This window comes from Notolabrus celidotus, chromosome 16 (genome assembly GCF_009762535.1).
Source record: "Notolabrus celidotus isolate fNotCel1 chromosome 16, fNotCel1.pri, whole genome shotgun sequence".
In the NCBI taxonomy this organism is placed as follows: domain Eukaryota; kingdom Metazoa; phylum Chordata; class Actinopteri; order Labriformes; family Labridae; genus Notolabrus; species Notolabrus celidotus.
In genome coordinates, this window is record NC_048287.1 from 8,561,226 (window position 1) to 8,631,177 (window position 69,952).

Genomic DNA, 69,952 nt, shown 5'->3' on the forward strand with positions numbered 1-69,952 from the left:
AAGCCACCACAATCTGAGCCCAACACAGCTGATCTGAAACCAGAGTTTGAAGGAAAAGGCAAACACTGTGTATTTGTAACATTTCTTTATTGTAAAAAATACAACCCATAGGGTTTCATACAAAAATACTCATTTTAAGTATCAAGGATGCATTGCAAACATATCTGTCACAAATCAGTCTTCAACAGTGATTTTCTTTGCGCCCTTAAAGAACAGAAGTTATGAAACCACCACAGTGGAATGAAATGTTGTCTAGGACAACTGCAGAGACAAGATTATCCTCACAGGGAGTGTGTCCCATCAGACAGGAGTGTGTGTCTGGAACGTGTTTGGCACTAAGCTATGCTAAGCCCTTGTATAGAAATAAAATGTGAGGTTCAATAAAGTGTTTATATACAAAAAATGAAATCACTCCACAACACAAATATTGTTCAAACAAAAGTCAACAAATTCTTTAGGCAGTAGTGGAGCAAAATACATCAACCAAAAAGTGCAAAAAACATACAGGAATAAACCACTTTGTTTCAAACACGGGACGTGACAGGGTCAGGACGCTGACAGAGGTTTCTCAGCATCAGAGGAAGATTATTCTACATGCTCAAGAATACTCCTGACAGATTCTTTACAGCAACACGAGCTGATTTACAGAGAGGACTGTTCCTCTGCTGAATCCCTTCAAAACCACGGGCTCGACTGGAATGACGAGGAAAAGACCAACCCTCAAAAAGCAAAGATGTCACAGCAGGCGGGGACGGACTCGTGTACTGCTTGGCCCCCATAGTAAAGTCTTAAAGTGTCTGTTAATGGACAGCGAGACCCCCGCAGCCCAAGGGGTCTCTGGAAGTGACAGCTTATTCAGAAATGCAGCGCTGCACAGGCTCGGCAACTCGCCCTCCAGGTCCAGGACCCGATGAGCTCCAGAAGGAAGACTCAGATGATGAAGGCAAAGGTGAGGAAGCACGGTGAGTGAACAGGCAAGCATGGATTCTGTCCATCTCCTCAAACCTGGCTTCACTCCTCCATCAGGCACTTTGGAGTTTGAACCTTGTGCTCCTTTTCAAGTGCATTAGACAGTCGGTCCCTGAGAGTTGGACCAATATTCAAGAGTCCGTGGTGGACTTCAGCAGACCGGCAGCATGCGGGCGTTGCCGTTAAACTCCTCCTCAGCCTGGAGACAGAAAATACAGATTCATTAATCACTTGTAGACTCAAAGGGAAGAGTCATTATTTCTTGTGACAGTGATGTAGTTCAGATCCTCACCTCTGTGTATGCAGGTGGGGGGAATGGGAAAGCGGGTATGTTCATGAAGATGGGGCTCTCGTCCCCATCCACGTCATCCAGCAGCGGTGTGAGCGGCTGGTCCAGGCAACAGTCCCTGGCAATGTCGCAGTAGCTGGGGGGCTCAGAGGGCATCCTGAGAGACACCCAGCTCTGAGAGGCGTTGCTGACGGAACCTTCCTGGCTGCTCACGCTGTTGCTGCGGCTGCCCAGACCGGCTGTCCCAATCACCAGAGGCAGCTCCAGGATCAGTTTCTCACTGCCGGGGATGTGGATGTAGATCTGGAAGAAGAATTAAATCGGTTAAACTACTTTCAATATTTAAGAAAAAGAGTAAACACAAAGAGCTACATGGCTACTTGATTGAGTGCTCACCATGAGGGCGTACTCCACTCGGATGATGTTGCACCCCAGCATGGATGGTTTGATCTTGGGCACCCTGATGGTCTTCCCCTGCCAGGCGTCGCACATCCCAGAGATGATGTGGTTTCCTCGCACAGCAGAGAGCTTCTGACGGAAGACTTTGGTGCGTCCGTTAGCCTGGTAGGTGTGTTTGGCGATGATGGCGGCTTTAGGCACCACAATACGAGAGCAAGTGTTCTCAAACTTTGCATTGATGCAGATGTCCTCCCCTTCACAGAAGCCACGGCGGTCAATTTTGGCATTGAGTGACACTTGGCCGTCCGGAATGAACATGCAGGTGACTTTCTTTTCCTTTGCTCCACCTGTGGGAGACTGAAGAAATACAAGAGGTCAAACTCAAGAAACACTACACCTGTGTAACGTAACAAGCAGACACAACAGAGCTCAGATTTCCAGATCTACATATCTCTTGTGTCAGTGAACTCACCAGCAGGTCAGGGGTGTTCACATCCAGAGGCTCCTCCACCTCGAAGGGTTTCTTGCACTCAAGGGGGGTCTGCTGTGGCCTCTCCATCACGGCCTTCACATAGTAGTGGACGTAGCCAAACTTCCCCTTGTATGAGGACACCAGCTGCCTGTGAGAGCACATGGAGAGAAAATAAGTCAAACCGAAAGTATTCCAAAAATACTCTTCTGTTCAAAATGATGTTGTTCTTTATGAATACATGAACTCTGTCTTACCCTTGCTGAGGGAGCTCAAATCCAAAAGTGTACATGTATTTGTTGCCAGGCCTCAAGACGACTGATCCGTCTGAATCTGGAGAAAGAAAGTGAAAAAAAAAATGTTATTACCCCACAATTATTTTATAACTGTGACTACATGCACTGGGTACAGTGTATCTCATGAGACTAGATGGCACTGACAGTATGATTCATCGAGAGTAAACGCCAGCTGAGTAATTATCCATAAATCCTGTCTGGGAGACTCCCTGGGATCTAGTCTATGGGAAATCAGGGGGGGTGTCATAGTACTGCTGCGTTCAATGCCAGTCAGTCATTTCTGAGCTCCTATTAAATGAATCCAACAGGCAGTAAAGACTACAATCACTCATTTGATTCACTTTTCTAAGCATGGCTGTGTATACTGCCATTTCCAAAATCTCATATTAATGTCTTGGCAATAAAAAAAATGAAGAATAAAATCCTTCTTGGTTATATCAGTGCATTTAGTTTGTACACTCTTTAAGTCAATACACTTTGATAAATGCATCAACAATAATATCGCGATCATTGATATTATCTCAATGTAACAGCAGCCTGATGGTACATTTATATATTGACACATGTGAGTTATCTTCGCCATGCTAACATGTTGAACAGATAGCATCATGTGCTGTAGAGATATGACACTTCAGAGGGTGATAGTGGTCTGGATGTCCGTACCTGTTGGCTGCTCGTCCAGCCGCAGCACCTCCTCATATCGCAGGTACTCGGCCTGCTGTCGGCACCTCTGCTTGCCTTTGGCGTACTCCACTTTGGCGCAGCCCAAACCCAGAACCCTCACTGCGGACACGCGTGTCACCTCATTCACCTCAACCTCCACCCGGCCGGACACTTTGTCCCCCCCGCAGTAAAAAGTCTTAGTGGGGTCCGAAAAGATAATCTGGAAGGTCTTCACTCGCTTCATCATTGCCACCATGACTGCTGATACAGAATTTCCCACACAGACAAACTTATCGATTGAACCGCTGTGGCGCGATCGTTGAATTTAGTAACGTAGTCTCTGTGTCTGACTGTAGTGACTCTGCTGTAAACAAAGACGGGCACTGCAGCCTTTATATGAGCAGCCTCAGAGAGCCATGAGCAGCCAGGGTGAACAGCATGGCTCAGCGCGTGCACAGCGCTCCCATTGGTCCAAACGCTCTGTTTGTGTCGGCTCTAGCCAATCAGTGCACAGAAGCGACGCGTGGACACCGCATGGCTCTGAGAATGCAGAGCATGCCTGGCAGATGTAAAACAGGAAGTTGAAGGTGGATGGAGAGAAAAGTACATTTGTAGTAAACAGACTGAAACCCGGGAAAGGATTTGATCATCGACTTGACTTATGAGTCACCCAGGTGGGACTCCCCGTTTCCACAGGGTGATTCTGAAAACCTACTGACATTCTATCATATAGTTAGATGTCTAAAAATCCACACAATAATCCATACATTAATAGAATAATATACAGAAAGTCTTTTGTGGATGTCGACCGAAATACCATGAGAGATATTTAGGACAGATCTCGGTATAATCTGATAAAGAGTGGATCATTCATATTTGTATAATCTCACACCGTTATGTGATGAGACGTGACAGCAGAGTTATGTGAAGAGGTCACCAGTCAGAACCAATGCATAGCAGACATTACAGCACATGATCTTAACCTGTAGGTTATGGGGCTGGCTTCAAATAATAATTTATAATCTTGAATTACTGCACAGAGACTGACTCAGACTTTGTGAGAAAACACACACCGGTGTTGGACATGCACTTTAACTCCTAACACATTTTACAGGTAATTCAAAATTCATTATGTTTCCTGACCAGCTCCATTTCACCTAGATTACAATTTTATCCAGTTTATGTGACCAAATATCCCAATTTATCCATTATTGTCCCAGTGTGAAGCCGGGAATCCTCAGTCCTGACAGAAATATGTAAAAACACAAAAGTGTGTCACACCACAAGCAAATGTGCTGTTCATGTGTTTTCAGAATTTACACAGAGATTTATCATGGTTTGTCCTTATCACTAGACCAAACAAACATAATACTCTATGGAAACTCACAGCTAAGCAAGTGTTTTATCTGATTTCAAGTAAAAATGTCTTAGTAGACTAAATAGAAACCACATTCACCTGACAAGTCTGTAATAACCTCAGAAACATAACTAAGATTTTATTACAAGCAATCTTTGTCTAATTTTTGTCCTGTGACTATCTTGAAATGAGACGTTTATCTGGACTGATCTGGTGATTGAGGCTTCTATCAAGTGTACACAGCAAAAACACTTGCTTTGTTTTGAGTTTCTGCAGTGTAAAAACATTGTATGTCTGAATTTAGAGCAAATTTGTTTTCATGTAACAATCCATCAATATGTCATTGTCATTAGTCATGCCGCTCCGTCTGGCAGAACCTGTCAGTATGCCAACGGTTAGCTGTCAAGAGCAACTCAATGCTTTCTGAAAAAAGTGTTAAAGGTGTTGCTGAGTAGGCGTGTTATGAGCTGAAGTGTCCCCACAATGATGAAAACACCTATGTAGGCCATACATACTCTCCCACCAGGATGTAAACATAGCTTAGAAATGAGGCATACAGATGAGCCTGTTGGAAAGAACACTTTTATCTAATCACAATTTACTCTTAATGTCTTTCAGTCCGAGTATCTTTTGGTCATTTACAGATCAATAAACGATGCATATCTGATTTTCTGTTTTTGATTTAAAAAATTTAAATTTGAATACAAGGCATATTTTTCATGGTTACAAAGGAATCAGCAAAATGTAACAATTCAATTTGATTTACATTTTTTTAAAATAAAAATAAAGTCCCTATTAGACAGAAATAAACCAAGGCCCATTTTTTCTTTTCTTGAGACCGAATGTGGATGCGGCGAAGTGTAGAGCAAAACAAGACAGACAGGGCACTTCCCAGGAAGGGTGCCCACCCGACAGGCCCCCTCGCCAGGTAGAGCTCAGCAGCATGTCAGCCTCTCTGCGCTGGAGGTCCGGATCAACGATTACCTGAGCCTCCTGTCGATGCCAGTCAATGAACATCAAAGGGGGATGAAAGTCAGTGTCCTGCCTTATGACCTGCCTCAGCCAATCATCACACACCATAGACTGTATATTAAAATGGATGCCCTAAGTGTTAACTTACTGTGAAGCCAAAAGATTTAGAGCTCCCCTGCTGACTGGCGACAGTATTGTTCATAAACCCTGCCTGCCCCATGTTAGCAGATGGAACGGTGATCAACTATAAAATTAGATACAAATAAAAGTTTCTCGAACACGGTTTCTGTTATCATACTCAGTTATCATGCAGACTTATGTACAAGTGTTCATTTTTTCCCAGGGAGACGGCAAAAAAAACGTGACAAACATTAACACAAGAGCTGTGGAACTTTCCATAACCTTGAGTGTTTGCTTAAAATGAACACAAGAATCTGTTCAGCTGTGGACTGGACCCACCTGCCTTTGATTTATCTATAAGTCTAACATGTTTTTTGGTTAGCAGAAAGGATCCCCTCCCCAGTCAGGTCCCCTTTGCGCAAGGCTTGGCTGCACTGGTGTCATCTGTCAGCGCCTGTGGAGACGGCCTTTTTTCATAAAGATAAAGATAAAGATAAAAATCATCACTCTGGCATAATGTTCATTTTTATATGGTCTTACTGTAACACTGTAAGTAAGCAGCAACTTAAAATACTTTATAGTCATTGGAAAAATCTAAGATTACCCATTAGTTAGCAGCTCCTGGATGCCAACACTGTACATTAGCATTCAACAGATTTCTGCCTAAAATAACCATTTCTTATGAGACAAAGGTGACGTTATAGCTGGGAAAATGATGAATATCTACAAATCAAGTTGTTTCAAGCTTCAACTTTTGAGGACGTTTAAGTTAAAAATGAGATATGTTTGTATGTATATTAGTATTTATATAAAATAAGCGTATATAGAAGTCACACAAGTAAGAAAAGTCAGAAATGTAAGGGTGCAAAGGGTCAAATGGAAAGAAATGGAAAATATGATTAAACACTGAAGTACATGGATGCAAAAACAACACAAACATGAAAGATACTAAAACATAACAGTGCATCAATAAACTTCATTGCACCTTGAAATGTGGAGGTCAAAATGGTTTAAGTGTAGAGAAAAACATGATACATGCACATCAAACTTTAAAAAGCAGCAGCAAAGAGTAAGGGACCAGGTTTGTAAATGATTTATAGGTGTGTAACATGAGACGTTTTGGGAAGTTGGTATTCATTGTTATGTTGCGATGGAATTTATCATAAACTCAAGACTTCATGTTCATTCGTGTGAGGATTCAGCAATTGCAGCAAACTTTCCAAACAGTTTCAATAAGCGTTTTATCAGAAGAACTCTTGCTGTCTTGAAAGGGCAGTTATTGAATGTAACACCGAGGTTATGTACTTTCCACTTTCTCAACTGTTTCCTCTGTAAACAGGTCACATGACTCCAGAGGCACATGGATCATGTGACCCGTGCAGCCCGCTGTTTCTTCTTGGGACTTGGACTGGAAGCTGTTTTGGATCCGATGAGATCGTTTTGTTCCCTCGTCTGAACTTTCACCTACTTTTTCTTAAAGCGGCCATTATATCATCAGCATTTTCCATCATAAAAATAGACAAGGATCAGAAGATGAAACAAAGGGACCACGAAGATATGCAAAACAACAAGGGAGACACACAGAGGCCACAAAGAGAGACTAAATAACCCCATGGACACACTAAATGACCATGCAGGGACATAAAACTATCACAAAGTAACGCAGTAAAAGTGTAAAAAGGCACAAAACAACAACAAACAAACAAACAACAAATGAACAGAACATTACTGCAAAGAGACACAAAACAACTGCAAAGGAACTGAAAGATACAAACAAAAAGTCACTCAACATCTGGTAAAAGATCTTTAAGCATCAAAGACACAAAATGTCAATTAAAGCTGCTCAACTACAAAAATACAAGGAATAACCACATTATAGCAGAGACACAAAACAACAAAGAAACACAAAGCTATCTGAAAAGGGTGAAAAATATACCAGACATTGAAATATTTCAGAGACCAAAAAACTACACACAGAAAACATCAAAACAACTTCAAAATGACAGAAAGCGTCTACAAAGAAAAACAAAAGTGCAATAAAGCACAAGAGTCAACTATAATACCAGAGAGATAGAAATACAAAATACCACGAGATGAGAAGAAAAAACGAGACAGAAAACCCTTTCAAAGGAAACAAAGAAACAGAAACAACCATCAAGAGAAGCAAAATAACTTCAAAGGGACACATTTTGACAAAAAGAAGACATCACAACTACAAAGAGACTGAAAACAACTACAAGGAGACTCATTACGACTGTACAAACAATATAACACTCATTAATACTGCATACCAAAACTAACAGGAGGGACAGAAGCAACAACAAAGAGACAGAAAACAATTACTAAGACACAAAATAACAACAAAGAGACAGAAAACAATTACTAAGACACAAAATAACAACAAAGAGACAGAAAATAGCTACAAAGAGACAACATGCAAACACAGAATTCTGCTGACAGTAGTTATTTAAAAATCTTCATTATGAGTGAACTTCAAAGGGCCTCCCTATCTGTTAATGGGGGATGTATTCAGCAGTGGTCTTAGATGAAGGGTCACTTGTGAGCTCAAAGGGTCATGCATAAAGAAATAACTTGCAAATAAGTAGAGAAAAGAAAATATTCAAAATTGTCAGGATTTTATGTCGCTGGGTGGGAAAGAAAAAAATATTTTGCCATTCAATCAGGAGTGACCCTCATTCTCCAGACATCTCCTTTAAAGGACAAAGTGTAACCTGAGAGAGAGCCTGTCTCTCTGTTGTATAAATATATGCTGCCCCCTGGTGGAGGAAATATACTGCTACAGGTGTGAAGTTGAAATGTTGTGTACTAACTTCACTAAAAGGTCTGAGGCAGATCAAATAAAGAGTTTAACATGGGCAATGATTAAACTTAATTACATTTTCAGCTTAATTGATTAATATAATAATAATGTAGCTTATTCCAAAAAATGAGCTTGGAAAATGTACCAGTACCAGACTAATGAACTCACCACTTCGTAAAAGTCATGATAAAAACCCAGACCTAGCTCATTATATCCTGCTCTTAAAACGTTTATGGTTCTATGTTTATACTGACTTTTTAATGACGTTGTCAGTCATATGTTATTAAACCTATATTACAAGTCAAGCTGCACTTACCTCCAATACAAAAGTCACCACAGTGAAATCTGTGCAGGACTGAAGGTTACAAATATTTACAAATATCATTAAACTGCATTAAGTGTTCAAAACACCTGAAAACAATCACTGATGATGTGTTGGTAATTGATTTACTGAGAACTGTTTTTCAAAGGAAAAGTGAAGAATAGGATTATCCTGACTCCGTCGGAGGGATGGATTAAGGAACTAAACAGAGGACAACTTGTTGGTCAAACATTTTCTTTATGATCATTTTGACATTTTAACATATTTTTTCAAGCTGTTTGAGTTTTTAGGTATTGTGCAGAGGCGGTCCTCAACCCATTTGAGCTTATGTTTCTTAAAGGATACATAAGGAAATAAATCAGAAAGAAAAAGCAAAGAATAAAAAATAAGGCATGAAAGAAAACTGCATTAAAGCATTTGACATTTTCCATAAGAGTTTGAATCTGGTTTGACACCATTAATACTCTGTCTATGCTAGAAACAGGTTTTCATCCATACACAGGGTCCTTGGGGTGGGATTGGAGGGTACTTATGGGTTGAGGTGTTTCCCTTTTATTTTTGTTTACCTACGATTATAATTCATGCCATGGTGATCCAAGAGAGAGAATTTAATCTGTTTGTTTGTATTCATTTGATTATTTTTTGCTCTCTATTTACTTATCTCTAATCTGACATGGGCAATGGACATGATCCCTCTCTCCTGTACCTCTGTTATGTGTCTTTAATTTTGTCTTTGTGTATAACAAAAAAATTGATCACAAAAATTGTTTGAATTGGCATCCAACTACAGCTACACAGTAGATAAATATGTACTGAAAATAAGAGTTGGAAAGAGTGTCATGACATTCTCACAAGCGGCACTCTGCTGATCTGAAAACTTAAATCTGTCTGAATTACATTGATTTAATCTAGTTCTTCAAAAGGACAGACCTGATCCTAGAGAACAGTGGATTTCTATATCAAGATAATCTGGATTTAACTTTTGAACAGGCTGTGTTCAACAAAATCTTAGACTTTTGAAGCCCGTTATCACATTTCAAGTTTCTCTGGCTGTGAGCGTCACTTCTGAGGCTCCTCTCTGAAAACAATCATTGAAGTTCAATGTGAGCCAACAAGCTGTAAAAACAAGAGCCCAACATGGTGATAGGGTAATGTTTTAGTACTTCTTTTGGTAGGTGCAATACTTTGCTATCACCTTGAACATATAGGTGCAGTGTTCATGAGTGAATAAAAACAAGGGAAAAAATAACTAGTATTTCAGAAGTTTATTAAAATTCAAGCATTTTACTGACCTTACAAAAAAGGCTACAAAGCACATTATAATCTTTCCACATTTTGTCAAACCATGTTGGTCACATTAACAGAGACCTGGTCATTATCCCTCTTTCCAACCCAATTCAGTCAAGGCAGATGTCTGTCTAGCATGAGTCTGGTCCTGCTGGAGTTTTCTGCCTGTTAAAAGGAAGTTTGTCCTTGCTGCTGTAACCTGCTAAATGCTGCAAAGTGCTCTGCTCATGGTGGATTAAGATGAGATCAGACTGAGTCCTGTGGGTGAGACTGGATCTGATCCTGTCTTGATGTTGGATCTTTGTAAATTATTTAACAGTACGGTCTAGACCTGCTCTGTTTGTTAAAGCGTCTTGAGATACTGTTTGTTGTGATTTGGCGCTTTACAAATAAAGATTGATTGATTTAAGAACAAAGTTGGTGACTGCAGATTGAAGTTGGTCCTCTCAGCTGGTCAGGTATCAATCTGCTCATCTGAACACTAAAAAGGAAGCAAAGTTTCAGTTTTAATATTCGACATTGTCTAATAAAAGATAACACCAAATGTTCTTCATATTCAGGTGATGTTCCCTGCAGGTCTCCTTTAGCAGAGCTGCAGGAGCCTGCTGGGATGATTTTTAATTTCTGGTCAAGTCCACAGCAAGTCAGGAAGAGGGAGTCCTGGAAGCCTTGGTATATGACCAAATATCAACATTACTTAAATACAAAACACACACACACACGACTCACAGCGAGAGACTGCAGGGACTCCTGATGAAACGTCTACAGGTTGTTCTCAGCTTTCTGAAACAAAAATAAAAAGAGCTTTACATAAATAATTGATTCTGTTTTCTTATGTTCTTTCTCATCTTACAGAAGCTGGAATCACTTGTGATGTTCTGCAGTGATATCCCAGCAGGCTCATGGCAGGGAACGTGTGGGTAAAGCGAGACTACAGGTTTACTCTGTGAGGTATTTCCAACGACATGACCCTACAGGTAAAGGTCCGTCGGGATAGACCTCAGCTTTAAAACACCAGCATGCTTTACATCAAACATACCTCGAGTGTTCAACGCTTCTGAAGACGGAGACTTGGGGCGGCTCTTTACTTCAGCAGAAACCTGGAAGAACAACCAGATCAGAAACATTTATAAAGCCATCCACAGACTCAAATCTAGGGAGATCTGTCATCCAGTACATAAATGTTTAACAGTGGATGATGTGCCTAATCTTAACTTTCCACTGATCTTAAAATGTATTAGATGTTTTTAAATGGAGCAGCTGTACTCTTGTTCCCATCACATGGATATCAGAAAAAACTAAACATACTTTTAGACTAACAAAATCCATCCGAGTGGACTAAAGTCCAGTGTGTCTCAACAAAAATACCAGGACTCCGAGCACACTCAGCTCACAGACCAACGATGCCAGATGTTGAGTTTTTCTCGCACTGGCTTTTGAACAAACCAGCTGATCAGACAGCTGGCTGCAGATACCACGCAGTGCTCACTGTGTACAATACTTCAAAAGACTTACCAATCCGTCTGCACACCAGTCCATCATGCCTCATCCACCTCACCATAATGGTGACCTGAAGACAAAAAAACAACCTTCAGTAAGTGATCACTGCCCACCTGCTACAGTCAACGTCCCTCCTGTCCTCCAGTGTTCTGCAGTGATATCCCAGCAGGCTCATGGCAGGGAACGTGTGGGTAAAGCGAGACTACAGGTTTACTCTGTGAGGTATTTCCAACGACATGACCCTACGGGTAAAGGTCCGTCGGGATAGACCTCAGCCTTCAGTGCTAACAGTTCAGATTGAAGTTCACCTGTTGGACAGCCAGGGACGACGAGGAGAGGAATCACTGCAGCAGAAACCCGGGCCAATCAAACAGCCAAGGTTACCCCATGGAGGCACATGAAGGGACACTTTCACAGCAATCTGTCCTGATAAAAATGACAGCAAGAGAATCAGTCAGCTTTGGGTTCATCAAACACTCCTGATGTCAACTGCTTTACTACATCATTATCATTTCCTCTATGAACTTTGAATGAGCCTTAAATACACAAGAGTAAGTCCACTTCCACAGAGGACACCATAATTCTACAGAACGTACAAACTATTAACAGTTTGTATTTAGTCAGCGGCCACGTGAAATGCATCAGTTTAATGGAGGGAGTGGTGGTTGAGCTTAAGGATTTGTGCTGATCAATGTTTTTGATTTTAAGAACTTGACAAATAGACTTCCCATCATGCATCACAGGACCTTTATGTCCTCAAAGGCCACCATCACTCCACTGACAGGGGGGGGGGCATAATAGCGTTCTAATCTACAGTGACAGCTAGATGTTGCTAAATATTAACAGCTCAGCACACTATTAAATATGTTGAGTTCATTTAAGAGTCAATACAATTTTTTTTTAAAGTCTAAAGTGTTAAATTCAGGGTATTTTTTTGGCCAAAAAACTTTAATTATAAAACAAAAGCAAGTGCCTTGTGAGCCTTGTAAGTGCATTTATGTTATCAGTTTTTTTTTTTACACAAATAACGCAGAAAAATGTAACTTCATCTAATTTTAAAGGTACGTTACTTTATGGTCCATTTTTTAACCCCCACTATGGATTTGGAACTATATGGTATAGAGTTGTGTTTTTTTTCCCCCTGCGATTATATGACCTCTCCAACATCTCACCTATTGCCCATAGTTGGTGATGCATACACATGCGCTGAAGTTATGCTTTTAAAAAAAATTGGACCAGCCCTATACTTTAGGACGACAAGGCACTTCTTGCCAACCTATGCCACCATGTCAGATCAGACCCTAAGCTCGTCCTTTGTAATAACCTCTTGCAGCGTATAGTGCTGTATATTAGATTATCACTCAACATGTCTTTCATTTCTTTTAAAAAGTGCAAGCTCTGTTTATCCTGTAAAACGCCTGTCTTGACTATAATAACTATAATTAGAATATTAATGTGGCCTCAGGTTGAGTGTGTCTCAACAAAAATACCAGGACTCCGAGCACATTCAGCTCACAGACCAACGATGCCAGATGTTGAGTTTTTCTCGCACTGGCTTTTGAACAAACCAGCTGATCAGACAGCTGGCTGCAGATACCACGCAGTGCTTACTTTGACTCTATAGCCAAGTGAAAGCTGATATTTATACCTTCATCATGTTGCTGCTTCACTGCTGGAGGTCAGGTCTGTGAGAAACCTGCAGAAACAGGATGATAATGAGAATCTGTTTCTAGAACCATCAATGATCACATTGAACTTCACATGCAGGATGTTCAGAGAGGCACATATCAATCACACTTCAGAGCAGTTGAACATATTTAGCCAATCATCATAACAGCAGAACATGTCCTTTATAAAAATAAAAAAAAACTCACCGAGCTGATCCGAGGTCTGCGGCTGCACCTGAAACAAACAGCAGTCTGACTCAGCACCATAAACAACAATAACTGCATTCTAAAAATGTATTCAAGAAAGATCTGTCAGTCCTCATAAGTAACACTGCTGCAGAGTGCACAGCAGTGGGTTGCAAGAGAATTGATCACTCTGTGCACTGTGTGAGATCTGTAGTCCACCTGACAGGACTCAAGATCACACTGTGCACACAAACTACAACACAGACAAATGACCACGGACCTTTAGAATGACACTGAATATCAATCACTCAAATCTATAAACACAAAAACTCACCTCGTGTCACAAAGCAAAGGCAGCATCATCTCCAGGGTATCTTTTACCCCATCACATGTACGACCTGCAAGAGAGGGAATATTCAAAACTACTTATAGATATACTCGATAATCTCAGGGTTTTCAATCATTCATTCACACATGTGCCGTGAATGTGTCAGGCCTCATTGTCACCGTTCAGCAACCAGCAGTGCCGGGGTGAAAGCAAAACCTGATGTAATCTGGCCACAGCTGTTCTGGGATCAGCCCACTGAACAGGACAAACCCACTGAAGAGTCTGCACCGTGGCACAAAACCAAGAACGGCGTTTCAATTTTCACTCCAATCACCACAGATACAGTTTAAGGCCTAAAGTGAAGAATACCATAAAGTATTTACACCTACTAAATTATCATTCATAATTTTAGTCTATGGTTCGCCTGTTTGTTATTAAGGAGCGAGTATCATGTTAAGTTATACATTAGTAAAGGCTTCATAATAACTTTATACAACTTCAATCTTGTAAATGTAAAACTTTAATCTTCAATTCATTATTCTCAAAATAGTCGGAACTTTCTCCCTCTAAACATTTTAGTTTATTCCCATTCATTTGAAACTAACAACTTATGTTAATTTAAATAAGTTTATTCTTTCAAATTTTATTTTCTTGTAATTTTGTGACTTTAAAAATTTTAATTGAGTCAAGTCACCAGAATGTCCTATTTTTATTAATAGGAATGAAACCTCAAATTTACAATTTTATGAACTTTTCCCTGGAGTTATTAGTTTCTCTAAAATGATGTACTTCATATTGTAAATTAATGTGTTTTTACTATACATTTATGTAGAAAGACCACCATTTTATCCTCTTGAATTATCCAGTTTATCCTCATGAACGAACAACTTTTCCTCTTAATTGTACAACTTTATTCAGGTTAATATCTGTCATTAATCTTAAACTTAGGACTTTTTTTTCCTCATAAAATTAAAACTTTATTCCCGAAATCGGATTATTTTTCTCATACATATTGTGGCCCTAATCCTCGGTCTTATAAATTAAGTCTTTCCCACCAGAAGTGTACTTTCATTGAAAGCAACAAAGTATACGCACTGTCTTGTCCTACTGTGACAGGTCATATCTCCTGAAACGTCTGTAATAGGCTTGTGTAGTTGAAAGATGTGTAGAAATCCGTGTCCTTGCAATGCGCTCTCTCCACCTATGCTAATGGTAGAGCTTACACTCACAGGCGAGCTGGTGGAGGTAAACTACTTGAACGGTTGGAGAGACTGTAATAACTACAGCTAGGTTAACGTAAACTGGCTTAGTTTACAATCACCACAAGAATCGACTCAAACCATTCACTCAAGATATCTCAGTTGAATCAATGTAGCATGAAGCAATCTAGCAGCTAGCTTAGTTAGCATGTCTAACGTAGACAACGTGGTGTGTAGAGTTAGGACGCGATGTTAAACTGTCGCGCTAAATCGTATATTATTCCTACCTACAGCTATCGTGAGTACATCAACGCGCCATAACCACTCAGAGCTACATAAATAAGTAGATTACGAATATTTACCCATTATGAGCGACAACAACTCGCAAGCCAGCCAACGCGGTCAAGAGGAGTCGGAAGAGTGCCGCCGAACTATTTATAGTAGGCTTTACGGCAGTTGACTACGGTTTACGACTTATGTTTACGACAGTCAGAACCATAGCTACATGGAGACCCCAGCTACAAAGTAATCACTCCGAAATCTTATTTCTGTATATGTATTTGTTGAATTTATCGAGTCATACTGTTGCTTTTTATTTAGTCATCATTTATTTCAGTAACCTTTTCACCTCTGGTCAAATGATGATTGTGATTAGGTATTGATTAAAAGAAAACAGCACAAAAAAGGCATTTTCGTCTGGTAGATTATTTCTTTGTTGTAACAATGCTTCTTAGAAATAAATCTCATACTGTTGAAAAGCCTGTGGGTTATGCCCTTTAAAAAAATGAGGAAAATAATGTGTTTTAAGCCTACAACTCTAGTCCAGGGGTCCCCAAAGTGTGGGTCAGGATCCCCTGGGGGTCGCGAGACACAAATGGGGGGTTGTGAGATGTCTTCCAGTATGTTTCTTTTTTCAAGTTATCTAAAATTAGAACATTTTACCCATAATAGGAAAAAATATCTACAAAAACCAGTAGCTAACCTTGAAATAAAACCTTGAAAATAGAAAATGTAATGAGTTTTCTGCATTTCTTTTTGCCAGATGACTCCTAAGTTTAGAATTAGGGAACAGTTAATTATAAAAAGAATGAGAAGCAGTAAGTTAATTCATAACAGCACAGGAAACACAGACACATGCTCATATAGGTAGGTTAATTTTCTTCAGACCAGCTAAATGAAGCCACATTAAATCACTATGAGGGACTGTGGGGGTCACGAGTCTTTGGCATCTATATTTTGGGGGTCGTGGGCTGAAAAGATTGGGAACCCCTGATCTAGTCCTAGTTTTCACATATCTGAATCTAGTCCTCTCTTGTCTCTTGTCCAGATCTAATAAGTCTTGGTATTTTAGTTCTGGATAAGGACCTGGTCCCATGTTGTCTAAACAGGAAAAGAAGTTGTCAACCCCTTTGAAGGATTCAAATCTGAGACAGTTTATAAAACAGCAGCCTACCACAATTTAATCCAGGTCTCACAAGTAGAAGTATTGTTGTTTTGTAGCAGGACCTGGTCCAATTTAGTCTATGGACCAGGGACTGTCAAACTTTTCAGTCTGTGACCCCACTGTGACCCCACATTGAGGCACAAGACCCCGGTGTAATTCATGGTAGTTAAAAGCATGGACAAGCACTCATAGGCCAATCCAAAGACAGACATCAGAACAACAATAATAAACAACAGCTAAATACCCCTGATATTAATTTACAGTCATTTTAAACACAGCTAGAAGCAGAATACATGTAATCCTTATGTGTAGGCTGAAGCCACGAGCAGACTATTAGCACAGACAGGTAGTATCTATGAGTTTCATACAGGCTGAAAGCCTAAGATTTTATTTTGCATATATAGTCACAACTATTTCGGTTTGTATTCTTACACAAATGGATAAAATCTGAATGTATTTACTTATTTTGTAAGGCATCTCTCAACTTTCCCTGAGGGAACTACTGGCTGTGACTATAGACTGTATAAAACATGGAGTAGTCTCCGTTATGTCAACCAGTTTGTTTCTGTAGCAGAGTTTTGAAGCCTGCTGTTGATGCTCACCTTATTGGAAATGTTGACTCAACCTGACTTTCAGTCGACCAAACATAAGGCAAAGAGGCGGCGTTTAGGCAGGATCCCAACCTCTTCCCTGACAGTAACAGTGTGCCTGCCTGTCAGTCAGGTCAGTTGTGCCTCCTATCAAAAATGCTTACTTTAAAATATATATATTTTTTCTTGGGGCATTTTTGCCTTTTTATTTGAAAGGACAGCTGTAGAGAGACAGGAAATGTGGGGAGCAGAGAGTGGGGGCAAGACATGCAGCAAATGGTCGCTGCCAGCAATCAAACTAGCAACGAGGACTATAGCCTCTGTGTGTGGGGTGCTTAAACCGCTAGGCCACCAGCGCCCCTCACTTTATCTTAAGAATTGAAGAGTTATGGGGCACCGTTGGCCTAGTGGTCTAAGCACCTGCCCCATGCACAGAGGCCATAGCCCTCATAGCAGAGGTCGCAGGTTTGATTTCAGCCTTTAACATTTAGTGCATGTCCTCCCCCACTCTCTGCTCCCCACATTTCCTGAGAGTTATAGAGTTATAAAATAATTCACCCCCGTACAGTGTGTGCCAATATAAAAATGAGCTATTCAGACCAAAACTGTTTTTTGTATCAGGCTGTATACATTTTTTTTTCCCACCATAAAGAGATTGGGTTTTTTTAAATGCATGTGTGGTTTCCGGTGCTTCAGCAGCCAGCCTCAAGTGGACACTCAAGAAACTGCAGTTTTCAGCACTTCTGATTTGCTTCATCGCAGATAGAGGTTGCTGCTTGGTTGAAACAAACATTTTGCATTTTTACAAAGAGATAGAAGGTCTCACAAATCTGACACAGCATTTTGGGAACTCACTAGACTCTTAGTTAATGGAGTCCAGGTCAAACAAGTTCATGCATAGTGGCTTTGGATAAGGTCCCCAATCCCTTAACATTGACGTTGACACCTCACTCATAATTTACTCTGATGAACATTTCATTCACTCTGCTTGAAGTGGGATGAACATTGTAAATACAAACAACTGACACAGTTTGGGAAATCATCACTTCCATTTTAATTAAAACCTATGTCACTTGCTTCCGGTTCTTTTATACAAATGCTCTCAGGTACAAGGTAAGAATAACGGCGCTCTACAGAAGAGAGCCGACAGGTGGAAGATACAGAGGAAAAAAAACTGTACTACATCTTTTTAAATACAAAACAGACAAATGGAAAACCTGGCGTCATGGCTCTTCTTACATTCTTTTTTATGAACACAAGAATTTAGAAAAGCTTTCAATGCAAATGTTTCCAGGACAAACCGACAAAATAACCCAACAATGCGTCGATCCATTTAAAATAAAGGTTAAAAAATGAAAGGTGTAATTATTATCAGTGGACACGTCTCAAAACTTTTTTTTTTTGCTGTTACAGTTTGAACTTTTTTATGTCACGTATATAAAAACGAACCAAATTGATCTGACTCTGGAGACAGCAGGTCTGTTAATGATTAAAAGGTCCCTTCTTTGAGACTACAAGGGATTTTCAGGAGCATGTTGATGCACAACTGAGCTGTGGTCCAAGCACATTCAGGTGACACCTCACCCTCCTGCTGGATTTGCATCTGTCTTCTAAATATGAACACAATCATAACTCCGAACGTAACTTCAGGTGTAAATCACACGTCACTTTGTGTGTAAGTTCAGTCATAAAGTTCTGCAGTGACTCTCTTTGTGCTTTAGAGTCCATCTGAGTCACTCCATGCTGTCAGGGTCCGCCTGGGCCATGTAGGCGTCCAGTTCAGCATCCAGGTGTCCTTTGGTCTTCGACATGTAGTCGTCCAGCTGGTTGTCCAGTTGCTCGCGGGTCACGGTTGGTCTGCCAAGACCTCGGCCCCGCCCACGACCGCGACCACCACCACGACCAAGAAAACCTCCACGACCACGCAGTCCACCGCGACCTGACAACAAAGATCAGAGTCAAATCTGTGTATTTGTGAGGACACCGGTCGGTTACCTGCTTCATTAACAGAGAAAACAACAACGCCCTCTCACCTCTGGCAACTCCGCCTCGAGCTGCTCCTCTAGACAGAACTCCTCCTCTACCAACAGGTCCTCCACGGTGGCGTCCTCCTCTACGCATCGCCAAGCGGCCAGCAGAGCCGCGGCCTCGCATTGGGCCCCCTGTGGTCATCCGCTTCCCTGTCAAACATGAAACATCGTAATTACTCTTACTTAGCAAATACAGCTTCACACATAAGGAGAAGCCCGCGGCTGTGGGAACCAATTCACTGTATGCTCACCTCTCAGAGACAGCGCCCCCCTCATTGCTCCTCCTCTGGCTCGTCCCCGGAGGCCTCCCCTCGTCATCCCTCGCATTCCTCCTCTTCCTCCTGCAGGTCCTCCTCTCATCAGGGCACCCACCGGCCGGCCCAGCCTCGCCTGGATGTTGCTCTTCCCCAGCCGCTGCTTCAAGCTCTGAGACGAGTTAATCAGGGAAGCCAAATGAAATCAGTCACACAAGCAACGCGTCATCCAGGGCAGGGCATAGAGGAAAGTAGACTCACTGGAGAGATCATTATTTCTAGTATTTTAAAAGTCTGGTTGTAGTATATGTATAAATTCACTGATATCATTCAGTACCAGTGTTTTTGGATTGTTTTGAAATGCTACGTCGTAAAGCCTGCTGTAAAACCGATTCACAGGGATAAAAACTTGTTTCAAGACTCAACACATAACAGAATAACAGACAAGTGATGAAAGAATTTAATCTGTCATCTGGAGGGGGTTAAGTGTTTTATCAAACATCTGCATGCAAAGGCACTTAAGAGTGTGAAGTGCAATTTGCACTTCATGGTAGCAGACTAATAATACCCCTCCTGTTAACAGGGAGCGATGTGACGATATCTGGGATGTTATTCTTCTGTCACGTCCCTCACTCACCTACTCTGCTGCAACACCTCTTAACACAAACTCTCTTGTTGCAGGTCTGTCTTTAGTTGGTTAAAAGGGTCCACTGACTTGCTGCCTGTCTGACCTTTGGCCTCACCTGCTTGTGGTTCAGAGCAGCCTGCACTGAAGGCCGGTTCTCCATCTGCTGGGCCAGCCGGCGGTTGCGGGCACTGGCCAGATGTTGCTGCTGCATGGTGGCTCGAATGCTTACCGCAGTGGGTTGCTTGTTCTTCAGCATGTTAGTGAAGCTTTAGAGGCGGGAGGGGAGAGAGAGAGGGGGGAGTAAAAGAGGGGGAGAGGGGACATACAGAGGAGGAGGAGGAAGCAGGTTCCACATCAAGTCATTGCTCATGTTACTGATGCTGCCACACAGACTGTGCTGGCTCTTTAGTCATTTCAGACTTCACCTGTTGGCACTCATTTTCTCTCTCGATCACATCTGATTTGTACTCGGATTAAGCATGTGTGATTTCAAACAAGCACAAGGAGAACTTTGATGTAGAGAAGAAACAAAGAGTTTAGACAGATAGAGAAGAGGAGCACAGTTTGCCACTTACAGGCCTCCAGCTGCTCGGCTGGGCATCGGCGTCGTGCTGCAGCAGAGGCCCTGGACATGAGGAGTGCTTGGCCACTCAGTCTCTTACAGCATGGACCGTGACGCTGTGGTTTAACCACGGAGCAAAAGGGGAGATGAGAGTGGAGGGGGGGAGGGAGCTCTTTGTCACGTCCAAGCTAGGACTGAGTACCTTTGAGCAGAGAGAGAGGTGGAGGGGAAAGACAGAAGAGCATGTGCTTCATTTCCATTGGTTTGAGAGAGAGAAATTAAGAGGCAGGAAGATGCCTCATCTCCCTGGTTTATCTTAAGCCTTCCTCTCCACTGTAAAGGCCAATATTCAGCATATTAACAGGGAGAAGGAGTGCCAGGGCTTTGGTAGGACAGTGGTCCGGTCCAGCACAGGCTTACCAAGGCTTACCAAGTGTGACCACTACCCTTTGCCCTTGTCTACATGTCTGCACTGCTCATACAAGACGCCTGGCCCAGCTACAGCGCCTCTGTCCCATGCCAACGTCATATTTAACCCTACACACGTGGACAAGGCCGGCATGGTTGAATGAGCAGCGCACACACGGAGCAAAGCATCCATGTCGGGTCCGGTCCCCAACAGAAGCCTTCCTTCCGTAGGGAGCACTAGAACCATCACAAGCCAAGGCTGGCCTTTTCATCTGGTGTGTAACTGCTGACAGGGTGCGTGGCGCCTCACCGCTCATTCAGGGACACCTTGGTGGTGCTTTTCAGGACAACTTTTTGTGAGGAGGCTGCGCTCATTTTGACTTCTTTTGCAGGCTCCTGGAAACAAGACAAGACAGAACACAAATCAAGATGAAGGGAGGAGAAGGAAAGAGTGATTTCAGAGCTGAGGTAAAGTGTAGGACGACAGAACAGAACTCTACAGTCTGTTAATCTTTGATGCGATGCTCGTTCTCAACATTGTAATTCATGAATCTGAAGGTGATTGGTGTTTAGGTTTCACAGATATTTGACAGGATATCGGTGCCAAATGTTACGGCTGTGGATCAAACTGCGAGGATGTCAAAATCTAACTAAAAATACGTGTTTAAAAAGTCACTTTTTGTGAAATTATCCCTTTAAAATTAGTTTAAATCAAAATGTTGTTAAAATTGTTGAAAGCTGGTTACTTTTTCATTCCTAAGCTCATTGTTTTAACACATATGTTTAAATATGCTCTAAAACATATTTACTTGTCTTATAAAAAATAACAACTGGGGGACAGGGTCTCATTTGTAGCAAGCCCTGTGATTGGTCCGCTGGGTAGCACCAAGCAGCAACCTCTGGTCTAAAAATAAGAGTCCAATGCAGAAGTGCTAAAAACTGCAGTTCATGGAGGATCCAATGAACGGATACTACGTCCATATTGTATTCAGTCTATGGGTGCTACACATTGACTGTATGACATATGAACGTAGTATCCGTGACGTCACCCATCTGTTTGTGAAGCGCTGTTTTGAGGCCAATCATCAGCGGCAGCCATATTTCTGCTGTTGAGCGATTGTGACATAAAGAGACAGGCTTTGAGCCTCCTCGCCAACAGCTACAGTGTTCCCGCCTGTCAATCAAGTCAGCTGTGCCTCTTATTGGAAGACCCATCTAAATGTTTTCGAAATTGAGAAATTAGCTGTCTAGACTACACTCGTATTTTGTACCAGGCTGTAAACATGTTTATTTCTGTTGTAAAGATCGTCTTTTTTTTTCAATGTGTGTGTATATGGTCTTCGGTACTTCCGGAGCCAGCCTCAAGCGGATCCTCGATGAACTGCAGTTTTTGGCACTTTCGCATTGGACTAATCCGGAGGTTGCCGCTTGAGCCCACACTGCCCCCAAGCGTTTACCAGGGGAATTGCAGAGCGACACGGACACACGTAGTTGGTGCTCAGGTCATGCATTTGACACTATGGAGGAGGGTCAATGTAAAGATCATACAACAGCAATGTGAATTTAAGGTAACATCACCCCGTTAACTACGATGAAGTTATAAAGATGTTGACAGTTATATTTAACATGCTTTTGAACGTTGCTAAGCAGTAGATGAAGAAGATTTCAAGATGGTGGCAGCTGCTCGGTCATATATCATCAGAGACGCTGTTTGTGTCCGTTTCCTCCAAACAGCATGCAGCAGATCCCTAATAAACCCGTTTTAATGAACCGACTAACTGTCAGAAATAACACATCACTCTCTCCGTCAGGTTTAACTTCTTTATTTCTTGAATTACACTTTCTAAAAGCACCTTTGTTCTGGTTTAAACCGGTCCATCTTCGCCCATACAAACTATGCAGGGCGGAGGTAGTCGCCTGTAAACCAGGCCGGACACAAGCCGGTTTAATTCTTAACTCAACGCTGAACTGGTAGTCGTTAACGAGGGAAAGATTGACAACACTTCAATGTAACAGTTCACTATTATTATTATCATTATCATTTTTATTATTCTTTGTACTCACTGTGAATGTCGCGTCGGTCGAAAAGCCTCGCAGCCAGCCAAGATTAGCCTTCAAAGCTAGCCTGTCTCAGCACGGTGTGACCGTGTCGGCTGTCCTTTGCTTCTTCTGCTTAGATACAAAGTATAACACGAAGCTAATTTGCAAATATTTCACTTAAAAAAAGAGAGGTTCTTGTTTAATCTTGCCCTTTTAGAAAAATAGACAACACCAAGAACGGGGCTCTCCAAAATGGTGCTGCTAGCTGAACTGGCCGTTCTTCTCGAGGAGAAAATGGAGACGTTCTTATGACGCTGTACGTCACCAGTAGGACGTCATTTCCGGGTTCGGCTGTGTTTATGGTTTGGCGAAATGGCTTCAGCGGCTTTGGTGGAGACTTCTGCAGGTAAAGATGCCATCGCCGAGGGGTTGCTCGACCTCCTGAAACCAGCAATCCAGCAGCTCGACTTGCATGTACACTCAGTAAGGTAGATATTCTCATTTATTTATAAATAATCAGGTAATTGTGATGTGTCATCCGAGCTAACTGGCTAACCCTGCTAACTGCTTGGCTGTCCCGTGACTGTATCACGGGTGTTATTGAGCCCTTATTGTTCCCCTTATGTGTTTAAAGCAATGACATTAGAAAAAATATATGTTTTTAGAGCTGGCTATTGCGTGTAATTTGTTAATTATGTTTGGAGTTTGTCTGTATTAATGTGATTATGTTCTTCTTTGCAGAGAAAGCCAGGTAGAATTAAGAGAGCATATAGACAACCTGGCCACAGGTAATCTGATTTGAAAAAAATGTCATTACAATGTTTTTTGACACTTAAATGAATAAAACACGAAGTTCCCTGTTTGCAAACCCTTATTTGGTGCTGTGTGTGTCCTGTGATGTTTATTGTCTGCAGAGTTATGTCGGATAAATGAGCATCAGAAGGTGGCTCTGGACCTGGACCCCTATGTGAAGAAGCTGCTGAATGCCAGAAGGAGAGTAGTGTTGGTAAACAACATACTGCAGAACGCACAGGTCAGTGACAAGACAGACTTCCTCAAAAAATGTGATCAATCATTACTAGTCAAACTACTTATTATGTCATTGCGATGAGTCACTTTTTTCCCAGAGTTACCTCATGATTAATCACAATTTACCTGTAAATGTAACTTCAAACTCAATTTAACTTCATTACAGTATGCAAATGTTTGATAATTATTATAGCAATAATCCAAAACAAAGACCAAACCTGTCAAGAAAATCCTCCATAAAACACTCAAAGGTACTGCATGCTCCAAAAATAAACTAAAAGCATTGCATGCCAAACTCAAGCCCAACAAGCAAGAAACGATGGGCATATTGACCAGAGTGTAACATCACAAAGTTATATAACTATCACAATGTGGTGTCCAATGCAACACAACAACAGACACATTGTACAACAAGTAGCCTACACTGTTTTGCACACGGACAACAGACACTTGAGTTCTGAGTCTGTTCTCGGGTTAAATGCTAAGATGGAATCAATAAGTAGAAAGTGTGTAAGTGACAGGTGCTTCACGGTAATGAAGAATTAAATGCAAATAGAACAACTTTTATCATTAGCACTGCAAGTGTTTTTCTACTATCAAGTTTAAAAAGACAAACTTTCTTCAGCGTAGAGGAACGCTCACACATGATATCGGTTTTGTGTCTCCAGGAACGCCTGAGGCGACTTAACCACAACGTGGCAAAGGAGACGGCAAGGAGGAAGACCATGCTGGAGTCATCAGGAGTGTTCACCACCCGCTCCCCCAGTAAACCCTGATCCTATTCTTCCTCCTCCTCCTCCTCCTCCTCCTCCTGCTCTGTACATCAAACACTGAACTGTCCTGACCAGCAGGGGCACATTAACACAGGACGCTGAAACACGAGGAGGGGGACGTCTCTTCTCCTGACATGTAGTCAGCTGTTTGTCTGACGATGTCCTGCACTGCTTTGTCTGATGTTTATATTAAAAACCGGGCTGTTAGCTGCTTAGCACACTGTCTAATCTTCTAGGAGAATATAATATGAGGTATTATTACATTTATTTATTATAACAGTTCAAACACATGCTTTCTACAGGATGGATTGTTACCCATGAGCAGAATGTTAAAAACATCCCTCCGCCTGCAGGACCAATGACAACAGTTGACCTGAGTAATCCTATTGATCAGCATGATTGATCCTTGTTTCTCTAATCTCTCTCTGTCTTTTGGATTTTTTTTTGTTTACAAATGTGAGCTGAATATAGCTCTATTAAAGCAGCTGTTACTCTCTGCACTCAGCCTCTGACTGGTTCAGCTGCACTTTGAAACAGGCCCAGATAAACCTGAGCATCTTGTGGCACCATGTTGAAGTAGACATTACTATAATACTTCCTGGAATTAAACACGTCTGTTTTGCCTTTGTGAACATCATACTATTTGTGTTGCTGCGCTTTAACTGCTGTTATTTTAATCTGCTTTGTTCTCAGCTTTAGCACAGAACTGTAATGATATCATCTCCATATGAAACATTGATGATAGCAGGCATGTTGAAAGTCACTGCAGACAACAAAATATATGTGCAACAAACTTTGACATGAATATGTTGCTGATTTAGACTCTTGACATCACAGGAAACTAAAAACAATTGAACGCAGTGTCGTTGGGAAAACTATACCAACAGTGAAACGATCTTTCTCTCTCTGTTTAATGGCAGTTTAAAAATCATTCTTTCCTGTGCGCCGTTGGCTGAGCAGTCTGAGCGCGCATCCTACGTACAGAGGCTATAGTCCTCGTTGCAGTGGTCAATGCTTGACTCCCATCCTCGACCATTTGCTGCATGTCTTCCCCCACTCTCTCTCTCTCTCTCAGAACATTTCATGTCTCTCATGTCTTCCTGTTTAGCTGTCCTATTAAATAAGGCAAAAATGCCTGAAAAATATAACTTGAAAATAAAAGTCCCAAAACATTAGTCTTTCTTAGCTCTGAAATATGAAACTGTTTTAGTTTAACCTCCCTAAGACAGTCAGTAAAAAACAGTAGAAGGTAAATGTTTAGTTTGTCCCTTCTCTGTAAAAATACGAAGGCCATCCCCAAAATGTAACTTTCTGGAGCAAAGACTAACATCTCTGTTTTCAGCTTTGTAACAAATCTCCCTCCAGCCAACCCTCTTTGGTTTAAACATTTTGCTAGGCTTACAAGTATTATTGTTTTCTTAACTCATGAAGGAAATAATAACGGATTTCTTTTAAATTGTGCCACCAAATCTAGAGAAAGATTTTCACTTTGGATGTTAGTTATAACCATACAGGTCATGATGTACAAAAGGATGCTCAGAGTCATCATTACATGATATCTAAGATGGCAAATGAAGCAGAGCCCGGTGCTGTACTGACAGTTTTTGCCTTTCTATCAATGTTGCGTTTAATTGGACGTATTCACAGCATTAATGCATGAGTGGAAAACAAAACGCTGAGAAGTAGAAAAGAGGATGAAACAGCTTCTGGTCTTGCAGCAGTAGCACAATATAAAAGTCCTTCCACATGCTAATACTGAATCTTCATGACTTTTGAACAAGGGGGCTCGTAGAAGCATCCTGGTTAGGTCAGGGTGAAAAGTTCCGTCTTTTTGTGTTCACACATGCAGTTTATCCTGAAATTTTAGGAAATCCCAGAGTTGTGAAAACAGCTAGAAAAAAAGTCTAAGTTTATCCCAGTCTGGAAACCTCAGCCTGACCAATCATGTCTCTTTGCACTTGTGAGAGTGATACATGTAATTATTGAGTACTTGCTATGAATATTTGAGTCATATATAAATCCTATCATTGCATTTACCACCATATATGACAGAGTTTGCGGCTGGTTTGAGTCAACTCTTGAGTTATTGGGTCTGTAATCAATACAAATCTAAGTCAGGTTTAAGTTAAACTTGGAGTAATCGGGTCTGGAGTAGGTTGAGGTTGAACTTGAGTTAAACTGGATCTTGACCCTGAGAAACAGGATCTGATTCAGTCTGAGCCACGTGTTCAGTTTATCCTCCTTATGAGGGTTTTTGTGAGCACTTCATTTTGACGGACAACTTAGATTAAAAATGTCTACCATATTAATGAAAGGTACTCTAGTGACAGAGCTCCATATTTTTTTATTTCATTTAAATGTCCATCAGTTGTGTTTATTGGTGCCGCAACTCTCTCAGTAAAACTCTGCTGAGTTAAATCAACATAAAGCAAATGTTCCAACTCACTGTGTAGAAATTTGTCTCTGTGATTATGCATCATGACAATGCCTTGATAATATTTCTGATTTTTAGTTTTTGTATGACATCTGCTGCTTGTTCATGAATATTTGTAAAAAATATACATTAACTTCACATTGCTTATGTCTGTGTCTTGTCAATAATTGTTCCCAAAAATGTTCTTCTGTCACCATGTTGACACATTCTGGTTTGAAGTTGGTTGCTTATTTGTATAAATTTACTAAAACGAGCTGTGTAATTTAAGCCAAATCTAGGTGTAACTGTGTGTCTTTTATTGGCATGAAAATTTAAAAAGTTTCAAGAAATATTAACAATCATCTAGTAAAATATTTGGACAATATTCAAAAACAGTAACACTTCATGTCACAGTTGTGACTTCACTTACAGTATAAGAAAGTTTAGAGTCAAATAAAATTCCTGGAAAGTGAGAATTAGTCTTGGTTTAAGTTTGACTTAAAGCTCTTGCTTGGAACTTTCAGTTTGTGTTGACTTTGGCGCCCCTATGGACCAAGTTGTACTTACTGTTTTTTTTTGTATTTGTGTGATCAGTGTTTCTCTGCAAAAACTTCCCTGCTCTCTTTCAAAAGTAAAATGTATCACATATCAAGAATATTTTCCATGAACCATGAACTTAGGCCGAAAAGCTTTACAGACAATCTTCTTGTCAATGATCTTGTGTGCTTTTTTAGGTCATAAAGAAACATAGGTATAGATTTCAGTCTGCTTACAACAAGCCAAAAACTGCTCACAGGAGCTTTAAAACTCTAGAATAAAATGTTGTTTGTGCCCAAATCCTCTTCTGCACCAAAGCAACCAAAAACCATGAATTGTAATTTATCAGTAGAACAAAACCATCCATAGTGTAAGTTATTATTACCCAATTTGTTGGGCCTGGGACATACTACAAAAGTTCTTTTTTCAATTTTAATCTCAGGAATGATAATTTTCGAGGTATTTTTAGATGCATTTATTATGGAGGGCCATCTTTTATGTTTTTAAAATAAGAATAATTGAAAAAATACAAATAATAACACTAACTTTTCATGCATTTTCTCTTAGAAAGAGGCACCACATCTAAGAAATGCAGTGGCCCTGAAGGACAAACAAATTTAAAAAGTTGAAACACTTTTACAAAGTTGGAGACAAATTTACATTTTGGAAAACATTTTTACATTTTATAAAACAAAATTACATCAGCAAAACACTTTTACCAAGGCCAAAAAAAAGTTACATTTAAGGAAATACATTTACAAAAGATGAAACACTTTTACAAAGTTGGAGACAAATTTACAAACGACTGAAAACTTTTACTGTTGAGTCTGATTCCTTTTAGCCTGACTCCGTTTAGCCTGAGGCTTTGTGGTCTGAGGCCGTTTCATCTGAATTCTGACACTTGATGAAGGTTTTGCAGAGATATGATGCTTTTTCATCTGAGGTCTGACACCTCACTCTGAGACCCGAGGATGTCTTAATATGTAAACCATGTCGCTCCGTATGGTTTCTCTCCATCAAAACAAACTAAATGACCCCTCACTCGATCACTTCCGGTATTTGGTACATTCCCCTTCCATAAAAATGAAATGTTAATTTGTTTCAGAAATGGTAAAAGTGTTCCGTCGTTTGTAAAATTGTCTCCAACTTTGTAAAAGTGTTTCATCTTTTGTAAATGTGTTTTGGCCTTTTGTTAAAGTGTTTTGTGGATGTAATTTTGTTTTATAAAATGTAAAAAAAAAAATCCAAAATGTAAATTTGTCTCCAACTTTGTAAACGTGTTTCATCTTTTGTAAATTTGTGTTGTCCTTCAGGGCCACCGTAAAAAAAAAGACGAGAAAAAAACTCGGGAGTAAAACATGTTACAAGAGTCGAGTGTTGCTCAAATAACAGTGTGTGTGTGTGTGTGTGTGTGTGTGTGTGTGTGTGTGTGTGTGTGTGTGTGTTGGGGGGGGGGGCGTTAATCTCAGCGGCGCCACCTTAAAAAAACAGTCTCGCGGACCTGTCAATCTAGACGAACCAGACAGACCCTGGCTGGCGGCCCTGCTGTGAGAGCCGCCCCCTGATTGGCTGAGAGCAGTTTTCGCTGTGAGACCTTGGCTCCCATTGGCTGGAACCCGTCGAGACAGCGACGCGCACGACGTCTCCCCTCTATTGTTATTGTGGCGTGCGCGAGACGAACGGACAGGATGCACGAGGAGACAGTGAGGCTGATAAAACGATAAAACAGAGAAACATCAAGTTAAATGAACGATAGCTCGTGATAATAAGGGGATTGAAGCTAGCGTTAGCGCTGCTGTGAACACAGGGTTGACATTTAGCGGTAAAACACAAATATCAGCTCAGCTCTCAACATAAAACGTTACGGATCTGTCTACAACACTTGAGACGATCTTTCTGTCCAAGTTCCCCTCTCCTCTCCGGCTGATGTGTAAGTACAAACTGTTTCTCTCTACCTTTAGTTTGCAGCACCACGGACAGACTGACTACACAACGAGGAAACACACAAACCCTGTTCTGCTGTCTCTGTGTTTCTACATTATGCCCCCATGTTTCAGAATGCACACATATCCTCTGCACCTTCCTCACCGTGTCACACTGCTCGTTTGTTAAACTTGTAGCAGGCAGGTGATGTCTTAATGAAATGTGGATTATACGAGGTGGTCTTTGAACACGTTGAGACCGCAGACTTGGTGACGCATGTTAACCCAAACGTGATGTCAGTGAAGTGAAGGTATGGGTTGTTTAAGGTAACGGTCCTTGTTATCCTCTATTTCCCCCTCTATAAAGACAGGCTCAAGTTTAATTCAGAATATGCTGCCCTCAGGGGAGGTATTCAGCTGTAGACATTAGGGCCTGTTGGTATGATGCTGATGAACAGTATGTTTATATAGAGACGTGGATGGAAGGTGTGGTATGTGTGTGTGTGTGTCTGTGTGTGTGTGTGTGTGGATTTGAGGGGATGTATGTAGCAACAGTTACATGTATGTGCTCTCATGCTGTATGTACGGTGGCCCTTAGAGTCCACTGCACAAACATGTCACTGAACACCAAGAGCATCTTACTAAATACTAAAATATCTGAAGAAACATTAAAAAATCATAAAGTGCAAAAATATATTTTTATTCTGTGAGATTATTTCCTCTTTTTGCATTTAAAAAAATATGATTGGCATTTTTTTGAAGGTTTTTGCATTTGTGAAAAAAAACTGCATATAATGAAAAATATTTTATTTGTGAAACATTTTTGTTTTTGTATTTAATAAAATGTTTTCATCAGTCAGTAAAATATATTTTTGCATTTAGTTTAATGTTTTTGGTGTTTCGTGAAAAAGTGTATACCTTTAGTAAACACAAATCAGGCGATTTAAACACAAATCAGTCTATTTTCCTCATACATGCACAATATTTATATTTATATCTTTTAAACGTTTAAACGTAAATATTTTTTGCATTTAGTAAAATAGAAAAGCTACAGCTAATCTGACTCAATATTAATCAATCAATCAATCGATCAATCAATCAATCAGACTTTATTTGTAAAGCACTTTTCACACAATTATATTCTAACACAAAGTGCTGTACATAAAAATGATAAAAACAGAATACAAATAAAATGTTTTTAAATTAAGATGATCCCTCATTCCCCATCCTAACCCCAGCCCTGACCAAAAACCCACCCCTCCATATACAAACACAATAATAATGATGATAAAAATAAAATAAATAAATAGATGAAAAATAAAAGAAGTTGCTGTAGGGGGGTGATCTGTAAAAATATGAAGATGGTTAAATCAAATTTAAAAAAAAAGAAAATCCACAATAAATTAAAATAAATAAATAAATAATAAAAATGGACTGATCTTTATTGATCTATAGTAATTTAAAATAGAACAGTATATACTTGAAAAAAGTGACAAGAATTTGAACTAGACAATAGATAAATAAATAAAGTTAGATGAAATAAAACTATAAGAATAAGACTGTTAAGCATGATTCAAAACCTCTGTACAATGTTTTGCTTTCCATTCTAGTGTTAAAACTACATAGACAGAATAAATGTTATTTGAGAGGTCAGAGCTGCATGTATGGTTATGTATGTTATATAAGATGCATGGTTGCTAATAACACATATATACACTACTGTCAAGCTGAAAGACAATCAGAGAGAAAACTTAAATAAAGTAATAAAATATAACAAATATTTAGTGATTTTGAGACTGACTTCAGAGATTAAAAATGTCCACTTTCTACCAGGTTTCCATTTATTGTGATTTTATACTTGCTGGATTTAAAATAGGCCTCTCCTATGTCGTTATTGTACCTTTTTATGAGTTCTCAGGCAGCTGAAAATAACTGTGAGTTAGAGTTGCAGTGATTTGTCAAATATCAATGAATCTAGTATGAACTGATTAATTAGCATATGCTTTTTATGAATGGATGAATTGTTTCAGGTGGGGTTTGCATTTGGTGGTACACATTTGGGCGTGTAGATATGATGACGATGAGGAACTGAATGTCTGTGGACGGTGTGGGGTGTGTATGTGGCTTGAAGAGGATACATATAGATACCTGTGTGTATTTAATGCTGTAAATACATTAGGGATGCACTGCTGCATCGGTTCAATTGGTCATGACCGTTATTTGCCCTCTTGACACCCATCTGCAAATAATATGCAGTGCATCGATGTCAGTAGCATATGTTCACCTATATCTTCTCACATCTATATCTTTATTACTTTTAATGCTGGCAGAGACTTTCTGCTGAAGAGGTTTTTAATGGGCAGAAGAACACGCCTGTCAGACACTCTTCTTCGCTTTCATGATCACATGTAAAAGAAAATGTGGGAGTTTATACTCTCTGATAAAGATCAGCCGTATGCAGTTTGTAAGACAGGTTTTAGGGACTTTTAAAGAGACTACTAGAAACAGTGTGAACAAATCAAATCTCGTAGCTCACTTAACAAACAGAACTGAAGAATTACAGAGAAGCAATGCATAAAACCATCAGTATGGGGATCAGCTATCGGTTGAATTATGTAAAGCATCATATCAGCTTTGGTTTCCACAATCTGTGCAGCTTGAAAAGATGATCAGAGTACTACAGGTATTCTGATTCAAAATCTCTCTGCACAATGTGTTTGGTTGTAAAAATCAGGACCTGAATGTTTAAACGTGGCGTTTCACAGATGCATGATGGTAGGTATTTGTTTGGCTGTAATCTCCACAGATGCTACTGTATGTGACACAATACTGTAAGGATAAAACAAAGAGTATACACACATGGGAATCCTGAATAGTGCCCTGCTAATTAAGGATTTGTTAGATGAATATCATCTTCAGAGAGGATCATTGTCCTGATTTACCTCTGCAGAGGTTGTTTTCTCTAACTAACAACTGTAGTAAAGACTTATTTATTTATATTTATTTATATGTCCAGATCCTGATCTCAACTATCCTATCGGAGCCGATCTGGACGTTTTTTAATTGATCTGTGATCAGCATATGAACCGATCTTGTCATCCAATAATTTGTCTGCTGTCACTGAACACAGTTTGCAGCTGAAGGCTAACGCGCAAGTGTAATTGAGTGTTCTGTGTTCGCTTAACCGTAAATACATAATGAGAAAATAATAAATGGGACATTGATGTAGAACTCAAGCCATGATTTACATTTTGTTGTAGAACTCACATGAGCACCACCAGACACATTACAGAAAAAACATCTGCTCTACTCGCCCTATGGTAACTCTCCAGGGACATATGGTTCAAAATGGCAAAAACATAAACCAAACACAGGACAGTCTGTCACGTTAGCATTAGCAACCTCATGGCTAGCGGCAACTGCTGTTCTCTATACCGGTGAAGCGGCTAAGATTGAAAGGTGCCGCAGAGACTAAGTGGGCTCGTGTTTGTGATGCATCTTGCCATAAATCAAAATCAAAGTCCAAGGAAAGTTTTCTATTTATTAACAAAACACTCAAAATAATTAAATACTAAAAAAGAGCTAAATAAACGATAATAATGCAACTATAACAACTATTATCTAGGCAAACACAAGTATCGGATCAGGACTCGAGTCCCAGAAAACATTCAATATAAAAAAATCGTACCGGGATCGGGGGCCAGAAAAGCTGATCGGGACATCCCTACTTTTTCAAATTACTGACATTGTCCGTTAAATGTTGTGATTACAACTTTATGCACTGCTGAAAGACTGTGATACATTTGCAGTTTATGTATGTATAAACATTTCTCAAATGGTGTGATGAATGCAGATCTTGTTGGTCTCTTTACATAAGAAATGTAACATGCCTGCAGTAATGAAAAACACTTGACCAATCTGTTCATTGCTGAATACTCGAGCAGCTTTTTGAACATTTTGTTGTCCTTTTGAATTTTCTGAATCCCTGTGACAGCTGTCACTACGAGGTAATCATATTTAGTGATTATATTATTTATTTTCGTCATCAGTAACATGTTTAATGTAACGTTTTCATTTTAAATTGACCCTAAAGATGACAGCCATGTTACTGATACTGTATGTTAACTTATGTTGACCCAGCTAGTTCCCAAATCTAGATGCACTCGTGTCACTTCTCTACCTCTGATGAACTCTTATTCATTTTCTTGTTTGTTTGTTTGTTTGTTTACAGGGACGGATTCAGACCTGGGCCATCATGATGCCAGTGAACTTTCTGGTCACTCATTGGCTGATCAGCTTAACACCAGGTGAGCAGCACACAGCAGATGTGTGACAGAAATACAGAGGGTTTTGGTCCTCTTTATGCAGAGAACTGTTCTCAGTGGAACGTTCTCCCTCTTTCTTTTTTAGTTTCATGAAGAATTTTAAAGCTTCTTTGAAGCAGGGTGAATTTTGTTAACAAAAACTGCAGATAAGGTCAACGACCTGATGAAGATGAGACAATGACGAGCTGAAAATACATCATTGATAAAAACTGTGACGGAGGTATGTTTAGTTTTTGTTAATGAGACAGGAGCTTTAAAGAGGAGCATAAAAAAACTCAAACTCAGCAGTATAACGGCACACACACACACTCACACACACACACACACACTCACTCACACACACACACTCACTCACTCACTCACTCACACACACACACACACACACACACACACACACACACACACACACACACACACACACACACACACTCACTCACTCACTCACTCACTCACTCACTCACTCACTCACTCACTCACTCACTCACTCACTCACTCACTCACACACACACACACACACACACACACACACACAGTATAACATTTACGTTAGGAGGGTGATGTTGAAACACTTTTTGGATTTGCATTACATTCACCACAGAGACATAAACTCAGACCTCTTTCTCATAAGGAGGAGATCTTTTATGATATCAGGATCTCATCATTCTGAGATCTGCAGGCAGGCAGCTCATCAATACACACTGGCTGATTTGATTCAGTGAGACGCAGCGGCTGACAGCGATGGCTGCTCGCCTTGGAAGCAGTCATCCTATGATTGCATCCAACCCCTCTCATGCTTGCAATGTTTTCATTGGCTGTGATGTACTGTGAATGCAGATACACTGCTATTACATCTTTTTAACTTGCATGTCAACTCAGCTGGATTAAATAATTCTGAAGTGATCATCCTCAAAGAGTTCAGGTACATGGTGTTATGTCTGACAGTCTGATCTTAAACACTTGAGCTCCTCAGGGTTGCATTGTATCTCTGATCTTATTTAGTACTAAAAGGGGATAATGTAGAGCACAGGGGACCTTTATTAGCTAAGTATGCAGATAATATGGCTTAAGTAGCAAACCCTACAAACACAGTCATTTAAGGTCAACATTAATTGTCTTCGTTCAGTGGTGTGATGACACTAAAGAGATGTGTCCATTGTGATGAAAACAACTACTACCTCGTATTGAACTAATGATAGTCAAAGGCCAGGACGAGGAGCAAGGTAGCACCTTTTAAAACCTGAGCTCTGAGGTCAGAAAATGCACTTTTGAGCAGAGTTTACCTATCAATTGTTGAAAGTGTCCTCACTTTAACATTGTGTCGTGATACCAGCACTTCAGTGTCACAAGCAAGACAAAGCTTTCCAAAGTGGTTAAACTGAGCGGTCCAATCACAGGCTGAAAACAGACTCAGTTGTCCCGTCATCAAAGGCAGTCCACCGCCTAAATGGAGCATATTAGATGACCACAGCATCCATTAAACCACCACTCTCAGCTTTTGCCTTCAGGACAAAGGTACAGAGTCCCTGTGCAAAGAGACATATTTATTAAAAACCATAGATCCCAGGTGCCATAAAACATCTCAGTCAGTAATGCAATTTAAAGTCAGCCTGCTGCCTCATGTCCTTACTGTAGTAACATGGTGCCCTCCTTTAATGCAGATAGATTGTGTCTGTTTTTATTAGGAATATGTCCTCATGTAAATGTGTTTATTGGCATAAAACGCATCTCCTTTTTTAATGCAACTCTTTTTGTTTATGGTTTGTTTTATTTATTGTTTTTTGCATACATTTTCAAAGCAAGTCATAGGCAGGATTTAGCAATTTGCTTGCAAAAAGTAGACAACAATTTTAATTTATATTCTGTTCTATTCTATTCTGTTCTGTTCTATTCTATTCGTTTCTGTTCTGTTCTATTCTGTTCCACTCTGTTCTATTCGATGCTGTTATATTCTATTCTATTCTGTTATATTCTATTCTGTTCTCTTCTCTTCTATTCTGTTCTATTCTGTTCTGTTCTATTCTATTCTGTTCTATTCTGTTCTATTCTGTTCTGTTCGGTTCTATTCTATTACAGTCTATTCTGTTCTGTTATTTTCTCTATTATTGTGTTCTATTATAATATATTATTTTCTTTTTTATTCTGTTCTGTTCTTTTCTTTTCTACCACTCACTTGAACAGTCATTTCAGTCACTATGTGAGATGTGACATGAAAACACATGCAGAAACACAAACATCCACAGGCTACAGGAGCCACATTTCTTATAGTCTTCAAACTGTCACTGTCACCAGTGCACAGATATTAATACAGACTGTGGAGTACCTGATATTCACACTGCAGAGACTACAGCCATGGAAACTGTAAAGTGAAACTTTTACCCCCAACTTTGCTTTCATGTTTGTGGAGACTAGATTTCAAAGAGAAATCTTCCTCTGTCACAAGATTCAGCACACACTCACACACATAGAAACAGCCATTTTTAGTCTCATCTCATACTGACAACAACTACAATGATTGTCCAAGCGAGTAGTGCATCACAGTCAACAACAAGAACATCAGTAAAGCACAAAGGGAGTTGGATGTGCAGCCTTCATCATCAGCCACCAGAGTGTTGATAATAATTACTGTGGATTAGTGGATCTCATAACTCTGATAATCTCAATCTGGTAATTATTAGAGAAGATTTTATAAATATGAAATAAGAGGCTGACATTATCTGTCTTTGGTGAATGTTACGCTAGCAATGATGAGACATCTGACTGGCTGCTCTGGTATCTTGGATGACTTTTAACTTCATTCAGACTAGTTTTTGTTGGGCGCTGCTTTAAAATACAGGGAGAGTCATCTTGGTGGGATAGTTTTTCTGCACAGGAGCACCACAGATGAAGTATAACTGTCATTCCCCTCATGTCCTCATGTATCATCCTGCTCACTGAATAACAGCATCATCGCAGGGTTTGTTTGTTTGTTTGTTTGTTTGTTTGAGCTTTGTTTTCTTGTCTTATTGAAACCATCATCCTTGTTAAAAAGGGCAGAAGGGCAGAGCAACCAGCTGAAACATCCACTCAGTGTAAATCAGAGGTAATCTCGGCTGTATCATCCTCCTTTTTCTGAGGCTTTGGGGCCGGTTTCTCAGGTGTTGTATAGACACATTCTTTCATGGCTGGAGCTGTACTTTGTTAATAATATGAATGCTTGTTTTGAGGATGTCATATTCCTCAGTGCATTAATGCTAAAAGAGATAAACTTGTCTGTTTGATTTAATGTTGGGAATCTTAGCTTTGCAGGAAGAAGGAAACATGCAAATATAATTTGGAAGAGAGGGAAGTTTTGGCAATAAAAAATACCTCTACCTGTCAATGCACTCATTCGATACCATTGCCAGTGAGCCTTCAGGAAGTGGTTTCAGGTGCAGTCATTTTAGAAGAAACTAATGTCAGCCATCAGGGTTCTCTTCTGTTCCTCGTGTTCATTTTAAATCACAGTCGCAGCAGCAGTGGAGGGAAGTGGTGTCAGAAAATACTTTATTCATGTGGATTAAAATGGAGAATAAATCTCTGGTCACTTCTTTTTCTCCTCTGTCTCACCTGAGACTGAAGTAAGTTGGCTACCTTTAATCTTACAGAGGTTATTTCTTAAAATGAAGGATGTAAATTTCAGTATATATCCGATTTCATCATTCTTGTCTGTGTTATTCCTTTTGCACATAGAGGGGATGCATGTGACGTCACTGTAGGCAGAGTCACTGCGATCTCATCCAATGAGTGAAACAGAGCATCAGGAAGCTGGCTCTCTTTAACCTGCCCGATCAGCATGCTCACTGGACCAGGTTACGTTCAGAGGTCCAGCTTCAAAAAGGCCGTCAAGTGCCGTCCTTTTAGTGATTATTGCATGATAAAGTTCTCTGTGGGCAGTTTAAATAATCTGACTACAGAAACATGTGAAACAGTGATTATAGATCCACAGATTGAAGCTGTGCAGTCACTGTCTGCACCTTATCACAGAGCCTCTTCATTCAGGCAGTGATGAATAGAATCTGACCCTCCTCCAGTCTCCTCCTCTCAGTTTACCTGTCTGCTTCAGGTAAAATTAACCCTTTAAATTCCAGCAGATCATCCACACAGTAACAGAACGATCACAGCGTCTGAGGACACTGGGTCATGTTTTTAAGCTTAGTCCTAATATCCAGCAGAATCTGTTTCAGGCTGGTTTTTAAGTTAGCACAGATTAAATCAATTTAATGATCCAACAAGACTTCCATTTTTTTATAATATACATTTATGTTCATGTATTTTTCATGAAGTTCAACTATCAGAGCTAACATTGGTCCCTGCCTGTGCCGCTGAAATCATGTGTCATAGTAAATGTATCAGAGCTGTTCTGTGTAGCTGTCACATAAGAAGTGAATGAGAGGCACTGACAGTTTATCAGAAAACAACAGCAATGGTAAAAGTATAAAAGGCATGATTATAAATATAATACTTTCAAATAAAATAAAATCAACACAGTAAAATTATTAAAATAAGGAAGAGTACAAAGAAAAGTTAAAAATAAGGTAGCGTTAAAAACATCAGATGAATACAAGAAATAAATAGATAAATAAAAATAAATAAATAGATAAGATAAATAAATGTTAAGGCAATGATTAAAATAATAATGCAGTCCAGGGCTAAAAATAAAGTACTCCAAATTAAAAGCCAGATTAAAAAGGTAAGCCTTAAGTTTACTTATGAAACCACCCCGGAGAGCTTGCCGTTCTTTTTTATTATGATTTGAAATGTATTCATTTTTACATTCAAATAAAGACACACAAATAATGACAATACACTAAAATAAAAAATAAAAAATAAAAATAAAAAGCTTGCCGTTCTGATGTCCAGAGGCAGAGAGTCTCATAGCTTAGGGGCATAAAAACTGTGGAGGACTCTGTTTAGTCCAACTTCCCTGAGTTGAAACAGATATTTGTCTCTTTTACTTCCATCTTTGTCCTCTCTGTTACTCAAGGTAGCCATCTTGCAGGATGTTTTGCCACGTGGTCCGACTGTCCTGCCTGTAATGCAGCGTCAGTGCGTCCACTCTGCAAAAAAAACAACAAATATTTGACAAAAGTGTGGCAAGTTCAAAGAACGGGAAACAATACATGTCTGAATTACAAATACAAAATAGTTTGTTTTGCTTTCCTTTAGCCGCAGAATGATTTTTTTTGATAAAGGAGGGACTAGAGGCGAAACAATTACAATCTGAATCATAACTCAAAGTTTTTTTAAGCAACAGTATATATTTAGGGACTTGATTGGACTGAATACATGTCAGATAACTGAGTTTAGGCTGGGACATGCTTTCCGTCTTCATGCTCATACACTCATGTGCATGTTGTGGAAAATTATCAAACACAAATCTTTTCACCAGTAAATGTGATTTACTGTCAGATAAGATGTTTGACTCTTTTCCTTAATGTACAAAGACCAGTGTGACTCCTCCAGAGTGCATCGTATTTGTTCCCTAACATCATCCTTCCTTCCTCTGGTTCCCCGTGTCCGCAGCATCATGTCGGTGAATCCTCCCAGCAGCAACGACGCCTGCCTCAGCATCGTCCACAGCCTCATGTGTCACCGGCAAGGCGGGGAGAATGAGGGCTTTGCCAAGCGGGCGATCGAGAGCCTGGTGAAGAAGCTGAAGGAGAAGAAGGACGAGCTGGACTCGCTCATCACCGCCATCACCACCAACGGCGTCCATCCCAGCAAGTGTGTGACCATCCAGAGGACGCTGGACGGACGGCTGCAGGTCAGTTTACCTCCAGTGATTGGATGGAGTCGTGCAGATGACACTGAAGGTCTGAGGTTTTTTTGGAGTGAACTGTCTCCTCACAAAGACTTGAGCTTGTATGAGGGATTAAATATCATGTGACTGAAGATGTCTGAAACTTCAAACATCACCGGTGTTTCTGCATCGCTTCTCTCGTGATTGTGACACTTTTGTGATGAGAAGAGACATAAGTAAGGAATATAATGATGCACATAAAGCCTGATTTATACTTCTGCATCGACCCCACGCAGCAGTGGCCTACACAGACATGAGCACCACATACTTGTGCGTCAATGTGTCTATGACGCACAGCAATACTCCCCCAAACGCTTGAGGGCAGTGCGGACTCTCTGATAGTCGGGTTGCCTGTTTCCAGCCCTGCTACGTTGTCTGTTTACTTTTCCATGGTCTGCATCAATTTGACGTGTAGTTACATTTGGAGGAGGTGCTGGTCGACTTAATGTGTAGAAGTATAAACCAGGCTTAAGAAAATAACCCGGAAGTTCCATCTCCGCCTGATACCAAGTAATGGCTATGTTTGAGATGATCCATGCAGACGTGTGTTGGTTTTAAAGTTCCATCTCTGAATATTTAAAGTAAGAGGTGTGCTGTATTTCCTGTTTGTTCACTTATCGTGCTGTAAACGTTCTCCACAGTGACACAGCAAGCGTCCATTAGCCGAGAGATAACGACTCAGACGTGACACTTTGATGGCCGCTTTGTTTTGACATGTTTCTGTTACAAAGGCGGCTGCCAGCTTTGACTCCGCCAAGGACGGCACTTCAGTTATAACTCCTGATGAAACCCTTGATTTATAGTTTCAAAAATCACGATGTTATTATTTATGTCCATACTTGATGAAGAATACACAGTTGGCAGCAGCAGAGCACCTCTCCTCTCTTTACACGCACCCCGATGACCGTGGGTTACCATAATAACAGGTCACTCTCAAAAAAAGGGAGTAAGAGTAAACAAACATCAGAAAATGATGCAGTAAGGACATAAATGAGTATAGAATTAATTGTGTTATTTAATGCTTGTCTGAATGTTACCAATGCTTTAATCTTTTAATGTAAAGCACATTGAGTTGCCCTCGTGTATTAAATGCGCTTTACAAATTAAGTTGCCTTGCCTAGAAGAATTCAGCTGAAGACATGAAGTAAAGTTTTTATGTTAAAAATTCAGAAGGGAAGGACCCCTCAGACCTCCAGTTATTATTTGTACCCTGTGTTGGAGCTATAGTTCAACTGAAACCAATTATTTTTGGCATATATTTAACAGATGGAGTTTAGGATACAAATATTGTTACACTGAAACATAACTTGCGTAATGTGTAGAAACAGAAAGGATTAAAAACCTGATGTAGTTCTTGTATTTCCAGGTCAGAGTAAGACCCTGAAGAAGACAAACAGTGACACCAGGAGGCAAGAATGAAGGGAATCCTAGGCTGTTTTCAAAACCGCCTGCTACATACTAACTACAGATGTGGTAGGCAGTAGGTACTGCATACCGCATACTGGGTCTGAAGGTAGAATTTAGTCTGACTGTTCTGTTGGATCTGTTCTGCAGGATGCTGGGTCAGGTGTTGCTGGATTTCCGGTTTCAGAAAACCGAAGTACAACGGCCAAGCTGATAGAGAAACTGCTTCTTTAGTATCTACTTATAATTTAAAAAGTGAAGAAGTGGTTTATATGTCATTAAAGATTTTCACAGCACAGTGCCCCCATCCAAAAAGAAGAAGAAGGACAATGTTAGCATTGTGCATTGTGGGAAACAGTACGCGAGGGAGACTGGTCCGATGCATACTGAGAAATTTCTGAATCAGTACGACATCCAGGTAGTTTTGGCATACTGTAGATTTTGCTCTTGTTCACATACTACATACTGAATTTTGAGCAAAACAGTACGTACTACTAGAATAGTAGGCGGTTTTGAAAACAGACGTTTCACTGCTCCAGAAGTCCTCCCAGTTCTGTGCAGCGTAATGTAGTTATTCCCTAAAACCACACAGAGAGACACAGAGACAGAGGATACCTCCCATGACTCCTCTAGAGAAGTTACAGTATAGACATCCAATGTTAAGAATAATCAAGATTTACCTTGAAATACGTTAAAGATCATCTATTTCAGATTTTAAGATCCATTTATTATTCTATATTTTTATGATTGATTTTCACTCTGTGCTGGTTTTCTCATCCTCCTGGTTTTGTTGTCTTGTCACGTTGCTACCAAACACCACACCTGTAAAAACGTTGTCTGTTTGTGAGTCAGTTGTAGAAGCTCTGTCATCAGCAGCTGTGACTTTGTATCACGTGTGTTGTTGGATGACTTCTGTTGTTCCTCTCTCTCCTCAGGTTGCGGGCAGGAAAGGTTTCCCTCACGTTATTTACGCTCGTCTGTGGCGTTGGCCCGACCTCCACAAAAATGAACTGAAGCACGTCAAGTTCTGCCAGTACGCCTTTGACCTGAAGTATGACAATGTGTGTGTGAACCCCTACCACTATGAGAGGGTGGTGTCACCTGGGATCGGTACGTCCTGATTATATCACCATGTTTACTGACGCTTCATTTCTGAACATGTTTTCATTTCTTGTTTCTGTGTCTCCTATGATAGTCGGTCTCAGCCTTCAGAACACAGGTGAGTTCTCCTCTACAGAAACATTTATACCGTAGAGTCTCACTTCTGTTTCTTTCTGTGAAGGGAAGTTGTGTGAGCAGTGTCAGATGTACAAATAAAACACACGGGTTGTCCTTTAAGTGATAGTTTTTACTGTTAGTTTAGTTTATCATCATTTCGTAGCGCAGCATGGTTTGACAGTATGTTGATCTAGTAAATGGAGATAAGGTTGTATGTAGGCTGTGTCTGGTTACACTGACTTATAACCACTCGACCAGAGTAATGAGAAACCAGCACAGGCATGTGGACGTTAACCTGCGAGGAGGTCTGAAGGCTGGTGATGCTAGCTCTGCTAGTGGTAGCCACACTTTGCAAACCAAATCGACATTATATACCTGCAGACTCTGTGATCCTGTGTTTAGTAATGTTGAATAAATTGTTTTTGACTGCAATCACAAGCTTACTTGACATGAGAGGAAATGCGTACTGTAATGTGTGAGTGTTCAGCATGGTAATAACAAAATAGAGTAGGTCTAATCGTTTAAATGTATCCATGCTGAGTGAGAAAGCTTTCCTTGTTTGCTTGTTTCCACATTCAGGCATGTGTGATGTATTTTCATGAATGCTGATCATTCATACATGATGCAATTATGATTGATTCCCTTGTCTAAATCAAAGATTTGTGCGTCTCTATTGATGCCTGTGCTGTTTGTCTTAAGCTTCACACGCTGTATGATTTACAAAATGATAGCTCGGGGTTACAGATGAGTTTGTGCTGAGTAAAAAACATGCTTGTTGGTATTTCACTGGGTTTATGTAGAACATAGTATTGATAGTCTCTCGTCCTGTGGCAGCTCCAGGCGGCCTGATCAAAGAGGAGTACATCCATGACTGTATACAGATGGACCTCCCGCCGGGAATGCCTCTGTCCGAACACCAAGCTGCCATGAAGCTGCCCCCGCCAGACCACTACGGCCAGCCTCTGCCCCCCCAACAGCTGCCCACTGAGCCCCACGGACCCCCGCCCGTCACCCGATACACCAACCTGCCCATCTCGCCCAAAGGTCAGCACTTTGTATCTTTAAATTTGCCTCTAAACAACAGGTCAGAGAGTTAATTCAGGCCTGATGTGTCCCCCCTCCCACCACAGTGTCCGGCTCAGGATCCATGATGCCTCTGCAGGGGGGTCACGGTGACGGCCGCCTCCAGACTGCATCACCACAGGCTCAAGTCATGACCCCTGTACCGAGACCTCCGACCCCGACTCAGCCCTCCACTCATCAGCAGGCCGCCCAGCAACAGACACAGCCCCCACACCCTCACCCTCAACAACCCCCCCACCCTCCGTCTCAGTCCCACGGGCAGAACGGATACAGCAGCAATAAACACTCGCAGAGCCAGGTGGCCTTTCACAGTGAGTACACACTCACAGACACACACACACACACACACACACACACACACACACACACACACACACACACACACACACACACACACACACACACACACACCCACTCCATGGCAAATTATTTGCAGTATATAAATAATACTTTTTTGGAATAATTAAGTGAAATTTGATAATGTCCCACGGCACACCTGACGATCAGTCACGGCACACTAGTGTGCCACAGCACAGTGGATGAAAATCACTGGTCTAAATAAATCATCAATGAAGGCATTGTTTTAAAAACCTATTGCTGTTTATAGACTTGATGGGCAAAGTGTGGACTGAAACACACAAGAGGCCGTGTTCTTCTCTAATAATTAACTTGCTGTCTTGAATTGGGTTTGAAAATTGACTTAAAAAAGTAATAATAAATATCAGTGTGTGAAAGCACAGTGGCAGTAAATTGTGTCAAAAATCACCAAAGACTGGCTGAAGTAGGAATGGGTCAATTGTTTGTCCACGTGACTATTATCTTGTCTTTAAATATATATTCTTTTTTTCAATGGTTTTTACCCGTGCCTGGTTGTAATGGGATACAAGCGTTAGACTGTACAGACAGCACATCTGAAAGCTGTTAAAGTGCCAGCTGCCGGTTAAACAGGTGTGACGCTGTGAGATTCAGAGATGGAGAAAACTGCAGACTTCTGCAGCCGTCAGAGAGTCTGGGGGGCGACTGTTCCCATAACTGTTGAACAATTCTCAGTGACTATCAAATTGTGTTTTTCTGCATTCTGTCTGTATTAGCAGTCGACTGATGTTGTGTTTTTCAGGGCTGATACCGATTATTAATAGTTAATGAGACAAATAACCGATATTGGAACTGCTATGGCTTCTGTCTAAACTTTCTCTGGGTCATATTTCTTTCACTCAGAACCGTGCACAACATGGTTAGATTCTTTAAGTTCATTCATTAGGTTACTCTCAGCATGGTGTCCTCTGTGATGGTGTACAGGTCGATGGATGGGTGCTCGTATGTGTCTGCCTGATGGTTACACAACACCGTTTAACTTTAAAGGACGTGTCACAGTGACCAAAAGAAAAGAAATAAACAAAGATTTGCTTATTGAACAAAATAACCCAACAAAGGAAAAACATGCTTTAATAGGTCGCTGCATGGCATCCTGAAGCGCTCACAGCTGAAACTAATAAGGAAACCGTCACATTCCTTTGACGTCTATCAAATCACAAGCCACAAGGAGGCAGCTTGTTTCCTCGACCGACCACTGCTTAGCCTTGGACTCAATTAGCTTCGTCTTGGTTCTTTTCGCTGCAAGAAAATGGCAGAATTTGTTTGGTTTGTCTTTTTGGTCATGGCAACCCTGCCTCTCACCCCTCTACCCTGATGTAAGCAGTAGGCGGTTGGCCGTTGGCCGTTCTAGACCAGCAAAGCCAATTCTCTTGCAGTCGAAACACAAAAAAATAGTTCTCAACTGAGCATCAACTCCTGAAACTTCCTCGGTGGAAAAGGGGTATGTTAGGAGGGCACACTATAGGTTTTAGTGAGGAGGCTAAAGGCCCACCTCAACTCTGCCTCTGTCTCTCATGTTTGGTCGACCAAAGACAGTTGAGTCAGTATTTCCAACATGGCGACCGCCAGTAACAGGCTTCAAAACTCAGCTTTAAAGAACAATATGTGATGTCACTTAGACCACGTCCATGTTTTAGACAACGTCTATGGTGAGAACAGACCCAGAGGGACAGACACGGCAGCAGAGCCAAAGCAGCACAATTTTCAATCAATCACTTTTATCATGATCAGTAATATATACGATACAGGTCTTTCAAATGCACGTGTATCTTTACCTGATACTAAAACGACTCAACCAAAGGTCTGTATCTGCTGCTCTGTGAGTGAGGACAGTCTGCAGTGTAGTGGCTGTGTGGGAGCAAAAAGAGACGCACAGTGAGAAGCTCACAGCCGGACTTCAGATGCAGACAGCTGCAGGTTTGTGCAGAGGTGTGGTCGTGTTTCTGCCTCCTGTAAAGTGTTACTGCTGTGAAACGGTGTTTACAGCTTTGTTCTGAATAATGGCACTCTCTCTCTCTCTCTCTCTCTCTCTCTCTTTACTTCATGACCTCTGCTGCTCTCTCTATTTCATGCATGGTATTTGACATTGTTTACTTTCTGTTTTCCAGCAGTGTGGACAGGCAGCAGCACAGCCTCCTACACTCCTGTAGGACCCCAGCAGAACGGACGAGGTCACCAACAGCCCCCCCTCCATCACCAAAACCATCACTGTAAGAAATGATTCAAGAAGCAGAGTGTCTCCTTAAACAAACAAGTCACACAATTACTCTCTTTTTTCCAGTAAGCTTATTTCAGTTCATTTGTTCAGTTATCACTTCAGACTGATCCTCTAACTCTTTTTCTCTCAGGGTCTCAGCATCACGGCTCTGCCTCCTTCCCTCCGTCTGTATCCAATCATCCAGGTAAGAGACTTTAACACTGAAACAACTCATCTGAACCCCACTTTGGGGTTTGCACATCCAGACATGCTGTTTTATGTCACCTACTGCTGTCTATTGTTGCAGGAGTATAAGGTGTACAACAGTGTTCATTTTATTAATGAAAATGATGACAATCAATGTTTGTCAATGAAAATGTTAGTGGTGGACTGTCAGACATTTAAAGTCAGTGATATTTTCCCAATTAAAAAATCTTTGTTTGTATAATGCCAAATCACAACAAACATTATCTGAAGACGCTTTTGCAAACAGCCATACTTGTTGTTAACAAAGGCTCAACAACAAGACAGGATAAGACTCAGTCTGATCTCATCTGAATCCACCATGAGCATTGCACCTCGCAGTATTTAGCTAGTTACAGCGGCAAGGAAAAACTTCCTTTTAACAGGCAGAAACCTCGAGCAGAACCAGACTCATGTTAAACAGACATCTGCCTCGACCGAGTTGGGTCTGGAAAGAGGGATAGAGTAGAATAAGAGAGAGAGGGAGCGGTGATAGTGATAAGGCGAGTAGTAGTAGCTGTTTCCGCTGGAGTCCAGCACGTCCGTATCAGCTGGAGTCTGGAACGTCCACAGCAGGAAGACGTCTACGGCAGCTCACAGGAACCTACGAGACAAGGGAGCTCAGGAACTTTTGAAGCCAGAGAATCTAAGTACAGTCAGAGTGACCTAAGAAAAAAGTGTTTTCTTTTTTACTTGACTCGGGGTAATGAACACTCTTGTATATCACCACTTTTACCTGTGTGCATTGACCTTTCCTAACTTTAGTAGATCTGCAGGGACAGCTTTACATTAGTGGGAGAGTCTGTGATTAATTATTTAACCTAAGATATCACACGGCAAAGGTGTTTGAAGAGTTAATGCTGCAGATTTAAACACCTGGCACAACAATGTTGCAAATCTCTGATCCACTACATGAATGATTTTAAAAAGAGAAATGTTTTTTAACAAAGGTGAAGACTCAAATGTGACTAAAACCAACATGAATGTTTGCTCAATATGTGTTTATTAATAAAACATCAGCGATACATCTCAAAGAAAAATATGGATTATTTTTTTTATTTTTTATTATTTACATTGTATTTATTGTTTTTTGATTTTACAAAATTAAATATGTTGAAAACAGAACACCATACAATACTCATTGAAACACACTTAATTAAACAAACAAATAGTAAATATATGTATTAGCAGAGAGAAAAAAAAACTTAAAAAAAAACAACCAAACAAACAAAAACAGGGCTGCCAGTTCATAGAGACACACAAATAGTGTTTCAGAATTGTTATTACTAAAGTAAGAACTCAGGAATGAGGTAAAGTGACATGAATACTTGGTGGAAAGAGGTTTAAGTTGAGGCTCACCAAATCCGTCCTTTGAAAGCAAGTTTATGTTACATTATGCCAAAAAAGGTCACCAAGGTGGTGAGGTAGACTTGTGTGAGGAGAATACATTTTTCAGCAACCACTATCCCTAAATGCAGAATAATATGCATATCATACGACCACTTAAAAGTCTCTGCAGAGCATCCAAAGATGGACAGGTTTTGGTCGGGTTGAATGTCTCTGGAACAGGCTTTAGAGAAAAACTAAAAAATGGAGGTCCAGAAGTTGTGCAGTACAGGGCAACACCAGAAAAGATGTGCCTGAGAACCTTTGGCAGAACAGCATCTATCACATTTAGAAGACACTGATGGAAAGATGTGATGTAGTTTTGTCTTATACAGGTGCAGCTCAAAAAATTAGAATATCGTGAAAAAGTTCAATATTTTTTGTCACTCAAGTCAGAAAGTGAAACTCATATATTATATTGATTCATTGCACATATAGTGACATTTTTCAAAACTTAATTATTGTAATTTTGAAGATTATGGCTTACAGATAATTCCTTCTGCTGACAAGCTTTATGGAGATACTGATTTCATTTTCCAGCAGGACTTGGCACCTGCCCACACTGCCAATAGTACCAAAAGCTGGTTTAGTGACCATGGTATTACTGTGCTTGATTGGCCAGAAAACTCGCCTGACCTGAACCCCACAGAGAATCTATGGGGTATTGTCAAGAGGAAGATGAGACACCAGACCCAACAATGCAGATGACCGGAAGGCCGCTATCAAAGCAACCTGGGATTCCATTACACCTCATTAGTGTCACAGGCTGATCGCCTCCATGCCACGCCACATTGATGCAGTAATTCATGCAAAAGGAAGCCCAACCAAGTACTGAGTGCATAGAAATGAAAATACTTTTCAGAAGCGGGACATTTCTGTTTAAAATGCCCTTTTTTTCATTGATCTTATGTAATATTCTAATTTTCTGAGACACTAAATTTCGGTTTTCATGATCTGTAAGCCATAATCATCAAAATAACAAGGAATAAAGGCTTGAAATATGTCCCTCTATGTGTAATGAATCAATATAATATATGAGTTTCACTTTCTGCCTTGAGTGACAAAAAATATTGAACTTTATCACAATATTCTAATTTTTTGAGCTGCACCTGTAGTCAGTTGATGGAACAACAATGAACCCGTGACATTGCTTCTTCCCAAAAGAACCTGCACATATTTTAAATCTCACTAAAAGTATCAAAACTGTCTTTTAAGATTTCTATATTTTCAACAACATTTTAAAATGAGTCAAGGTTTTAACATTGTAAAATTTCCACCCTACATAACAATAGCCTCAGTCATTTTACAGCTCCTTTGTGCTCAGGTTGTAATACAGCTCCATTTTTTGGCCCAGCAATAAAGCCTTTTGTTTTTTTTATGATTTGCAGTGGATTCTCATTCCTGTTTTAAAGTAATGAAGGCTTGCAGTAAATTGTGTTTCTTTTCCCAAATACAAACTCAGATGTCCTCGGGGGGAAGAACATAAATGCATCCTGCAGAATCCCTCTTTCTTTCTTTTAATGCAGACGCTCTGAGAAGAGAAAAACACCCTCAACACAAAACAACACAGAGCTGCAGTTTTACAGTTTTCTGCTCTCCCTGCAGGTCCAGAGTTCTGGTGCTCCATCTCCTACTTTGAGATGGATGTTCAGGTGGGTGAGATGTTCAAGGTTCCCTCCAGCTGTCCTGTAGTGACTGTAGACGGATACGTCGACCCGTCAGGAGGCGACCGCTTCTGCCTCGGCCAGCTGAGCAACGTCCACCGCACAGACGCCAGTGAGCGGGCCAGGTGTGAGCAGACGAACACCTCCAACAAGTCAATCATTAAATGACTTAGTCACACAGGTTGATTTGATGTCAGCCTAAGTTTGGGTTCATGTTTTTAAGAGAACACCTCTAAAACCTAAAATACACACACTGTATATTTCACTATCAGCATGTGTCCTATGTGTGTCTGAAGTTTCATCCTCCATGTTTTAGGTTGCACATTGGTAAAGGTGTGCAGCTGGAGTGTCGTGGCGAGGGCGACGTGTGGATGCGTTGCATGAGCGACCACGCCGTGTTTGTTCAGAGTTACTACCTCGACAGGGAGGCGGGCCGAGCACCAGGGGACGCTGTCCACAAGATATACCCTGGAGCATACATCAAGGTCTGAATAAAGGCCTGAAGCCAGCACGCACAGTGTTTGGTTCCTCTGTTTTTAAGCTGTGTTTTTACGATTTTAGAGACCTTACGATCAAACTACGTCTCTGTTACTGTTGAAGTCATTGATTTGAAGCTACTGATGGGTGACCAAATGAGCTGTTGTTATAAGAATGTTAACAGAGCACCTGTCCTGCTGAGGTGTTTCTCGTAAACTCATCAGTGTGTGTGTCTGTGACAGGTGTTCGACCTGCGGCAGTGCCACAGACAGATGCAGCAGCAGGCAGCCACTGCTCAGGCTGCAGCAGCTGCTCAGGCGGCCGCTGTAGCAGGAAACATCCCTGGTCCAGGCAGCGTGGGAGGAATCGCACCTGCAGTCAGTAAGTGGTGCTTTTACCTTGTTCTAACTTTCAGCTGAGGAAGATTGAAGTGAGATGAAAACTTTGCTGTGTTGAAGAAGACTTGAAACTAGAGATTGAGTGCAAATACTAAGAGGGAACTGTGAAACTTGTTTTTTCTGACTCCTCCCTCGCTCTCTGTCAGGTCTGTCTGCAGCAGCGGGGATTGGCGTAGACGACCTGAGGCGCCTCTGCATCCTGCGGCTCAGCTTCGTGAAGGGCTGGGGGCCAGACTACCCCCGTCAGAGCATCAAACACACCCCCTGCTGGGTGGAGGTCCACCTGCATCGCGCTCTGCAGCTTCTGGATGAGGTGCTGCACACTATGCCTTTAGCAGACCCCGGACCTGCTAACTGAGGACCAAGAGCACGCTCAAATCCCTGATCTGGATCTTCTGAATGTGCACACACAGACACATGTTAGCTTCAGGCCAAATAGATTTAAAAAACAAAGAAAATCAATCAGAAACACACTGACATCATGCTCGTAACAATCAATGCACACACATGCACACACACTGTAACCAAAACGTCTGTACACACACAGACATTAGAGCGCTGATGTCTTTGGGATTTTTCTCCCCTGTGCAATCAAAACTCAAACACGAGGGAGTCAGATCTCTGAAGGTTACCATTTCAAATCCAGTACTCTGTCCGAAAGACGTTTGTATGCACTGTAGAAATCCAGGGATGTGTTTCAGGATTCCAGTTCCCCCGTATGCAATCTGGATTTCCTCTAGTTGTCCAACACACACACACAAACACACACACACACACACACACACACACACACACACACACACACACACACACACACACACACACACACACACACACACACACACACACACACGTAGAAATCATGCACGACTCAACACTCCAGACAGATAACTGCTTACCTCTGAGACATGCTGACAGTAATTAATCAGCAGCAGAACTGATGTAGAAGTTTGGATTATTATGGAAACCAGTGTTAATCATCTCTGTGCTCGTACTGTGCTCCTCACTGTTATTGATCAAACTGTTAGCATCGATAGCTGGTTAGCCTCCTATTACGCTCAGCTCGAGCTATATTATTATTTTTGTACCAAAAAGACTAAAAAGCCAAAAACATTTAGCTTTAAAGTGGTGTTGTTGTTCTCTGTAATGAAGCAGTGCTACCCTGTATGTAACCAAATGGTTGGTGTGAATCACCAAAACCAGATTACCTCATGATACAGTGCGAAGTTTCATTTTCTACTGCCTGAAGCGCACACATACGTCATCACTGACAGGTTGATCTGTGAGGGACTGAACACTAAAGCCCTCTGAAAGCATCCTGACTCCAACACTACGTTAAATTCACTTTTTATTTCATTAGCTTTGAAATGCATCGCTGCAACATCCTTCTGAATCAATCATAGTGTGTCCACTAACAGTTCTTGCATTTGTCCCTGACCAGCTCAGATTGTTATTCTCAGTGTCTGACAGCATTACAGAAAAGATCCCTCCAGAGATTTAAGAGGAAGATGATGTTTAACCACCAACAGCTGTTACAACACTCTCTGTAAAGCCACCAAACTTCATTGAAAACTTCATTTCTATTTCCCCTCAGAATATATGAGTAGCAGCTGTACCGCTGCCTGGCCTGGTTACTTTGCTGATTTTTTAAATGTCACTAAAATGCCGTGTAACATCAAACCGACTATTTAAGACACCAAAGTCGCACAGTAACACTCAACAGTCAGGGCAACAGCAGTCAGGCAACCCCCATAATGTTGCTTTATTGTGAAGCTTTGCGGTTCACTCAAGTCATACAAACTCCGGAGCTTCGTTAGCATTTTATGATGAATGCCATTATAAAGGATAAATCTTTAAAGAATAAGAAAATAAATGTAAAAACAAAAAGAAGAATACATGAAGGGTTAGAGAGATCAGTAAGTATATAAAAAAGAAAAAACTATTAGCATAAGGGCCTGTGTCCACTGACAGCATTAGGTTTTCAGTGTTCATTGTCCTCAGCACTCTGATTGAAAACATGTCAATGCCAGTTTGCTATCACTGACCAATCAAAATGATGAAGTGGCGGGACTTTAAAAATACCGATGAGTAGTGGCAAAAATGACAAGTGGACACAGACTTTTATTCTCTTTCATGAATACAGTGATTTACACTTTTGGAAACATGTTTCACTTTATACGCCCGAGGTAGCTGACTTTTTAAAAACATTTCATTGTTCAAAAAACAAAACATCAGAGGTGAATGTTAGGAAGGTAAAGGGACCAAAATGAATTAATGAGGATTTATGAAAATATACATTTATAAAAAGAATAAGAAAAATCAAAGATTGATGAACTTCATGAAAAATATGAGTTTAAAAAATATATATGAATAAATACAAACAGAATATCAATGAACACAAGGAGTTCTTGTGATCCGTCTGATTTCTCTTTATATTTCTTATTCCTGCTCCCTCTTGTGACTCCTCTTCAAACTTTAACATGTAGTTTTTCTATCCACCGATTTATATTTATTATCGTTCTACTCTGACACCATGAGACGGGTCGGTGCTGTTATATTTATGTTGATTCAGATCCAGGTGAGGAGAAACGTACATACGGGTTTGTGTGTTTGGAGTCAGGATGCTGAGCGTCTCCGTCAGTTAAACTTGTGGTTCAGCTGCTTTACAAACTTCATTAACATTTATGCATTTAGTGATATTTGTGCCTTTTGTTGTCAACAGTAGATGCACCAACACTGGACTGTACTGCAGACACACCGCGTGTCTGTTCACATGAAGATTCATGTTGTGGTTGTTGATGGTTTTCTGTGTTTCCCTCAGGTATCTGTGATGATCTCACCGTGTGTCAGAGAAATATGAACACACACTCACTATACCTGAGTACAGTTATTTATTGCCTTAGTCTTTGTGAGTGTAAAATATGAACGCTTGGCACTATTTTAATCTTAGCATAGACGACACTAATAGATGTCATATTTATCTGTTCTCCTCGGCCCGCATTCAGGGAACTGTTCGATAGGCTTTCTCACATCTTCATCATCATTTTCATCGTCTTCATCATCACCAGATCACCTGACCTCTCTACAATCACTAACACCACCTCCGTCATGGCTTCTGTTTGCTGACACTGTCTGTTTGTTATAAATAAAATACACAGGAATCATAACATTTGAAGCAACGATTCCATCTCTGATTTTAACATTTGACCTTCAATCAGAAGTTTGATGGTGCGATGTTACTTATGTTTTTAAAGTTAAGTTTGTTCACAGAGGTCCTGATTTAACAGCTTTATGGGGCTATTTTTTTTACATTTGAGCATCCTTAAAAGAACAGGTTAAAAAAAACAAATCAAATGAAACAAACAGAGGGCAATTTAAATTGGAACAAAACTTTATTAAACCAAAAATATTAATAAATAATCAAATATATTTGGAGATAAAGTCAAATAACAGAATCATTTGTTTTAAATAATGAGCATTTTCATTTAAATGATCTTTTCTTCATTTATTCCTGTATTATTTTGATGATATTTAAATAAAGCAAAAAAAACTATTTATTTCATGGATCCTCATATACTAGTTTTATTTTCTGTGTATTTGCAATTTATTTTTTATTTTTTTGTTTGTTTATTTTTTTTTAAATATTTTTGTTTTGACTCATTCTGTAGCTTGTTAATTTTGATGTTTCTTCCAGCCCAAATGCGTCAAACAGCATTGATTGGACGGGCCTTTCCCCAAAACTTTAAGCATAATTATAAAAATGAATCATTTCTTAATTTTACAAATATACAGAAAAAAAATGGACTCATTAATATGCATTAAATAAATCAATCAATACACTGAATACAATATGAATAATTGTGACTCGAAATAAAATACAGATAAGTGTAAAATAATTGGAAATATTAAAAATTATTATTTTCTGTTTTTTATTTTTTACTTTCTTACGCCTTTGTCTTTTTTATTGCCATCCTGTGACTCACACAAATATGCTTCTTTATTGGGTCTGTTAATGCACATTTATTCCTTAATGACCCTTTGAGAGTTCTTTCATTTTTTATCTGACCCTTTTTTCTCCAAGAGTTCTCCATGTTTGATGAATCTGCTGATACACCACTCAGAAGAAGCATTTATCAGTCCAACTGAGTCAATCTTTGCTCAAAGTTCTGCTTCCACACATCACGTCTCCGCTACACTTTGGTTCCTGAACATGTTTTCCCCTCTGTGAAACTAAAAAACAGAAGACTATGTATCGCTATGAGAACACTTTGTAATAAAAACACTGTAAAATGACAGAAATACTTTGATCCGTGGAATCAATTGAACCCGCTTGCATTTGAAATAGGACGAGTCTCCTCTCTGCTAAAAAAAAAAAAAGATGCTTTATGAGTTGCTTTAATGTCTGTTTGCAAAGAAAAAAGTACAAAAGAAAAAACACTGGAGGATTTTGTTGGAGGATGATACCCACGTGTAAAATCTTTACACAAATCCAAACGTTCGCCAGGTTCAGAGCTCTCAAAGTGCTTTGAAGAGGTTTTTCGTTAAATACACGGTACAAGACGTTTTTTTAAAAGTCCCTGCTTTATCAACAGAACTGCCTCAGATACATTTTTGTTACTTTTTTGTGCTTTAAAAAGTTTGTAGTACCCTTGGATATTTTGGTATGTTGCAGACTTGTATGTGTTACTTCATTGATAAGTGGGGAATGCACTCCATGCACTTAAATGTGTATTCCTTATAATAATGCCCTTGGTTCCAATGGTTGATCCAGCTCATACAATGACACTGAGCCCCAAAAAGTAACATTTTACATGTTGTGCACACATGACGTTAACTTGTGCACTACAGATCATAACTTGTGCACATGATATCATCACCTTGTGTGCACAAGTATCTATCTTGTAATATCTTGCACAAGATAAAAAAAGATCATTATATTGACCAACAGGTTATTTTGTGGTAACATGTTAATGATCTTTTGTGCTCATTATTATTATTAAACAATATCTTGTGCTCACAAGTTCATATCTTGTGTACACAAGATATTGTTTCGTCAGAATGATGTTTTATCTTTGGAGCACGAGGTGAAGAAAATCAGATGATTATATTGTGAGTATATTAGTTTTGCTCACAAGTTCATATCTTGTGTGCACAATGTAGTTATCTTGTAGGAGCAAGTTATTATCTTGTGTGCAGAAGTTATAAAATGTTACTCTTTCAGACTTCAGGAGCTTGTAGTAATGTAACAAATCCAGATTTATGGCAAAGAAAAAAAAGAGTGGACGAGCAACTTAAAAAAAGAAAAACTCAGATATTTAGATATTCAATTCAAGCAAAAGATTAATTGTACAGAGACATTGTGTCACATCCATACATCACCAATGATCCCTTCACTTCTTCAGTCTGTTTTAATGTGCATTTCATTCAGAATCATTGACAGAAAAATACAGTCACATCATCCCATTCATAAATACTGTCACAAGCTTTTCCAGACAATGAAGCTATTCTGAAAATAACACAGAAAACTTTAATTTGCTAAATTAGAATATTGTTATTTTTATTTCGTAGTTATTTTTTGTATAAATGTGCTGCTCTTGTAATGTTGATTGTACATTAAAATAAAATAAACTTATGGCACTGTCATATTTACACTAACTGCTGATGTAGAATTACTTAAGCAGAAGACATTTACCTGTTTTACTTCACTGGATAGTTTGAGCTCTTGTCCAGCATGTGGCACAGGTTTCAAAAAAACATCTCATTTATACGACTTTATTCCAGAGCACAGATTCACGGATAAAAACATGCAACAGCAACAAAACTCTGAAATTTATAAGAATATCACACAAATAATAACGCACAAGAAAAGCCATGAAATACTGACCGAAGTATTTGAATGAATGGGTAAAAATGTAATTTTCATTTTCTTCTGAGATCAAATGAACAGAAAGACTGATAATGAAGTGTTTGTCGAGGTAAAGAGCGTTATTAGAAGCAATACATAAAAAAATATCTACAAGCAGAGATTACTATTTTTTTTAAAAAGGTACCTTTCAAGTATTTCCATTTGTCTGGATAGAGTACAGCAAGTAGTATCAAATTATTTACTGAAAATTCAAGGTATGTCCTCCATTTAAAATCAAATTTAATATTAATCTGAGTCAGGTTCAGCATAATCCTCCCAAGATAATTGTTTTTCAGTGTTTTTGCAATTAGCAAAAATAATAATAAAACACATTCAGTTAAAGGTTTGTAGTTGCTTTTAACAACTTTACAATAAAAATGTTTCCAATACCTTTTCATATTTAATGGTCACATTTAGTTTTATCTGGGTTATATTGATTTTGGTGGACAAAACCACCTGTTATCTTTTTGCTGATGTCCTAAAAATGTCACTGATTTCAATATAAGGGTGAAATGCATCACATGTTGTGTATGGCAGCAATGGAAAAGGCAGAGCACTGCTTTTACTGCTGTAAATCAATTTGTCCAAAACCAACACTCTCCCAGCAGCAATTTCAGCCATGAAATATAACCACACAGACATTTTCAGTTTTGTTGCTGTTGTTTTTAACTCATGTAGTGGCGTCAGTATGAGTTTCAGTGTGTTTCACAGTCAGCCAAAAGCTGCTCACAGTAGCTCTGATTACCTAGAATTGAGACAGCCTGCAGTCCATTGGATGGATGACATCTCTAATGATCTGCATTCCTTTGACTGGGTTTTTTTTTCGGTGCCATACTTGCGCACATTTTAAGACAGCCTTTCAGATCTTACACTCCTGGACTCTGTATTACAGCTCAGTGACATCTGTTTAATGTCTCTGCTGCATTGATAACCATGACCTTAAAATCAGCATCATAACTCCACCTCTGTTCTTGAATAGTTCCGCCTACTTTTCAGTCACTTTGTTCTGGACGATCACTGTGTCTCTCCATCTTTCATCCCTCTGCTGCTGTAGTTGTGAGTGACGGCTGACCTCAGTCACCCACCTTACACAGGAGTAGGGCCAGCTGCTGTTGTGATATTTTTCATTCAATAAATGAACACCAAATATGGGACAATCCCACTCTTTTCAGATGTTATTCAAGAAAAAAAAAAAGCTGTCCTATATTCAGTTCAGTACGGTAAATAATGGATGTCCAATTGTCACAGTTTCAGAGTTACTGAATGCAAAGTCCTTTTAAATGTGAATGCGTTTAATTTCAATTTTTGTACAGGTTGGATTTTTCTTTGTGTATTTATACTTTGTAATTTTCAATTTGATTTGATTTGATTTTGTTTGTGTATATTTTTCATTTCAATATTAAATTTTGTTCAGGTTTGATTTTAATTTTGGTATGTTTTTCAATTTTACATATGGGGTGGGATGTAGATGTCTATCTATCTATCTATCTATCTATCTATCTATCTATCTATCTATCTATCTATCTATCTATCTATCGTTTAATTTATAATGTAGAAATTATTGTTTTTTCAGTTTAAATTTTTTGTCACCATTTTGGCGTGGAGGGGAGGGAAACCAATCATTAAAAAAAACCATTCAAAAAACGAAAAATGTAATCGAAAAAATAATCTGTCACTGAAAAAAAAGTGACATCAAATAAATATAATATGATTGTCATTCAAAAACATATTAGAATGCAAAAAATTCTAGAAATTAAATAATAAAACATTCTATGTCTGTGATTTTAACATGCCTTTATATGAGGTCGAGATTTATGCTGCAGTACTCCCTCCGTACAGTTGGTGGCAGTATTCAAACATGAAGTTCGTTCCAACGGCGCTAAACACTAAGCAAAAGAGAACGAAGAAGAAGCTGTGTTGTGGTTGTGACAGCGAGGTTACAAACAGACTGGAGGACTTCCTTCTCTGATCTGACCCTCAAACTGCTGGGTATCAAATCGCCCCATATCACCGTTAGCATAGTAGCATTAAGCTTCATGGTAAGCACTAGTTAGCAGTGGCTGTCACACGCAGAGAGCAAGTTGACAGCTAGTTTAGCTAACTAGCGAGCAGCTGCTAAGTTTCCTAACAGGCCGAGGAGGAGAAGAAGAAGAGAGGATGGAGTCCTGGGTTCGGTTTAACTCTCAGAGCCAGGCTAAGGAGAGAGTTCTCAGGTACACCTGCAGGAATTATAATTCAATAACAATATTATTCAAAAACACTAAGCTCTGTGTTAGCTAACACACTGTGCGCCTGATAAAATAAGTAGATCACATAACACGTTTGTTATGAACTTTATTAATGAACTCGTCAGGTGAGCTGCACGCGGAGCTGTGTGGTTATAAAGGTGTTTTTATTTGGTTTCAACACTTATTTCTTCGTGTTTCTTTGTTGTTTGGTACTCATGGTTATTTTTAATGTTTTGAAGGTGTGTCATTTTCGTTTAGTTTTTACCTGGTGTAGTGTTTTTTTTTATCTAGGTTGTGTATTTGGGGTCGAGACACACGAGACTAAGAACATGTTGTGTAACAAAAACCTTAAAACATTATATTAATTCAATAAATACAATTAAAAATCAAAACATAAATTCATCTGATCAGACACAGAGCAGGTTATGTCTTCATTTAAGGCGGGATAATGAAGCATTTAGAGTCAGGGACGTTTTGGTTCAGGAACTTTGTAAGTGCTTGCATTGTTCTCATAAAGGCTGTAAAACTTATAAAAACTACTTATGGACTGGACTGAGTCTCTGATGGCAGGATCACATACGGTCTTCAATAAACACTGCATGTTTAATATGTGCAGGTGATATTGGAGCAGTGTTTTCTGGTTCAGGGTAATGTCCTTTAATGTTTACTTTAAGTCATTACTCAACTCTGCTTGAACCAATCTGACCCGGTCAGCCCTGAAACACTTAAATCCTGATTATAATCCTGGTTGATTTTGTTTGGAAGCTTCACGGCTGCAGATGTGAACATTATAACTCTAATAAACCGTCACAGTTTCCAGTAGCTTTGATTCTAGACGAGCAGACTTGAAACAGGACTTCTGATCATTCTTTTTCATTACGTTATTTGATCAGGCGATGGTTATTCAAAACAGGATGCTACAGGATGTGGGCATGCATCAAGTTGCCTCCTGTTTATTCAAACTGCAATAGATATACCGGCAGTAAACGTAAACAACTACTGTAGACACTGATATATTTGTATATCTGAATGAAGCAGCAGGGATGAGGATCAGTTCCCCCAAGTCTGAGGAGTTTAAGTATCTCGGGTCTTGTTCACGAGTGAGGGGAAGAGGGAGCACGAGATTGACAGATGGATCAGGGCAACGTCTGCAGTGATGCGGACGCTCTCAATTTACCGGTCAATCTATGTTCCAACCCTCACCTATGGTCACGAGGGTGGGTTGTGACCGAAAGAACAAGGTCACGAATACAAGTGGCCGGAATGAGCTTTCTCCGCAGGGTGTCTGGGCTCAGCCGTAGAGAGGGTCAGGAGCGCAGAGATCCTGGAGAGGCTCAAAGTAGAGCAGAAGACCCAGGTCATGCAGGCGAGATTCCATCTCTCAGCTGGTCTGGGAGCGCCTCGGTATCCTCCCAGAAGAGCTGGTGGAAGTGGCCGGGGAGAGGAGTGTCTGGGCTTCCCTGTTGAGACTGCCGCCCCTGCGACCAGGACCCGAATAAGCCGAGGAAGATGGATGGATGATGAAAACATTCAATAAATTATTTAACAGACAAACCAAAACTTCTTTGATTGTGACAAAAGAAAGCGTAAAAGTAAACTTTTAAGCTCTTAGTGGTTGACAAACTTTAAATAACCACAAAACTACCTGACATTTTTTCTTTTTGGCTGAGTCTGGTGCTTCAAAATCCATCAATCAGTTTTATTTAGATTATGTCAGTTTATAAAAAAAAGTGATGCCCCAGCACAGATTTGTATTTGTAGCCTTTGTAGAGATACTCTCAAAGATAAGGACTGGTCTTCAGTCAGTTGATGATTGATGTATCTCCCTTGCTCATGTTTCCTCTTGGAGGTCAGTGTAATGATCCTGTGTGTGTGTTCTACTCTCACAGGGCTGCTCAGTATGCGTGCACTCTGCTGGGATACACTCTGCAGAGAGGCGGAGCAGCAGCTGAGCTTCATAAAACCATCACTCAGCTGGAGGCGCACATGAGCCTGACCAGGAAGCGTGAGTGAAGCACCAAGTTTGAGATCCTATCCGGACCCTCAGAAGCTGGAGGCCGTCACTGACGTGTGTTTGTGTCTCACAGTGCTGCGTCTGGGGAACTCGGTGGAGGCTCTGGAGTCTGCTAAGAGGGCGATCCACCTGTCTGACAGCGTGCTGAGACTCTGCCTGACCATCAGCCACCTCAACAGAGCCATGTACTTCGCCTGTGATAACATCCTGTGGGCGGGGAAAACGGGAATCATCTCACAACTGGACCAGAAGAAGTGGAGTCAGAGATCCTTCAGGTGAGGAAGAGCTTTTGAAGTATTCTTCGGTAATAAACAGAAACCCTCTTTTGGTGGATGAGAGGGTTTTACTGAGTCCCAGATTAATATGAAGAGAGGCTACAAACCTTGAAAGATTCTACATGCAGAAAAACCCGACCACGTTTTATCTCTGTGCAGCTAAAATGAAGACGTTTATCAGAAAACCTTTAATCAACATTCATAAATGATGTGTTTGACCCCTGCAGATATTACCTGTTTGCTCTGATCCTGAACCTGACCCGAGACCTGTACGAGCTCCGCCTCCTCATCGATTGTGAGGACCGTTACAGAGCCTCCAAACACCCCCCCTCTCCTCACACCAGCACTGCCGCTCTGCACGCTGACCACCTGTCCTCCCCCTCCTCCTCACCTGTCGGCCTCTCCGCTCCTCCACCTGTCATATTGGCCGGGCTCCGCAGACAGCTCCACCTGCTGGTGACGGTGCTGTACAGCAACCCGCCGCTGCTGCTCGACCTGCTGAAGAACAGCTGTGACATCTTCATCCCTCTGGACCGGCTCGGGATTTACCCCACGGGATCCGGGTTTGTGGGGTTCTGTGGACTGACCTCTTCCATCCTCGGCATCCTCACCATGATCCACCCGTGGCTCAAACTCAAACCGTAAACACAGACTCACACATGAGGAGGAGGAGGAGGAGGTGGAGGAGGAGGAGGAGGCTGTGATCAGAGTCTCACACTGATGGTTAAATGATGACGGGTACTGATAACGCACTCTGGTCACATCGTTAACTTTTACAGGTTTTTATGATGAGGACCAGAAAAATCCCAGAACGTCATCCTGCAGCTTTGAGTCCTGAGGTGAAATCTGTTCTTAACAGGAAGAATGTGGATCATACAAACTCAACTAATGGTAGTCAGTCCTCTGTGGGAGCTGCATGCTGGGTGGATGCTGAACTTAAGTGAAACTTTGATCCCGACACAGAGAAGAACCGTCAACCCCCCACTGATGGTGTTCACCGCAGATTTATGCCTCTTGAATTTAGTGTAATACAACAAAGCAGCTTCTAGCCACTCTCCAGCCAACGCTTCTACTGGATGTGAAGTCACTGCATGCTAATGAGCTCTTCTCTACACGGCTTATAAACCATGACAGTTATCAGCGTGTCTTACATGTTAAGATCATGTGATAAATACAGAGCCCCTGAAGTCCTACAAAGGCGATGACTCTTATTTGTGCACAAGACATTAAGTTGTCAGTGAAGCTGTGGTGTGCGCGCTCTCTCTTGTCATGTGAAGAGTCGGGCATTAACATTCAGTTAAGGCTCCAACACGCCATTGACTCTGATGACAGGAGCACGCCAGGTCCCTCACAGCCACCTTTGTAGCTGTGATAAGATTAAGAAAACACTGGAGCAGAGAGAGTAATGATATAACTAACCACAAAGACTGGTTTATACTTCTGCATTGACCCTATGCAGCAGTGGTCAATGTGGACCACATTGTTTTCACCCACTGAGTTTGTGTTTTCAACATTTTTATGCTCTAAGTTTCGGAACTGTTGAATCTCTTCTATAACCCTGCACTGCTCACTAATGGCTGTAATCCATCGTTTTACTGAGACAGTGAGAGATTAGTTTTGATTATTGCATCATAAATAATCAGGATCAGAGGAAATACTTAAAATATTAAACATGTTCATTACTGTATCTGTGTTTCTGTTGGAGCTTGAGATGATTGTCTAATGCCAGTTAACATTCAATAAATAAAACATGTTTCATGGACTACTACAGTCAAACACATCCTCTGTCATCATTACATACCTGAGGGGGTACACTACGTTATGTTATCCAGGTAACTTCAGGGTTGAGGGGATTTTCAGTCGGGGGTTCACTCCTTTTCTGGGTAGATCATCATGGTCACTAATGCTGAACTCCTAACCTGGTCCAGGGCAGGTTATGATTGGAGAAAACTTACTGACCAGCTCGTTTGATCACAGATCTCTGTATGCTGATCGTGAGGGGGGAGAGACGGGCAGGACACTTTGTCTACCTGTATGATTTTACATAATAAATACTGATGACAGTTATTGATTATCTTTCCTGACGTCATACTTAAACAGAGTCTAACAAAGGTTACTCAGGAGAAGTTGTTGTACTGAATTAAATATAAAACTGTGCATGCTTATCACTTTGAATCATGTTTTAATTATCATTAGTTCTTTAACCACAGCGCTCAGTTTGACACCATCAGGGCTGCAGCTGAAATATTAAGTCTAAAACTGTCAGAGCTCTACATTTGAAAATATGTCGATAGACAGCAGACTGTCTGTGTTTGTGATTGGTCACATGTTGCATCCTCCGCCCCGATTATGTGAGTGCACTCAGGGTAACTCTAGATTGACACGTCATGTTGATGACCAGCTTCGTGTGACAGTTTAGCGTGATCTCCTTTGTCAGGTTCAGTGAAGCCGGATCAGGAGAAGATGTCTGGGATATGTTGAACTCATTTTGTAGTATACCCCTCTGCTGTATTTCAGAGTACATTAACATGTTTCTAGGTAGGGCTGGGCGATAATTCGATAATGATAATTATCGTGATTTAAAGGTGACATATTACGCTCTTTTTCATCAAAATATATTGGTCTAAGAGGTCCCCAAAACATGTCTTTAAAGTTTATGCTCAAAAAAACACATTGAAGTCAGACTTTGGCATGCCTGTAAACCCTCTTTTTCAGCCCTGCTCAGAACACTCTGTTTTCCCTCCGACCACGCCCCCTCGGGAAGTGGATGTGGCCTCGGCTCTCCAGCACGTTGATCTAATGTTTACATGTTGGCTGAATATACACGGCTGCTCACAGACCTGCGTTACTTCAACCCTCTGAATCTGATCCTGATGGAGAGGCGCCTGCAGCAGGACCTTTCTGAACGATTGGTCACAGATTTAGTGTTTCTTGTTGTTTTATTTGTCAGTATGTCGACGTGTGTCTTTGTACACAGCTAACAACATGTAGCTATGTGGCTATGCTAACTAGCGCTAGCACTTTTCCATGACAAATAAAAATCATCCACTAGATCTTTAAATCTGCAGACGTGGGGAGTAAAACCGACCTTTTGTTTACTAAGACAGCCTACAACTAGCATGCCTCCCTCCTAAGCTCCTTGTTAGCACACGTGTGCAGGGAATGAAAAACTGAGGAGGAGTTGAGTTGTATTTTATACAGTCTATGGGCTGAACAAGCTCCGAGCTCTGACTCCGTGACAGACCGGATATTGTTGTGACGTAACAAAAACACGGAAGTCTGAAACGGCTCGTTTCACACACATTTACAGAAAGGTGGAGAAATCAGAACAGGGGCAGAATGGATTTTTTTCATTCTTGGGGGGTTTGTAGACATGCCAGGGACACATATTTCAGGTAGAGAACCATTAAAAGGTCGATTTTGCATGATATGTCACCTTTAAGTTTGCTCAATATAAATATAACACATTTTTGATGAAAATAAGATATAAAGAAACATGTAATTACACCGCCCAACCACTAAAAAGGAAAGGGGCCCAAAACACTAGTTGCCACTCAACATTAGACAGAAGAAGAAGACGGCATTGAACAGCCAATCGTGTCGCAAGGTGAGAGGTAGGCAGGGCTTAAAGACGTTCGGAGCAGAATGTAAACGCATCTTAAACGAGCGACAGCGACAGCGACACGGAGGAAAACTAAAAAAACCTACCAGCTGAAAGCAGAGTCGTTGGCCTAGGTTTGTTTTCTGCTGCCTGAAAGTAAGAGGATGTGTGTGGATGTTTGATCTTGAACACAAACAAGACTCAGGCTAACTTAAAAAAAAGTTTAATAAAAGGATGTGACTGTTACAAAGAAATAAAAACCAAACAATAAAAACTGACTGTGGACGCATCAGAGAGCTGTGAGGAGAGACACTTCTTCTTCTGCTGGTTATCACACCACGGCCCGGCTCCTTAAATAAGCTAACAGCAGTCCCTGTGGAGGAAGAGCAGAGGGAGAGTGGACTGAACACCTGGATGTCACTGTCAGTAAGAGAAGCTCAGGTGAGTTTACAGAGAGCGTGGTCAGAGCTGGGGGATTGATAGACTTCAGTGTTGTTCCTGCTTTTTGTATGTCTCAAGGTTAATGTTTAGATCTGATACTCAGGGCCCAGTTATTCAAACGTTTTAATTAAATCAGATTAATCCAGATTTGGAAAAACACTTTTAAAAATCCAGGATCAGATAATCCAGTATCACTCTTTTTCTGATGTTTCAAGGAAGACCTGGATTCAATCAGCCTGATCAGGAATTAAACTCTCAAAAGATCCTCATGACTGCTTTAAGTTTAATATTTTATAAACTGAGGTTAACTTGTGGATCGTTTAACGTACCAACATCAGTGTAAAAATGTTTTGTTGGATTAATATGGAAGTTTAATTACATTTGGTTCCTGTAATCCAGTCTGAATCCAGCCCTCTGCTGGGATCAAGATAATCCTGACCTTGAGGATCAATCCTACTCAAAAGTTTCAACAGCACAAACTGGAGGTTTGAATCCGGGTTACTCGATCTGATCTCATTTCCGAATCCTTTTGTCTTTTGAACACCAGACTTCCTGTCTAATCCCATCTGCTTTTATCTCATCAGAATACTTTTGAACAACCGGTCCCTGTTATTCAAAGATGGCTGCTCGTGTTCGGACATTAAACGTGTATTTACATCTGGACTGTGGACTCAAGGTTCCAGTGAGGGTCCTTCTAAGCTGGAGCAAAGAGAGTCCCGAAATCTAGTTTCTTCAGGCTTCATCCCCACGTCAGGGCTTTAGTTTTGGGACATCACTAGAACAGAACTGTCCACAATGATGAAGAGTTCACGGCCTCTAAAAACCTTGACCCTGATACGCTGACGTACAAAAAGGGTTCATGAAAAGAAATATATATCAAAAGGTGCTTTTCGACCACAGGAACTAGGGACCTTTTAAAAGGAACTATTTGCTCTTTGACAGCAGGAACCAGCGTCTAAATTTAGTTCTGGGGTAGTTAATCTCCTCCTGAAAAGTCCCATCTCGTGGGTGTAGTACTTTCCAAAGGTCAGGGAATTTTGGGGAGCAGGGCCTGCAACACTGAATGTTTCTGATTGGTAGAGTGCCCACAGTGCATAATCTTCACGGGACTTAAGGCCTTGTGGAAACATAGACAACAATGGGTCGCAGGATCCATTTAGCTCTTTAAAAGAGTAGATCCCAGAACTAAAAGTTCCTGGTATTTCTGGTCAAAAGCACCTTATATGATTTGTTCATTTCATTCGCTGTTGGCGGTCATGTGATCTGTTTTCAGGCGTGTTAATGGACAGGCATTAATTCAGACACACTGCAGACATGTTTGAAAACAGCTGGTGTCATTTAGAAGAGGTTTTAAAAAGAAACATGTGGATGTGGCTACAGCCTAAAAACCTGTTCCAGGTTTGTTCGGTTTTATCCCAAATAAAAGAGCAGAGTTCAAAGATCTGATGGATCCCCGTACCAGTGTGTCAGCTGCTCTTACCTGAGCTAGACTTTATCATTCCTGGGTCTCCATGCTCTCGTCCCCTTCATCCCCGCCCTCCTCCAGAGCCTCGTCTTCCTCCTCCTTCCTCTCTGGGGGTTTCTCGTAGGCTTTTTCTGACGGGGTGACGATGACACCGTCCCACGTGGACATCTCTGTCGCCAGGTCTAACAACAAACACATGTCAAACATGTCTTTAGGTTTCAAGATGCAGAGGGAGTCTTTCGAGACCTCAACAGATAAAATATGATTTAAACTGACAAACATGAGGGCATGAGAAGTCTTCAAAGATTCTTTCACATGGCAATAGTTGTAACAAAGTTGAATTTGCAGCTGAGCTTTATTTCAGAAATGTTATATTTTCCTCTGGCTGCAGAGAAAAGACTTGTTGCTGCTACTTTTCTGACTGACTGTAGTGATGTTTTATATACACATGCTTCTTCTTCTTCCTCCCTCTCTGGATGCTGTTCCTCATGGAGCTCTGAGGTTTATTACAAATCTTACAGCTCCCTGTTAGTGGTGGGCAATATATATCGCCTACGATAGTATCGTAAATGTTGCTTTAACGATGTTAAATTTTACATTATCGAGTATTACTGTCTCAAAAGAAAACAAACGGACGGTGCAAAGACGGCAAATGAGAGCTGCATGAAAGTCCCTAAGAAACCCCTCTCCCCCCTCTGAAAGTCCTCATTTGCCGAATGCATGCCTCGGAAGCCAACCAGCAGACAGGATTCAGCCATGTGACTCAGTGGCAACCAAAACACAAAATGGTCTCACATGGAGGAAATATGCAGGAGTCTCCCGTCATAATTTAATAGTGAGATAATTATCATTATCGCGAAATAAGAAAAAAACAAAAAAAAACAAGATATATTTATTGGCTCATATTGCCCACCACTACTCCCTGTACGCTCGAGCTGGCTGGCCTGCATCATCCAGACAAAGACTGAATCACTGACATGTCCTGATCTATGAGTTAGTTCTTAACTTTAGTTTTAGGTACACTGCTTCTACAGGCCGGAACCTGCTGCATGAGGATTTGTGTCTGAAAGAGCCGGTCTGTTTTTAAAAGCGGACTGCAAGCCATGTGACTTTTCTGCTCAGCGGCATTGTATTTCCTGCATTTACAGCACTTCCGGGATCGAAGCACATCAGCCGTGTATTCCATCTCCTCTGACGTCAGCTCTCTATTCTTCCCTGTAATCATTGCTGTATGAGATTTTTTATCTCAAAAGGTATTTCCTTGTCAAAAAAGTTTGAAACAAATAAAGCAACAATAATAATAATAATGGCTGTTATTAAAGAGTTAAATCATCTTACAGCTGGCGTCTCCCTCCAGGCCAAGGATCTTCCTGTAACCTCCATGAGACAGAACCCTGACCAGAGTCTGAGCTGTGAAACACACCATGTCCTGCAGAAACACACAAATAGAACAAATGAGGGTTGAAGGCATCACTTCGTTCAGACAGAATATTCAACTGATGATTGTAGTCTCTATTTTCTTTCTTCATCCCCTTTGTGATCTGTTTATTGCTCCTCTCCTCATGTCATGTGTCTGAAAAAAGCTCATTGAGCCCCTTTAATAATCACTCAAACTGGCTAAGATGGTTTTATAAATAAGAAGGTCCTGCTGTCCACACTGAGTCCTGACTCCATCGCCTCCCTCATCACTGAAACAGAACCTGACGTCTCAGGTTAATCCGGCTCCCTGTTTGTCCTGCAGTAAAGGTTTCAGCATCAGACCTACCTGCTGCTCCAGAGTCATGACTGTGTGCACCCTGAAGTTCCCGCTCTCACAGGGGTCGGTGATTCCCACAGAGCCGGGGAGGAAGAGACCAGCAGCCAGCATCTGCAGGCAGCGTCTGTACGCCACGTTCAGGGACAGGGGCTGCCTGGACGGGTTGTTCATCACTGCAAAGTGACCCTGAAACACATTGCACATATATTTAACCCTTTGAAACTCAGGATTTTCACACAGTGATAGGTCTGAGTGTGAAGCTGCAGACTCGTGGTCTCACCAGGAGGTCCAGGATCCAGGGAGTGAGAGGTTCAAATCCGGGGAAACGCAGCCTCAGGTCCTTCAGCAGGCGGATCAGCACTTTGACACTGAACAGGATCAACAAATTCAAGTGAGTTGGGTTAGCTGAAAGAATCGCTGCTTGAATAACAAGAGGAAGAGGAAAGAGAGAGAGAAGAGTCTTCCTCACGTTGACTGGGAGGCGTTCTCCTCAAACCAGCGGGCGTGACGGATGGCAGCGAGGGCGCTCTGCAGAACTTTAATGTCCACTGAAAAAGAAACAAGACGGAATCAATCAACACAAATATTCCACTTTGAGTCAAAACCAGCAGACTGGGTCCTCTTGTGTTCACTCACTGACTTATAAACACAGAGGATGTGTGACAGACTTCATGCACATTATTACTACAACACATTTACCAAACATTATCTTAAGTTTTAAACACATTGTCTCTGGAACCTGAACACTTGGGGATCCTTTGATCTACACATCAGGATTTGAAAACACAAGGTGACGGGCTGAAGAGCAGATTTTATGAACCTTTAGTTTTGTGATGTTCAGCATTTGATTCAGAGAAAGAAACATTTTTCAGGTTGAAATGGTGGGTCACATGTCGCAAAATGTCTTTGTGTACTTGTGTGAGCTCTCACAGTGTAGCTCAGGGTCCAGCTTGCGCAGGTTTGGGGGGACCGTGGTGATGAGGATCTTCACTGTAGCATCGGCTGAACTGATCTCAAAGCCCGTCTCATTTGTCAGCATGGAGAGAACTGAAAACAGCACACACACATACACAGTCAGATACACACACACACACACACACTATATTAGAGCTGTCATGTCGGCTCTGGGTCATAGTGATGATCAACAATCAGTTTCAATCAACAAACACCTTCAGACAAACCTACATACACAGATTGTTTTCACAACAATGTCATGTGACAGACTTTTTTTAAAACACAAAGGAAAGACTTTTCTGTGTTGGGGTTCTCGTGCAAGCAAGGTCTTAGTCCCTCATGTATCTACCTTCAGTCGGATCCTGAGTGCGAAGAGTCTCCACAACTTTGTTGCCCAGAGCAGCGACAGCCTCCACTGTAGAAGAGAATAAACATGATCATTACACATCTCAGAGTTAAATTACAAAAGGCTCTGATTGGAGCTCCCAGTGGGTTAGACTGAGTATTTATTAGTCTGTTAACCTTATACCTTGGCCTGTAAATCAACACTGACAGGGCGCGCTCCTCTTAATGACCTACTCAAATGTTTCTCTGCAGGCTGGCTGATGTAATAGACCTCAATTCATGTAGAGCAGAACTGTTATCAATTCAGTTTTAAAAGCGGAAATTTAATTTATTCCACCGATCTGAAACGATAACATCATTATAATGTTTGAGGTGTAGGTGTTGGATCCATAGACAGTATAAATAATGGATGTAGTATCCGTGACGTCACCCATCTGAATCTGAAGCGCTGTTTTGAAGCCAATCATCCATGGGAGCCATACTGGTAACACTTAACACAACCAAACTTAGTGACGTAAAGAGGCGGTGTTTGAGCCTCCTAGCCGACAGCTACAGTGTTCCCGTCTGTCAGTCATGTCCTTAAATGGCCGAAAATCATAATCTTAATATCTTCTGAGCCATCGCGTTATAAAAAAATTCACCCCGTGTGTGCAGCATAATGTGTGCCGATAGATAAAATTAGCTCTTCAGACCGGAGCCGTTTTATGAACCAGGCTGTAAACATGTTTAATTCTGCTGTAAATATCATCTTTTGTGAATGGGTGTGTATGTGGTTTCCAGTGTTTCTGCAGCCAGCCTCAAGTGGATTCTTGATGAACTGCAGTTTATAACACTTCAGCATGGGCTTCATATTTGAGACCGGAGTTTGCCGCTTGGCTCACACCAGACGTGAATAAAATTCTTGAG

The 69,952-nt window shown here is 40.6% G+C and overlaps 6 protein-coding genes, 1 long non-coding RNA gene and 5 other non-coding genes across 13 annotated transcripts in view; 3 read left to right on the forward strand and 9 right to left on the reverse strand.

Annotated features, from left to right (window-relative positions):
- Positions 1-70: 70 nt before the first annotated feature.
- txnipa (thioredoxin interacting protein a) lies at positions 71-3,536 on the reverse strand. Its single transcript, XM_034704299.1, has 6 exons — positions 3,086-3,536; positions 2,384-2,459; positions 2,130-2,277; positions 1,655-2,014; positions 1,262-1,561; positions 71-1,168 (listed from the first exon to the last, which is right to left on the reverse strand). Exons 1-6 carry the CDS (start codon positions 3,339-3,341, stop codon positions 1,121-1,123), a joined length of 1,188 nt encoding a protein of 395 aa, XP_034560190.1. The 5' UTR covers positions 3,342-3,536; the 3' UTR covers positions 71-1,120.
- A 6,391-nt stretch (positions 3,537-9,927) lies between these two features.
- LOC117827661 lies at positions 9,928-15,292 on the reverse strand. The gene is made up of 9 exons (XR_004634255.1): positions 15,207-15,292; positions 13,652-13,715; positions 13,339-13,366; positions 13,113-13,160; positions 11,773-11,890; positions 11,480-11,534; positions 11,004-11,064; positions 10,694-10,747; positions 9,928-10,445 (listed from the first exon to the last, which is right to left on the reverse strand). It is a non-coding gene; the product is annotated as an uncharacterized LOC117827661 (long non-coding RNA).
- LOC117828589 lies at positions 10,836-10,969 on the reverse strand. The gene has a single exon (XR_004634451.1). It is a non-coding gene; the product is annotated as a small nucleolar RNA SNORA18 (small nucleolar RNA).
- LOC117828581 lies at positions 11,313-11,450 on the reverse strand. The gene has a single exon (XR_004634444.1). It is a non-coding gene; the product is annotated as a small nucleolar RNA SNORA8 (small nucleolar RNA).
- Positions 11,607-11,740, reverse strand: LOC117828590. The gene has a single exon (XR_004634452.1). It is a non-coding gene; the product is annotated as a small nucleolar RNA SNORA18 (small nucleolar RNA).
- On the reverse strand, positions 12,935-13,072 carry LOC117828580. Its single transcript, XR_004634443.1, has one exon. It is a non-coding gene; the product is annotated as a small nucleolar RNA SNORA8 (small nucleolar RNA).
- On the reverse strand, positions 13,231-13,303 carry LOC117828577. Its single transcript, XR_004634440.1, has one exon. It is a non-coding gene; the product is annotated as a small nucleolar RNA Z40 (small nucleolar RNA).
- Positions 15,293-17,908: 2,616 nt separating the features above from the next.
- chtopa (chromatin target of PRMT1a) lies at positions 17,909-23,112 on the reverse strand. Its single transcript, XM_034704188.1, has 6 exons — positions 22,825-23,112; positions 21,071-21,156; positions 19,906-20,056; positions 19,160-19,334; positions 18,912-19,058; positions 17,909-18,817 (listed from the first exon to the last, which is right to left on the reverse strand). Exons 2-6 carry the CDS (start codon positions 21,133-21,135, stop codon positions 18,612-18,614), a joined length of 744 nt encoding a protein of 247 aa, XP_034560079.1. The 5' UTR covers positions 21,136-21,156; positions 22,825-23,112; the 3' UTR covers positions 17,909-18,611.
- Positions 23,023-25,401, forward strand: snapin (SNAP associated protein). Its single transcript, XM_034704189.1, has 4 exons — positions 23,023-23,288; positions 23,542-23,588; positions 23,715-23,833; positions 24,498-25,401. Exons 1-4 carry the CDS (start codon positions 23,173-23,175, stop codon positions 24,603-24,605), a joined length of 390 nt encoding a protein of 129 aa, XP_034560080.1. The 5' UTR covers positions 23,023-23,172; the 3' UTR covers positions 24,606-25,401.
- Positions 25,402-29,180: 3,779 nt separating this feature from the next.
- Positions 29,181-53,237, forward strand: si:dkey-222b8.1 (uncharacterized protein LOC560317 homolog). 2 transcript variants are annotated; one of them, XM_034705327.1, is made up of 13 exons: positions 29,181-29,482; positions 33,706-33,781; positions 39,341-39,581; positions 41,957-42,131; positions 42,217-42,240; positions 43,074-43,283; positions 43,370-43,633; positions 45,809-45,907; positions 46,046-46,099; positions 49,129-49,312; positions 49,504-49,672; positions 49,907-50,045; positions 50,209-53,237. In XM_034705327.1, the coding sequence occupies exons 1-13, from the start codon at positions 29,479-29,481 to the stop codon at positions 50,418-50,420; spliced, it is 1,851 nt and encodes a 616-aa protein (XP_034561218.1). In that variant the 5' UTR covers positions 29,181-29,478; the 3' UTR covers positions 50,421-53,237. The 2 variants fall into 2 exon arrangements, with proteins under 2 accessions (XP_034561218.1, XP_034561217.1); XM_034705326.1 differs by having other exon boundaries at positions 29,182-29,482; positions 45,806-45,907.
- Positions 53,238-57,842: 4,605 nt separating this feature from the next.
- Positions 57,843-62,262, forward strand: pex11b (peroxisomal biogenesis factor 11 beta). The gene is made up of 4 exons (XM_034705188.1): positions 57,843-58,180; positions 60,085-60,200; positions 60,283-60,484; positions 60,712-62,262. Exons 1-4 carry the CDS (start codon positions 58,125-58,127, stop codon positions 61,127-61,129), a joined length of 792 nt encoding a protein of 263 aa, XP_034561079.1. The 5' UTR covers positions 57,843-58,124; the 3' UTR covers positions 61,130-62,262.
- Positions 62,263-64,295: 2,033 nt separating this feature from the next.
- ilf2 (interleukin enhancer binding factor 2) overlaps positions 64,296-69,952 on the reverse strand; it is a 12,468-nt gene continuing 6,811 nt past the window's right edge. The window contains exons 7-14 of the mRNA XM_034705322.1: positions 69,051-69,116; positions 68,678-68,794; positions 68,217-68,295; positions 68,028-68,115; positions 67,757-67,933; positions 67,330-67,420; positions 66,007-66,173; positions 64,296-64,458 (exon numbers count right to left, since the gene is read on the reverse strand). Coding sequence (XP_034561213.1) covers positions 66,022-66,173; positions 67,330-67,420; positions 67,757-67,933; positions 68,028-68,115; positions 68,217-68,295; positions 68,678-68,794; positions 69,051-69,116 — 770 coding nt within the window. The 3' untranslated portion in view covers positions 64,296-64,458; positions 66,007-66,021. The remainder of the gene's footprint in view (positions 64,459-66,006; positions 66,174-67,329; positions 67,421-67,756; positions 67,934-68,027; positions 68,116-68,216; positions 68,296-68,677; positions 68,795-69,050; positions 69,117-69,952) is intronic.

Coding starts and splice junctions, on each gene's coding strand:
- si:dkey-222b8.1 (XM_034705326.1), top strand. Junction 46,100..49,128: donor GTCTGTATCCAATCATCCAG/GTAAGAGACTTT, acceptor CTCTCCCTGCAG/GTCCAGAGTTCTGGTGCTCC. Junction 49,673..49,906: donor ACCCTGGAGCATACATCAAG/GTCTGAATAAAG, acceptor TGTCTGTGACAG/GTGTTCGACCTGCGGCAGTG.
- pex11b (XM_034705188.1), top strand. CDS start 58,125: ATGGAGTCCTGGGTTCGGTTTAACTCTCAGAGCCAGGCTAAGGAGAGA. Junction 60,201..60,282: donor CATGAGCCTGACCAGGAAGC/GTGAGTGAAGCA, acceptor TGTGTCTCACAG/TGCTGCGTCTGGGGAACTCG. Junction 60,485..60,711: donor TGGAGTCAGAGATCCTTCAG/GTGAGGAAGAGC, acceptor TGACCCCTGCAG/ATATTACCTGTTTGCTCTGA.
- txnipa (XM_034704299.1), bottom strand. CDS start 3,341: ATGGTGGCAATGATGAAGCGAGTGAAGACCTTCCAGATTATCTTTTCG. Junction 2,278..2,383: donor TTTGAGCTCCCTCAGCAAGG/GTAAGACAGAGT, acceptor GTGCTCTCACAG/GCAGCTGGTGTCCTCATACA. Junction 1,169..1,261: donor CCCCACCTGCATACACAGAG/GTGAGGATCTGA, acceptor TTCTGTCTCCAG/GCTGAGGAGGAGTTTAACGG.
- chtopa (XM_034704188.1), bottom strand. CDS start 21,135: ATGAGCGCAGCCTCCTCACAAAAAGTTGTCCTGAAAAGCACCACCAAG. Junction 20,057..21,070: donor AAGGTGTCCCTGAATGAGCG/GTGAGGCGCCAC, acceptor CCGCCTCTAAAG/CTTCACTAACATGCTGAAGA. Junction 19,059..19,159: donor GGGGGCGCTGTCTCTGAGAG/GTGAGCATACAG, acceptor CATGTTTGACAG/GGAAGCGGATGACCACAGGG.
- snapin (XM_034704189.1), top strand. CDS start 23,173: ATGGCTTCAGCGGCTTTGGTGGAGACTTCTGCAGGTAAAGATGCCATC. Junction 23,289..23,541: donor TTGCATGTACACTCAGTAAG/GTAGATATTCTC, acceptor TCTTCTTTGCAG/AGAAAGCCAGGTAGAATTAA. Junction 23,834..24,497: donor ACATACTGCAGAACGCACAG/GTCAGTGACAAG, acceptor TTGTGTCTCCAG/GAACGCCTGAGGCGACTTAA.